The 72,089-nt window shown below is 35.4% G+C and overlaps 1 protein-coding gene and 1 non-coding gene across 2 annotated transcripts; one reads left to right on the forward strand and one right to left on the reverse strand.

Annotated features, from left to right (window-relative positions):
- The first annotated feature begins 24,655 nt into the window (after window positions 1-24,655).
- On the forward strand, window positions 24,656-38,691 carry LOC142532554 (DNA mismatch repair protein MSH3-like). The gene is given in 14 exon segments (XM_075638843.1): window positions 24,656-25,691; window positions 27,128-27,322; window positions 27,499-27,663; window positions 27,749-27,847; window positions 27,946-28,176; window positions 28,685-28,939; window positions 29,041-29,172; window positions 29,547-29,807; window positions 29,891-29,962; window positions 30,208-30,276; window positions 30,278-30,358; window positions 31,856-32,347; window positions 37,630-37,923; window positions 38,024-38,691. Coding segments are annotated over 14 exon segments (3,390 nt in total). The 5' UTR covers window positions 24,656-24,689; the 3' UTR covers window positions 38,066-38,691.
- A 20,636-nt stretch (window positions 38,692-59,327) lies between these two features.
- On the reverse strand, window positions 59,328-59,438 carry LOC142534002 (small nucleolar RNA R71). Its single transcript, XR_012816874.1, has one exon. It is a non-coding gene; the product is annotated as a small nucleolar RNA R71 (small nucleolar RNA).
- Between the last annotated feature and the right edge of the window lie 12,651 nt (window positions 59,439-72,089).

A 72,089-nucleotide genomic window follows, 5' to 3' on the forward strand; every position in this document is an offset into this window, starting at 1 on the left:
ATTGTCTTCTCAGTTAACTTTTTGATCGATATTCCCCCTTAATAAATGCATATGATAAAAATTAAGGGTAAGAAAGACTCAGTCTGAGTCAGTTGAGGTCTGATGACTCTTTGTCTTCCTCATGTCTCTTCAAGTCTTGTCTATAAATAAGATCATTGACAGTTGGTAATGACATCTGAATTCCAATGGATTGTGAAAGCAGCACACATGTCCCTCATCCATCATGGACGCCTCAAAATATTCAGGGATTCAAAAGTGACGCTGAAGAATGCATCTTTAGAAAGGTTATGACCGTTTGGACTACTGCTCACTTCATTCAGTCAGTCAATGATGGAGAGTTCCCTTCTTCTGCTCAGCAGAGATCACTTGCAAGGAAGCTTAAAAGACGTGCTCAAGTGGATCATATATCTGATCTAGTCAAGGATGATGTCCTGATTCACATGATGTTGTTGAAGGAATGGCACTTGCTTCAAAGAATTGAAAATGCCGAAGCCTTCAAGAATATTAGGAGTCCTGACTTGAATAACTGGTTGATGTTGTGGCAAGATGCCGTAGGAAGTATTCTAAGCGATGTTGTATGGTATCGATTTTATTCGTAATAAAATCTTGATTTTGTACCATTTCTGTTGTATCTTTTGCCTTTCTTGAAAACTTAACTTTCATCACTTGATCAATAATCAATAACCTGAATACAAGAACTGATAAATGACTAACTGACATCAGTTGACAAACAATTAATCGAACTGAATTCAATAACTGATAAATAACTAACTGACATCAGTTTGACAAGCATTTAAATGATAAATGACAAACTGAATGAACAACAACTGACAAAGCAGCAATAAAACTGATTAAGATAAATCAATTAAGCGAACTATATTGCAAAAGTGAGAAAACTTAGTCTCTGGCAATGGTTAGGTGAAGATGTCAGCAGCTTTTTGTTCAGTTGACACATATTCCAGTCTGATAGCTTTCTTCAGAGCATGATCTCTGATGAAGTGATGCCTGACATCAATGTACTTGGTCCTTGAGTGAAGAACTGGATTATAAGTTTTTGCAATCGTGCTCGTACTGTCACAAAATATGGGAGATTCTTTAGCATCAACTCCATAATCTTTCAGTTGTTGTTGAATCCAGAGCACTTGGGCACAGCAGCTTCCAGCAGCAAGGTATTCTGCTTCAGTTGTGGTAGTAGCTATTGATGTTTGCTTCTTGCTGAACCAAGAGATCAGTCTGTCTCCTAGAAACTGACATGATCCACTGGTGCTTTTACGATCTAGCTTATATCCTGCATAATCTGTATCTGAATATCCAACTAAACTGAAAGAAGAGTCTTTAGCGTACCATAATCCCACAGTTTGAGTTCCTTTTAAATATTTTAGAATTCTTTTGGCAACTATAAAATGCGATTGCTTAGGATTTGTTTGAAATCTAGAACACATGCAAACAACAAATACAATATCAGGACGAGTAGAAGTTAGGTACAATAATGAACATATTAAACCTCTGTAAAGTGTCGTCTCAACTGATATTCCCCCTTGATCATTGTCCAATTGACTGATGAGCTAATGGGAGTGCTTGCAGCTGAACATGTTTCTATGCCAAATTTCTTGAGCAATTCCTTCGTGTATTTAGTCTGACTGATAAAAATACCAGTTTCCAGTTGCTTCACTTGTAGTCCGAGAAAGAATGTTAGTTCGCCCATCATACTCATCTCAAATTTTTCCTGCATTAACTTAGCAAATTTCTCACATAATTTGGGGTTAGTTGACACAAATATAATATCATCAACATAAATTTGCACGAGTAAAATATGATCATTCTTAGAAAATTTGAACAAAATCTTGTCAACTGATCCAACAGTAAAATCATGATCAGTTAAGAATTTTGAAAGTGTACCAGGCTCTCGGAGCTTGTTTAAGACCATATAAAGTTTTGTTCAAATGATAGACATGATCAGGAAAAGAGTGACTGATAAAACCTGGAGGTTGTTCAACATAAACTTCTTCTTGCAACTGACCATTCAGAAATGCACTTTTTACATCCATTTTGTAGACTTTAAAGTTCTAGAATGATGCATAAGCAAGGAACATTCTGATTGCTTCCAATCTTGCAATTGGTGCATACGTTTCATCATAGTCAATTCCTTCTTCCTGCCTATATCCTTGTACAACAAGTCTTGCTTTATTGCGTGCAACTGAGCCATCTTCGTTCAGTTTATTTCTGAATACCCATTTTGTACCTATAATAGTTTTGCAAATTGGTCTTGGAACTAAGTTCCAGACGTTGTTATGGGTAAATTTATTTAGCCCCTCTTGCATAGTATTTATCCAGTTAGGATCAGCAAGAGCTTCATCAGTTTTCTTTGGTTCTAGTTGTGAGACAAAAGCAGAATGAATGAACAAATTTAGCATTTGATTTCTTGTTTTTACCAGGTCAGATGGATTACCTATCACCAATTATGGTGGATGAGATTTCTTCCATCTGAGTTCAGCATTTGTTGCTTCCATATCAGCAACTGCTTCTGTTGGAAACTGAATGTTTTCAGTTTCAATTGGAGCTGTATCAGTTGGTAACTGAATATAATCTGTTTACTCCAACAACTGATTATCAGGAGTAGGTTCCTGTTCATCTGATTGATCTAGTATTTCTGGTTCAGGTGTTTGAAGGATATTTCTATTGATATGATTTTCTTCGTCACTTCCATCCTCCAAACTGATTTCTGTAAATCTATCAACTAGCTCAACTGGATCAGTTGGCTTATCAGTTAGTACAGTTTCATCAAAAACAACATGAATGGATTCTTCAATATTTAACGAATTTTTATTAAAAACTCCATATGCTTTGCTAACTGAATAATATCCAAGAAATATTTCCTCTGCAGATTTAGCATCAAAGGTTTTTAAATGATTTTTACCATTATCAAGAATAAAACATCTGCAGTCAAATATCTTGAAATAAGAAACCACACTTTTTCTTCCATGCCAGATCTCATATGGTGTTTTCACATGTTTCTTGTTAATCATTGATATGTTCTGAGTATAACATGCAATGTTTATTGCTTCAGCTCAAAACCTTTGAGAAATACCAAAATCATCAAGTATTGTTCTAGAATCTTCTTTAAGGGTTCGATTTCTTCTCTCAGCTACACCATTTTGCTGAGGTGTTCTAGCTGCTGAGAGCTCATGCTTGATTCCAGTGTTTTCTAAAAAAGTTGAAAGATTTTGATTGATGAATTCAGTCCCTTTTTCAGACCTTATTCGATCAATCCCAACTGATTTTTCATTTAAAAGTCTTTTGAAAAGCTTAATCAGTTGTGCAGCAGTTTGGTCTTTTGATTTGAGAAAAATAACCCAAGTAAATCTTGAAAAGTCATCCACAACTACTAGGGTGTATTTCATTCCCCTTAAACTCATGACTGGTATTGGACCAAAAGATCCATCCATATGTAACAGTTCTAAGCATCGGGAAGATGATTTACAACCTCTGTTTTTGAATGAAGATCTTACTTGTTTTCCAAACTGACATGCTGAACAAAATTTATCTTTTGAAAAATCTATCTTGGACAAACCAGTTACAAGATCATGGTCACTCAGATATGCAATATATTTAAAGTTTAAGTGATTCAACCTCTTAAGCTACAACCAGTTTTTAGAAGATCTGGAAGCAATAAAACAAACTGGTGCATAAGGTTGTTCAGTACAACTTACTTTGTAAGTATTTCCACAACGATTTCCAGTTAGAATGACCTCATCAGTTGAGTCTCTAACTGAACACGTGTGTCTGTCAAACTGAACTGAGAAATTATTGTCGCATAACTGACTGATGTTTATCAAGTTATACTTCAAATTCTCAACTAGCAAAACATCTTTAATTGTAAAGTTAGCATGGATAAGCTTACTCTTACCCAAAGTTTTACCTTTGGAGTTGTCTCCAAAACTGATTTTTGGTCCAATATTTTTGATTAATTGAGATAGCAAATTTGCATCTCCTGTCATATGTCGTGAACAACTACTGTCTAGATACCAAGTTGTTTCTTTGATTATACCTGTTACCTGCAATCACACAATATATATAATTTTGGTACCCATTATTCATTTGGGTCCTAAACTGATTAGTCCTTTAGGAACCCAGACTTGAATCAGTCTAATTGACTTCCCACTCACTGTGTTCCAAATGATTTTTCTCGATTTTTTAGCAATATGTGTGTGATTTGAGGATGAAACAGTATGATTAGTATCCTTTTTCAACTGACTATTCTCTTGATATCATTTCTGAACTAGCTTATAGTTGTAGTAATTGTAATAGCCATTCCTTGAGTACTGATTTTTGTGACTGAATCGTTTAGGTGACCAGTTTCTTGGATCAGTTGAACTCTCAGAGCTATATCCAATACCATACTGTTTTCCTTTGTTCTTACTTTCTGCCAATTGAACAGCTGGTTTACTAGGTTCTAAGAGTTCATTTACCATGGTTGATTTTACAAAGGTAATGTAGTTTCTTTGTTTTTATTCAACCTTGGTTGTGTATCACTTGCAGAATTTTCAACATGATTGTTAAAGCCTAAACCAGTTTTATCATCAATTGATTTCTGTGAATTTTGCATTTCAGTTAGTGTAACTGAAGACTTGTTCCAAGCTTGAATCAGTTCGGTATGTTTTGAAATTTCTGTTTTTAACTAACATATCAAAGCTTGATTTTCAATCATTTCAGCTTTTTGTTGAGGAATCTCCCTTTCTAGACTCAACAGTTCAACTGATTTATCAGTTTCTATTTTGTTGTCAATGAGATCAGTTTGCTCAGTTCTAACCTTCTGAAGTGATTGAGCAAGTTTGTGATACTCATCTACCATGTCATGCAATGTGGTAATGAGTTCCTCATAATTGAAATCAGAAGAGCTGAAGTCAAATACATGTTCACTTGCTGACTCTAGTTCACCATCATCTACCATTAAGCGCTTGACTTCCTCTTCATCTTCACTTGAAATGCTTGGGCTTTCTGATTCTGACTCATCACTGTCGGTTTCAGCCCACTTAGACTTGCTTTCTTCAGCCAAAAGCACTTCATGTTTCTTTTTAAAAGATTTATTGTCATCTTTGGTCCTTCTTTTGTGCTCATAGGTCTTCTTTCCCTTCTCAGTTGATACTCGACTGTCCTTCTTTGGCTTAGGACAGTCTGCTATGAAATGACCAGATTTGTCACAGTTGTAGCAAACATAGGATTCTTATTTGGATTGGTTCTTATGATATTGCATTTGGAAGTTTCCTTGATTCCTCCTCATAAACCTTCCAAATTTCTTCACAAACAATGATATAGCATCATTGTTCAGTTGATCAGCAGATTTATCAGCCGAACCAATTGGTTCCAGTCTGAAAGCAGTTAAAGCAGTTGTGGCAGCAGGTGTAGAAGGTTCTCCTTCTCTAGTTTGTAGTTCAAACTCGTAAGCCTTTAGATCTGCAAACAAGTCATAAAGTTCGACCTTGTTCAGGTCCTTAGATTCTCTCATTGCCATGGTCTTGACATCCCACTCTTTGGGAAGACCTCTGACCACCTTCAGTGCCACTTCTTTGTTCGAATACACTTTTCCAAGTGCATTCAGCTCATTGATAATACCACTGATCCTCTCATCATAATCGTGCAAGGATTCTCCAGCTTTCATCTTGATGTTATCAAACTTCTGAACAGCAACTGATAGCTTGTTCTCTTTTGTTTGCTCGTTTCCTTCACACAGCTGGATCAGTTTCTCCCATATTTCTTTGCAAGTTTTGCACATTTTGATTTTGCTGAAAGTGAATTTATCAAGCATTTTGTATAGGATATCCTTAGCCACATTGTCTAGGTTGGCTTTCCTTTTGTCCTCAGTTGTCCATTCATCTCTGGCTTTTCTATACGATGAGGTGCTCCACCAGTGATGACAACTGTTGTATTTTCTTTTAGAATCTTCATGGGACCATCAGTGATGACATACCACATGTGGTCATCTTGTGCAGCTAAATGAGCCTGCATTTTGATTGTCCAGTCATTAAAATCTTCTCTGGAAAACATCGGTATTTTGTTGAATGAAGACATATTGATCAGTTTTGAATAAGAGTATTCTGAGACAAGATTCAACCGCTCTGATACCACTTGTTAGGATCGGTTGATAGGTTGAAAAGTGCTTAGAATGAGGGGTTGAATAAACACTCATGATTTTTGTAATCTTTTCGATTGAAGTGTTAGTTCTGTGACAAACTGAAACGTGGAATCTTGTCGGTCAATGACAATCAGTTTAACTGATGACAGTTGCGGAAATATACTGATTGAAAGATAGAATAAATAACTAAAGTAATAACACGAAGATTTATGGATGTTCGGATAATGAAATAACTCCTACGTCACCCCTTCTATCACAAGGATAGCATATGCACTTAAAGACTTTGATCGATACAAAGATTATACAGACCCACTTCAGTTTGGACTTAAACACTGCCAAAACTGAAACTCTTAGTTTACTAAATAACTCACAGTTCTCGACTGAACTTAGCACAATTGATCTAGATAAGATCAAATAAACAATACAACAATTTGTGTTTGTAAGCTCAAAAGGTAGCCTCAAATGCTACAAATAAATCAGATAAGTGTGAGCTTTTGATTTTTGAATGAGAGATATGAATTTAGCAGTGTAACAGCAAGCTTGAGAATAGATAGTTCGATTGTTATTTGCTCAAGTGCTATTCTCACATATTTATAGGCTTCTCTTCAACGGTAACTTTAAATGTAATTTGAATCATATATCCGTTGATTGCCACATCAACATTCTTCTGACAATTGCACACCGTGGACACTGAAATGCGGCGTTCCACTACGAGTTGCAGTATGCTTTGTACTGTTGTCGGTTGAATGTACTTTTCAACTGATGACGTGAACAGGTGAAGGATCATCTAATAAGCACTCGATGGTAAGCTCATAACTGAATATATCAACTGATCAGTTTCCAACTGATCAGTCAGTTGTCTTCGAAAGTCCGGTTCTGCTCAACTGATCAGTCAGTTGTAAGTTCAGTTCGGCTGGGTTTAATTGCCTTCGATAATCTGCGCATTAATCTTTAGTTAGGCAACTGTCAGTTGATTTGTGTAGTTCAGTTACTTTAAATAATTTGATCAGTTAGTCCAACTAATTAGACACTTAGTTTGTCAAATCACCGAAACTCAGTTTCCAACAATGTCCAACCTGAGAGAAAAGCTTTTTGACACATTGGATCCAGTAGAATATCAGTTTTAGTATTAAAACATCCCTTCTTTTTCAACGTTAAAATATAATAAATGTTAAAAAATTTTTATAAAATTTTCTTGAAATTCGAAACCATCACCACCTAAATACCTTAACATTGAAAATATAAAATGCATCAAAATCCCTAAACCTTTAATCATCGTATATCATTTTTGGTGAAATTTGATTCTTGAAAGTGACTACCATTTATCCTTCAGCCTCTGTTCGATTGATCAGCCTATAAACCAAGTACCTGGGGCGGGGCATCAGCAACTCTCGTCACCGGGTAGTAGCAAAATATGAAAATACGATCGTTGGGTTCTCTCTTTCGTCTTCTCCCGTAAACGGGCTCCCTCTGGCCTTTTCCCTCACGATATTCCCATTTGTAAGTTCATCGTTCCTTCTTAAACGGATCCTCCACATATCTTCTGTGTCATAGTCAATTTACATCTTTCAAAATATTTTTCCTTTCATTTTATTATACAACATCGTTTTCTTCAAAAATCGTAAAAATAGAATTTCAGGAAAATCGTACAGTTTTTTCATATATCATAAAAATATCATATTTTCACCATAAAGATTTTAAAATATCATTTAGCATGTATTATGATTCTTTGGGACACTGCCAGACCTCTCGAATTACCCAGGATGTTAAATGACCATTTTACTCGAACTTCCCAATTTCGACTTTTTTTTACCTTTCTTGACTCGAGCCTATCCCGAACCATCGTATAATCCTATTTTTTATTTCTAATAAATTTCTTAAATGTAAACCCGAACCTCTCGATTTATTCAACTTAATAGCTAAACCGTAATACGTTTTGAACCCGAATAAATCCAAAACTTAATCTTTCCTTCCCAAATTCGAAACAAAACTTCCTCGAACTCTTCTTACCCTCGTGAACCATGAACTAGACCACATAGACCCATGGTTCAAACCCTATTTCCTTCCTAAGCCCTGATCGAACCGTCTTTCTCCCAACAAGCCATCGCACCCAAAACTCTCGAGCCACCATCAAGCCACATTGGACCAGACCACGTCCAGCCCTCCAACCCCCCTCATGGACCCTCAGTCACTAGCTTGGACCGACCCTATCCAGCCACGCAGCTTGTCCCCACCTAGAACTCGAACTTTGGGAGCCTAGCCTCCTCTCCTTGCGGTTTGCGGCAGCCCCTCTCATCTATCCCCAAGTCCAGCCACCTAGAACTCCTTCTATCCTCATGGTGTAGTGATGCGACTATGATTGTTGCACTCCCAATAGCAGATTGTCCACAAGTAGCATAATTCGGTGAGTCCGAATATCTTATGCACATGGAAGCTAAGGTAATTACAAGTCTACTACAATGTCCTTTTGTTTTGTTTTGTTTTTTTCAATATTTAATTGGTTATTTTTTAATTGTTCAAATTTTAATTCAAATAGTTGAGATTAGAGGATCCACTCTTCGGTATTTTAATAAAGTTAATTGGTAATTTTAATTGTTCAAATTTTAATTCAAGTAGTTGAGATTAGAAGATCCACTCTTCAGTATTTTAATAAAGTTAACATTAATGATCTTTATTGAAATCCACTTAATAAAATGGTTTCAATATATTAAATAATCATATTTATATTATGTTATATATTATTATTTTATAAGTATATAATATATAACAAAACTTAAAAATTTTGTCAAGTATTTATTGTGCTATATATATTTTTGTAAACACTAAATCAAGGTTCCCACTTTAAATGATCGGTAAAACCAAACAAACATTTAAATGGTACCAAGAAATTAATATTATGATATATTCATATATAATAAATCAAGACATCTAGTTTAAATGGTTGGTAATACCAAACTAACATTTAAATGGTTCCAAGAATTTAGTGTAACATATAGCAACAATAAATCAAAACTCTCACTTATAAGTAGGGTATAATAATGCTTAAAGAAATAAATATAACATAGAAAATAAATAATGATTAAATAATATAAAACATAGATTATTACATTTAATAACCTTATTATCCTAGCAAGAGTTTCAGCTTTTCATCTCAACTTTGAGAAATTGGCTACTCATTATTCAAAGTGTAAAACTTTGAATATGAAATTAACACTCTAAATATAATTAAATGAAGAAATATAGGAAAAAACAAAGAGAGAAATATTATGAACTCAAAGATTTGCTCACAAAATAAGGGGTATCTCAATAAATTACAATGCGCCCCTATTATAGCCAAATTTTGAGAGACAACCACAAATAAAATATTATTTTTTTACACATAAGTGTTCATTGGTGTTTCAAGAGATTATGTCATCATACACATCACTTTTGAAAATCTTCTCATCCGAATTTTATTTTCCACATAAAACAAAACATGTAGATAATTGAGTTGTTTAAATTGTGGTATTTTTGTTTTACCATTTGACCAAGTAATTGGGAGATATGGTCAAATGCTAGAGCAAGGTAAAACTACAACTTCTTTGGTAACATTATTTGTTGCTTAATTTGATCCCGATTGTGAGAGGATTTTTATCTCATGTTTGCCATCAATATTGTAGATAATAACATCAACTTTGTACAGGTCCAAGAATTATCTTAATCTCATTTTCAACGGAAAGGTTATTCTGTTTTATCGAACCTGTAAAAATAGTAAAAACTTATAATTACACAACAACTTATATTTTATACAATTTATTATAAAACATTTAATATTTAAACATTTAATAAAACAAAAACTATAAATTTATATTATAAAATATTTAATTAATGTACAATTTTTTATGTTTATCACACCCCCCGACCAGCTTATTGCTAGTCCCTAGCAATTTAAGAGTTAATAGCAATACAAAACATTTTGATTAATTTAAATAGAAATTTAATCGGAACTATCCTAATGTTTAAATTAAAGTTGAAAACTGTCAAAGTTATATCAAGATCATCATAATTATAATTTATGAAATAATCCGAGCTGATCAATTCAAAGCTTATTTTCGGATAATTAAATGTACATGACCTTCAGAAATTTCTAATAAGAGTCTCAACTCCATATCCTCACAGGTTAATAAATGTTTCAATTCATGGGAATGATTTCTCTCCTGGAGTCGGAATACAGATAAATGATCTGGAAAATGGTTTACAGAATGAAGAAAGACAAATGAGCCAGATTAATCAAAAGATAAGAAATCCATTGATTCAAAATCTAGTTATTCTTATTATACATATATTTTTTTCCAGGTCTTTATTTTCCATAACATCATAGAATCAGACTAAGTATATGATCCTTAACCACATATTTATTTAATTTGTACAATATATTTCTCACTTTCTATTTTTTCTTTCTTAATTTTTTAAAGAGATAATTGGATCTTGGTATATAACTTTAAAATTACGTAGATCTTCACCATATTTTTTTTTCTCTTTTTTTCAGGAAATATCTATTTTTTTCTTCAAAATAAGAACTCAAGATCTAAACAATAGATAGCTTCTCTAATGATCAATAAAGGCTCGAAAGCTGTTTTCTTAGGTCTCTTCACCCACTCACAAAATATGTGTGATTTTAAAATTTTAGGCACTCCTATGAGGCATATCTTGGGCCATATATTTTAATAACTGATCTTATCAGAATGGTTAATCACTCAAAAAGATTTCATAAGTCATATTTTTATAGTGATCAGAATATTAAAATTGACTTTTTTTTCAAATAAATATTTACACATCCTTAGATAAATTAATACATTTTCTAATTTAAACCTTTCAAACATGTAATACATGATATTTTTGCAAAAATTACTAAGATACAAACAATAAACATGATTTTATTTTAAAATAACATTTTTTTAATATATTTTTTTAAATTTTTTTTTAATTTTTTAATAAATTTGTTCTCCCCCAGTTAGAATATGACATTGTCCATAATGTCAAAATAACTATTAATTAAGAATACATAATGAAAGAGATATCACCTGAAATTTTATTGAAGATAACAAACTGAAACAAACAGGAATCAATCCACGACTTTTGAATCAATGATCCAAATTTCTTTTCTTACTGCTTGATTGCGACCAATTGATCTTTGTTATCATCGGATTGGGTTTATGAACAAAAGCTTCCAAATCATCAATTAATTGGTCAGCAGACGAAGCAGAGATGAGCATCCATCGTGAATTTTCTAAAATATTTTTCTGTTCCACAACTTTATCAAGAAATGTCAACAAACTGTCATAATACTTATTGATATTCAACAAGCCCACATGTTTATTATGGATATTAAGTTGTGCCGAAGAACCAGTGTGAAAAATTTCTTCTAATGTATCAAAACCACCTGGTAGTGCGATAAAAGTATCAGAATTTTCAATCATTATGGTGATTATTTCATACATAGAAGAAACTTTTAATTCATCTCCAATCGTAACACCTGTAATATTTTCTTCAACTAAAACTGTATGAATAATACCTAAAACCTAACTACCTCCAAGATGAGCAGATGTTGAAACAGATCCCATTAACCCAATATTACCTCTCTCATATAGTAAGTGAATTTTTTCTCTCAGCCAATATCTTTCCAAGATGATTCGCTGCTTCTACAAACACTTCATTTTTCCAGGACTCGACCCACAAAATACACAAATATTTTTCATGCAAATGACCATGTTTTCCGTAAACCAACATATAAGGAGACATATTCCATGATATTTTAAAAACTGTTTGATATGCCTAAAGTGCATCATTAAGTTGCAGAGACCAATCTTTTTCTATTTGGATTAACAGTTTTTCCGAAATTTGTTTTATCTTCCTATTAGCCCATTCAACTTGTCCATTTGTTTGAGGATGATAAGAAGTAGTTACTTTGTGAGTAATACCATATTTTTTCATTAATGAAGCAAATTGTTTATTAACAAAGTGAGTTTCCCCATCACTTATCATTACTCGAGGAATTTCAAATCTACTAAAAATATTTTATTTCAAAAATTTGATGACGATTTTATGATCATTTGTTTGATATGGAATTGCCTCTATCCATTTTGAAACATAATCAACTGTAACTAAAATATACAATTATCCAAACGACGGTGGAAAATGTCCTATAAAATCAATTCTCCAACAGTCAAAGATTTCAATTTCAATGATAGGATTCAAAGGCATCGTGTTTCTTTTTGAAATTGCACCCAATTTTTGACAATTTTCACAGATATTGCAGATTTCGTGGGTGTCTTTAAATAAATTGGGCCAATAAAATCCACACTGCAAAATTTTTGTAGCCGTTTTCTTTGAAGAAAAATGTCATCCGCATGCTTCTGAATGACAAATTTAATGATACTACTTACCTCATTGTCGGGTACGCAACGTCAAAAAATTTGATGTAACGCCCCGAAAATTCGAAAGTCCACGCAAACCACGTGCATGCAATTATTAAATTCTTTTGTATTTTAATTAAATGTTTTAATTACATGAATTAATTATGTTGTGAATATTTACATGTTTAAAATATATTTTTCTACATTGTTGCATTAAAATATATTTTTAAAGGTTATTCGAGTTGCGATCGAGGAATGGAGACCGAGGGCTGAAAAACGTAAAATGTTTTTATTAAATTATTGTTTTCAATTGATTAAAAATATGATTAGTGGTTTTTTATATTTTTGAAAATAAGGAGTTTTAAGGTGATTTTATACGCCGGGACGTAAATTTTATCGGTGTTGGATTTTCATCAAAAATTCGAGCTTTTTGGCAACCCGACTAATAAATTCACACATTTATTTTAACAAAAACTTTGTTAATATTTTATTTAAATCCTAATTAGACTAATAGGCTTAATTTAATAGATTGATAGGCCGAAGCCTAGTTAGCAAACTAATTAGCTATTTAAAACTATTTAACACATAGAAAACCCTACACATTGCAATTGAAACTCACGCCTCCCTCTCCCTATATTCTGAAATTCTCTCCCAACCACTCTACACACACGGCACACATACATATCACATGCAAGGTGTTTTTCGAAGGTTCAAGGGAAAACAAACCCTAGGTCTCGTCCCGTTCTTCGTCGACAACGGTTTTTCATGCGTATAAAACGCAAAAGCACGCCATACATCTCCTTTTTTCATCCATTATATCATATTATTGTTTGAATTATTGTATACATGAAGAACATGAAATTATTTTCAGAATTTTCGGTATATTGCATGTTTATATGAGAAAAGATGACTTTTGATCCAAAGGAACTTGTTCTAAGCATGTTAAGGGGCTGCCATGATGTCATATTATGTTTAAGCAAAGCTTTTGTGTAAATTAAAGTCCCGCACACACACCCAAGTTTCGACAGAAACCATAGAAACAAGAACAAACGTAAATTGCTGTCAAGGGGTTTGGGGTGTATGGGTTCCATGAAAAGGGTATGGGCTTGGGCTTGGCCTTGGCTTGGGTCTAGGCTCGGCTAGAGGCTGTCAGGGGTCAGGGGGAGAGTCCTAGCCATGCTAGGACTTGGGTTAGAGGGCTAGGAGGAGTCCTTGTAAACAAGGACTCCTACCCGAGAAGACGCGCAGCACATGCACTGCGCCGGGAAGGCGTCCAGGGGACGGGGGGCCTGGGTCTATGGTTCAGAGCCGGGGCTGAGGGGAGTCTTCAGGCTCCTAGGGAAGTTTGTGAGTGGGTGGTCCATGGCCTAGGTTCGCTGGGAGAGGTCTGGACACGCAACTAGAGTCCTAGCGCCATAAGGATTCTCGGCCAGCATAGGGATCACTTGGGGCTGCTTGTTTTTGGGTTTGTCTTGGGTTTCTTAGTGGTCTAAGGGTCCAGTAGGGTACTTTAGGATGTTGGTCAAGTTTTGGATCAATAGGGTTCGAGGGTGACTCGTGAAAATCGAAAGTTGGCTCGGGGTCGAAGTTTAGGTGTCATATTAGGGTCTTTAACTAGAAAAAATTGAAAAACGGCTCACGGGGGTCGAGTCGTGGTTCATAAGGGCTAAAATAATATAAAAAGACTAAATTTTGAATTTAGGAATTTTATATTAAAGTTTGGGACTTTTCGGAATTAAAACACCGTCAAAACAATTAATTAAAGATTAAGTTAAAAGTCCTCGATTTAAGCTAAATAAAAATATGGAAAAATTCATGTAGGCTTAAATGATTATTTGGGACATATTAGAGTCAATGAATTCAAGAAAATGTTAAAAACGGGAAATTTTACGTCCAGGGGTAAAACGGTCTTTTTACACCTAAAATTAGTAAACGTCATGGCAATGCCCTGAATTCTGTTTTATGTGCTAACATGAGTATTTTCAATGATTATGGATGTTTATGGGATTTTATATGTTAAAATGGTATTTTAAATGTTTACGGAATTTTAAATGCTTATAATTTAATATGTCAAAATGTTATTTTAAATGTTTTGAGGTTAAAATGTCATTTAAAATGTTTATGAAATTTTCATGATTAAAATGATTTTTAAATATTTATGGGATTTTTATGATTTAAGGAAGACATTTAAAAGACATGTTGCATGCTTGGTTTCAAAACTAAAATGTTATGTTATGCACGATTTTATAAAGTGATGAGAATGTTAAACGTTGAAGGAAGTGAAGTAATTGTGACTATTGAGGTAACGGTATGAGGTAACGGTATGTGGTAACGGTAAAATGGAATATCGTGAGGGGAAAAGGCCCCAGAGGGAGCCCATTTATGGGAAAAGGCCCCAGAGGGAGCCCTGACGATCGTATTTTATTCGAAAGAGGATAGGCCAGGGCCCATTTGACCGGTGAGAGTGTTGCTGGTCCTCCGCCGCCCAGTACTGCGGTTTCATGTAGATGGATCCATCGACTTTTGAGGTTTAAGGAAAGTCACAATTAACGATCTGAATTCAACAAAGAAAAGGAAAAGGAAAGGGAAAAGGAAAAATGTTTGTGATCACGAAAAATGTTTTATGTTATGTCATGTTGAGGAAATAGAAAGGAAAATGTTAAGGTTTATGTGATGCATGTCATGAAAATGTGTATGCTTAAAGTTGATGCATTATTATGAAAATGTTTCTATTTAAAGTTCATGCATCATAAAAAGATTTACGAAATGTTCATGATTGAAGTTTATGCATCTTCATGAAAACGATATTTTAAGTACAAGTATTTTTCACTGTTATATGTTGACTGTATTACGTATTATTTGTTATAAAGATTATGGTGTGTTGAGTCTTTAGACTCACTAGGTGTGATGGATGCAGGTGAGGTTGAGGGAGGTCTTGACGGATGATTTGACTGGACTGAAGGCGCACACAACCCGAGGACCAGTGCTTCTATATTTTCCTCATTTACGATTTATGAATCATGATTTATGCTAAAGATTTTAAGACTATTTATTTATGCTTTTGAGAGATTTTTGAGAGGTTTAGTATGGGCTATAATTTTCAAATTTATTGCTTTTTAGGTTTGGTAAAATGCGAAGATTTCATTTTTATGACCTTTTCACTTGATTTTTAAAATGCTAGTTGGTTGATGTTTTATTTTAAAGGGTAAAATATTTTATATTTTCATGAGGTTTATGTATATGGCCGAAAATTGAGTGTTTAAAAAAAATCCTAGTACTTTTTAAGTAATAAAAAGGTGAGACGTTTCAGTTTTTACTTTTTAAGAAATAAAAAGGGGAGACGTTTCATTTGATCTGGACAATACTTGAACAGATACGGATAATCCCAATAAAAGTTTTTTATCTCATTCAAAAATTTTCTTTTATCTTGGAAACTCCATTGTGGTGGCATTTTTCCTGTCACAAGAAAATTTATTATGTTAGCAAATCAAGGTGTAATAGTAACTAAAAATAGATGTTCATCAGGAAAATTATCATCAATTGGTACCATTTCACAAGATGATCCTGTTATTAGTCTCGATAAATGATCCGCTACGATATTCTCGGTTCTTTTTTGTCTTTGATTACAATGTCAAATTCTTGGAGCAAAAAAATCCATCGTATCAGTCGTGACTTTGCATCATGTTTGGTCAATAAATATCTAATAGCAGAATGATCAGTAAACACAATAGTCGGTTTATCCAATCAAATAAGAACGAAATTTATCTAATGCAAATATTACAGTAAGTAATTCTTTTTCAGTTGTGGAATAATTCATTTGAGCATTGTTTAAAGTTCTACTTGCATAATATATCACATAAGGCTTACCGTTTCTTCTTTGACCCAATACTGCATCGACTGCATAATCACTCGCGTCACACATGATTTTAAATGGTAAAGACCAATCAAGAGGTTGCATGATAGGATCTGATGTTAAATGTCGAATGATTTTATCAAAAGCATTTTGACATTCTTGAGTCCACTAAAATACAGTGTCATTTGTTAAGAGGTTACAAATGGGTTTAGTGATTAAACTAAAGTCCTTTATAAACCTCATATAAAATCCAGCATGTCCCAATAATGAGCGAATTTCTTTAATGGTTTTTGGAGGGGATAAATTGGTAATGACGTCAACTTTTGCTTTATCAACTTCAATTATATGAGATGACACAACATGTCCCAAATGTAATGACATTTTTCTCATTAATAAGACTTTTTTCCTCACATCTTTTTAAAACTTTTTCAAAATTTCAAGACAATTATCAAATGTATTCCCAAAAACAGTTAAATCATCCATGGAAAATCTCCAAATAATTTTCCACCATGTCGCTAAAAATACTTAGCATACATCTTTGAAATGTTGCTGGGACATTGCATAAACCAAATGACATTATTCTGAATACAAATGTTCCAAAATGACATGTGAATGTAGTTTTATCTTGATCTTCAAGTGCAATGAGAATTTGATAATAGCCTGAATATCCATCAAGAAAACAGTAGTAGGGATGACCTGCTACTCATTCTAAAATTTGATCCAAAAATAGTAATGAAAAATGATCTTTTCTAGTGGCATCATTTAATTTTCTATAATCAATACACATCCGCCAACTAGATGGGACTCTACTTGTTAAAATTCACCTTTTTCATTTTTTATCACTGTGATGCCATATTTTTTTTGGAACTACTTGTGTTGGACTTACCCATTTACTATCAGAAATAGGGTAAATTATTCCAACATCGAGTAGTTTGAGAACTTCAGTTTTCACAACATATTTCATGTGTGGATTTAATCTCCTTTGTGGTTGTTGAGATATTTTAGCATTTTCTTCTAAGTTAATTTTGTGAGTGCAAATTAGTGGATTAATGCCCTTTAGATCTTTTAGTGTCCAACCAATTGCATTTTTATGTCTTTTAAGCATATCGACTTATTTACCTTCTTGATCACTTGCTAGTTTGGAAGAAATTACCACTGAATATGTTTCATCTTCTCCAAGAAATGTATACATCAATTCTTCTGGCAAGGGTTTTAACTCCAATATGGATGGTTCATCTTTGTTATCATTTTTTTGCCTCAAATTCTTTCTCTGATCCTAGTAACGAGTGAAACCTGATAGAATAATCAAGATTAATTTTATTATTTTCTTTAACAATATCAATTGAACAAATATCTAATTGGTCACGAGTACTCCCTTCTTGAATGTTTTCTTCCACAAGAGTTTCAATAAGGTTTTCACTTTCATCTCCTTTGCCATGTGGTCGCTTACAAAGATTAAAAACATTAAGCTCCAAGGTCATGTTACCAAATGACAAATTCATTATTCCATTCCTGCAATTTGTTAGAGCATTAGAAGTTGCTAAAAATGGACGACCCAAAATTACAGGAATTGCATTACAAGTTTCGATAGATTGTGTATCTAAAACTATGAAATCGACAGGATATACAAAGTTATCAACTTGGACCAACACGTCTTCTACCATACCTCTTGACACTTTAACAGATCTATCGGCAAGTAAAGTGTTACTGAAGTAGGTTTTAACTCGCCTAGATTGAGTTTTTGATAAACTGAATATGGAAGTAAATTCACACTAACTCCAAGATCAAGTAAGGCTTTTTTAATATTTTATTCTCCAATAATACATGAAATAGTAGGACAACCAGGGTCTTTGTATTTCAAAATATTATTATTTTGAATAATTGCACTTACTTGTTCGGCTAAAAATACTTTCTTTTTCACATTCAATTTTCTTTTCCCAGTGCACAATTTCTTTTGGCATATGATGGTACCTGCTTTATTGCATCTAATAAAGGAATATTGACTTTTATTTGTTTAAAAATATCATATATATCATAATTCAAATTTATTTTTTTGTATTTTTCAATGCATGAGGGAATGGTAGGTGACACTGTCTGTTGAATCTCCTCTTCACAAGTTATGGGATTCCACTTCCTTACCCTTTGGAGTTGATTTATCATCATCTTCACAAGGTTAAAGAATGGATTTTTCCACAACCTTACCACTGCAAAGGGTAATAACAGATTTTACCTGATCCATCGGTTTAGTTCCAGAAGTTCCAGTTTGTGAATGATTATCCTTGGGATTAGGCTGTGGTTGTGAAGGAAATTTACCTTTTTCATGAACATTAAGTGCAGATGCAAATTTAGCAAGAGTGTCTTTCAAATATGGCATGGTTTGAGCAGTTTGAGTAATGATAGACTCTTGCTTTACAATGAAAGAATTCAATGTATCTTCCAAATTTCTTTTAGATGGAGGAACATAGGCTGCATAATTTTGAAAATTTTGTTGATTTTGAAAATGTGGTTGTGAAAATTGTGCAACATTATCATTCCTCAAACTAAAATTTGGATGATTTCGCCAACTTGGATCGTAACTTTGAGAAAATAGTTCAAAATTTGGCCTTTTGAAATTGTTCAAAACATTGGTTTGTTCATGGAGACATTCTTTAAAAGAGGGCAAAGTGGGACAATATTTTGTAGAATGATCACTTGTATCACAGATGTGACACGTAATTTCTTGAACAGATTTTAATTGAGCATTCTTTTTCAATTCAAGTGCCTCAACTTTTCTTTCCAAAGAGGTAAATCTGGCTTGAAGATCATGTTCATCCTTGAGGGTGTACATACCTCCACCAGATGTGGGAGATTGAATCTTGTTTGATGGTTCAATTGTACCTATAGTGTCCCAAGAGCATTTTCAGCTAATGAATCGAGATACTCAACTGTCTCGTTTGGATCTTTATCTTCAAATGTTCCATTACACATAAATTCAACCATTTGTTTATCTTTAGGTGTTAAGTCTTCATAAAATTGAGAAACAACTCTCCAAATTTCAAAACCATGATGTGGACAAAAATTAAGCAATTTTTTATATTTATCCCAACACTGATAAAAAGTTTCTCCTTGTTTTTGAGTGAAAGTGATGATTTGTCTTTTGAAAGAATTTGTTCTATGCGATGGAAATTTTTTTTTCAAAAATTGTTGTTGCAATTCATCCTAAGTTCGAATGGATCCCGATGTAAGATTTTGTAGCCAAGTTTTAGCTTTATCTTTTAAAGAAAAAGGAAAAATCTTAAGTCGAATGGTGTTCATGCTACAATTTAGATCATTATATGTGTTGCACACTTCTTCAAACTCTCGTAAATGCATGTATGGATTTTCAGAATCTAAGCCATGAAAGTTGGGTAAAAGTTGGATAAAACCAGGCTTAAAATTTAAATGAGATGCATCTGGCGGGAAAAGCTAGACATGAATGTGCACTAGTGCGTGTAGGATTCATGTGATATCTAAGTGTTCTTCGTCTAGTTTGATCATGTTGAGATTGAATTTCATCTTCATTTTCTTGGATGGGTTCTTCCGTCATGTTTTGTGAAAATAAAGGGTTATTTCTATTGAGTCGACCACTAAGTGTACGTGACCACGTGCTCATGCAAATACAAAAGAAAAATAAGAAAAACACACAAAATCAATAAAAATTCAAAGAAAGAAAAATAAACTATAAACAAAATTAAATACACTTGAAATTAAATTATACTTCCCAGGCAATGATGCCAAAAACTTGATGTGACTTTGATTGTTGCACTGCCAAAAGCAGATTGTCCACAAGTAGTATAATTCTGTGAGATTAGAGGATCTATTCTTTGGTATTTTAATAAAATTAACATTAAAGATCATTATTGAAATCCACTTAATAAAATAGTTCCAATATATTAAATAATCATATTTATATTATGTTATATATTATTATATCTTATAAGTATATAATATATACCAAAACTTATAAATATTGTCGTGTATTTATTGTGCTATATATATTTTTGTAAACATTAAATCAAGGTTCCCACTTTAAATGTTGGTAAAACCAAACAAACATTTAAATAGTACCAAGAAATTAATATTATGATATATTCATATATAATAAATCAAGGTATCCACTTTAAATGGTTGGTAATACCAAAATAACATTTTAATGGTTCCAAGAATTTAGTGTAACATATAACAACAATAAATCAAAACTCCCACTTATAAGTAGGGTATAATAATGTTTAAAGAAATAAATATAACATAAACAATAAATAATGATTAAATAATATAAAACATAGATTATTACATTTCAATAACCTTATTATCCTACCAAGAGTTTCACCTTTTCATCTCAACTTTGAGAAATTGGCTACTCATTATTCAAAGTGTAAAACTTTGAATATGAAATTAACATTCTAAATATAATTAAATGAAGAAATATAGGAAAAACAAAGAGAGAAATATTATGAACTCAAAGGTTTGCTCATAAAACGAGGGGTATCTCAATAAATTACAATGTGCCCCTATTTATAGCCAAATTTGGAGAGACAACCACAAATAAAATATTATTTTTTTACACTATAAATCTTCATTGGTGTTCCAAGAAATTATGTCAATCATACACATCACTTTTAAAAATCTTTTTATCAGAATTTTCGTTTCAACATAAAACAAAACATGTAGATAATTGAGTTGTTTGAATTGTGATATTTTTGTTTTACCATTTGACGAAGTAATTTATGAGATATGGTCAAAATGCTAGAACATGGTAAAACTGCCACTCCTTTGTTAACTTTATTTGTTGCTTAATTTGATCCCGATTGTGAGAGGATTTTTATCTCATGCTTGCCACCAATATTGTATATAATAACATCAACTTTCTACAGGTCCAAAAATCATCTTAATCTCATTTGCAACGGCAAGGTTATTCTTGTTTTATCGATCTGTAAAAATAGAAAAAACTTATAATTACACAACAACTTATATTTTATACAATTTATTATAAAACATATCATATTTAAAAATTTAATAAAACAAAAACTATAAATTTATATTATAAAATATTTAATTAATGTACAATTTTTTATGTTTATCACGTAGCTAGCACCATGCTGGGACCAAGCCTTGGTCGAGCCGCCTCCTCTATCCGATCGCACCATCCCAAAACTGTGCAAAAAAATCTTAAGATCTATCCTCACCCAAGCACGAATCGTTTTGCTTTCTATTTTCTTCCTGAAAGATCTCTTTTTCTTCTTTGGTTCTTCTCTTGTCGAATGACCTATTTTCATCTGTCTTTGGTCTAGTACATTCTACAATGAAGTGGTATGTTCTGCCACAATTAAAACATGCTTGATAAGTTGAATTGCATTAATTAAGTGTGGTAGGCATGTTTACACATTAAAAATATGGTTTTCTATCACCAATTCATAAAACTATGTTTTTAAGGGTAAGTCGAGACGCGATCGAGGAACTGGACCGGGGACCGTAAATGAAAAATATTTTTATTGAATTATTATTTTTAATTATTTAATGTAGGGTATATTTAATATTAAAATTTCAAAAATGATGCTTGTTGAGATGTTTTTACATACCAGACGTATTTTAAACCGGTAATCCATTTTAGACGAAAATAAGATTTTTTCGAGAACTCGGCTAATATTTTCGAAAACGATCCTAAATGAAATATTTTACCTACTATCTAATGGGCCTAATGGGCTTATTATATCTATTATTGGGCCTAAACCTTTACCAAGTTGAGTTGGAAGCCCTAAAACCTACATCACAATTCACGCCTCACTTCACCTAGAGACCTAGGGTTTTTTCTCAAACTCACGCCACACACCACATGTTTTTGGACAAAATTCACGTGAGGTTGCAAAATAAAAATGGAGCAAGGATCCCCCGTCTCTCCGCCAACGTTCTTCGCATCTCAAATTGTTTTTCGTGCGTGTCAAAGACATGCCTATCGTTCATACCATACTATGTGTATTTATACATGATTTCATGAAAAATATGATACACTTCCTTTTATTTTCGTGCGTGAAACACGCAAAGGCACGCCTATCTTTTAAATTCATGGTGTTGTTGCACAAATGTGTTGCCAAGTTAGGGCTATTAGAAGGGACATTTTTCAGGATTTTTAAGATTCTTAAGATGCATGATGTAGGCTGTTATGGTTCAGGATTGTAGGGGCCGCACGATTTTGGTGTTTTGGTGGAAACTAGGGCTTGACTTTCGGGAAAAAATAGGTAGAAGACTGTGCAAGGGCTGGCCAGGTGAGGGGCTAGGCTCGTGAGGGTCCTAGCCATGAGCCATGGTGGCCCAAGTATGGCTGGTGGGGCTGGTTAGGGTAGGCGCACGACTAGGGTACTTCCAAGCCGTGGTCCTGCGTTTTGGGAAGAACCATGCACGTTCGCGTGCATGGGCTATAGGGATGGTCTAGGAACGGTCTAAGGGGTTCGATTAGGGGTCCCAAGAGGGTCAGCTAGGGTTTGGTTGGGTCCATGAATGGTTAGGAACGAAGGGGCATATGGGTTGTTCAGATTAGGGTTTGGTTCAAACATGGGGAGAAAATTTAGAAGCTTCCTAGGCTCTTCGAGGGTTCTAAATGGCTTAATTTGGGTTGCATAGGGTATGGTTAGATGTGATTAAGCTATGATTCAAGTTTGGTTAATTTTCGAGTTGATTCATGTTGAAATCGAGACGTAGGTTCAAATTTTGAAATGAATTACGAAATTAGTTAAGGAGCATAAGTTTACATCTGAGAAATTTTTATGGGTGTATTTTAAGGTATTATGGTAAGTTTGGATTGATTCTGGTCGTCGTTTTAAGGTCCAAGGATAAATTGGGAAAAGTTAGGATTTCAGGGGCAAAACGGTCATTTTACACCTGAAAACTGTTAGACATCCTGCAGTACCCTGAATGCTGTAGCTGAAGGTTAAAATGTTTATTTTGAAATATTATGGGATTTTATGATGGAAAAAGATCATGATAAAAGACGTATTACATGCTTGGTTTAAAAGAAAAATGATATATGCATGAACTTTTATTAGTGATGTATACAATAAAAGGATTTGAAGGTGGTGATTTGATTGGTGGTGATTTGATTGTGACTAATACAAATACGAATACGCATACGAAATGATACAATGTTATGTAAAGCAAAGGCTTCTGACGGGTTAAAGTGTCCCTGATGTCCCGCCGCTTGGTACCATGGATATACGTAAGATAGATCAATCGACCAACAACTGATACGAAAGTCACAATTAATGATCTGAATTCAACAAAAAAAAACATAGACGTATATGATGAAAAAAAAAGGATATGATGAAAGGAAAAATGTTTAAAGTTTACGTATGTTCATGATAAAGCTATTTTATTAAAAGTTATTTTCACTGTTACATGTGAATATGTATATATATATGTACGAGTATATTTCGGCCGAGTAGTTTAAAAGAATGGAAAAAAATTTCTAGTATATTTAAAAAAAAAAAGAACAGTAGACCTTTCATTTACCATATTACGGAAACGAAAATTGTATTCTACCTGAAACAAAAAATGGAGAAATTTAATCAACATCACCCGCTACAAACATTAATTTAATTTGATGCTTAATTTTTTCATAAAATTGAAATATCCTAAAAAAAAAACTCAATGTCAAGGTTAAAAAAACATAATCAATGAACAAGAACACAAAATCTAACCAAATAACAACACATTTAAGAAAAACAAGTTTTTTTAAATCTTAAATCTAAAGTTTTACAGAAATGTCAGAATCCGAAAAGAAGAAAATGTGGTTATTGTGCGAGAGATGAAACCGGAATTATATTACGGAGATTAGTTGCTTGCACCAGCCTTGATTTCATTCTCAAAGTTAATTTCTGAGTGTGTTGGTAGCGAGAAAGAAAACTTTGTCCCGACTCCAATTGGACATAAAATTATGGCATCTGTTTTGGCTTTTGGGGATTTAGTTGGCATGACTCTCATATGTAAGTTCTATCATTAATTTTAACCTTTAAATAGAAGAGAGGACTAACTCAATCAAAATGTATAAAACGTTTAGGACTAAGTTGGGGATATGGAAATTTTTGGGACCAAACAAGGAAATGTGCCAAGCAAATGAGACTGAATTGATGATTTTCTCGTCACATGACATGTCTAACGCCATTATTTTTAACCATGAAATTGATAAAATGACCAAATAGACCAAAAAATTTAGATATTTAAGACTAATTGTATTGAAGATTGAGGCCGAAATATAACCCAATGCTGAGGAGCGGCCCAATTCATATTTTATGTTTACATGATTGGCGCGGAGGCACAACGGAACGCTATATTCCGTGTACAGAACCGCCGCTTCGCCACCGCTGCTGTTATGGGAAAGCAGAAGCAGCAAGTGATTTCCCGTTTCTTCGCACCGAAACCCAAACCCCACACAGCCACTTCTTCCTCCGCCGCCTCACCTCCACCCAAAATCACCGCCTCTGTCTCATTTTCACCCGCCAAACGCCTCAGGACCGCCCAGCTCACCCCCTCCCACTCCAAAATCCCCAAGCTCACTCACCCCAAACCCAATGAAGGCCGCCCCTTCTTACCTCTGCCAGACCCGACCCTCCACCAGAAATTCCTCCGCAAGCTTCTAGAGCCTTCTCGAGACCACCTCGAACCGTCCAGAGCTAACAATGCACAATCTTCAAAACTTAACTACACGCCTTTGGAAACACAAGTGCTTGAACTGAAGAGAAGGTATCCTGATGTTCTCTTGATGATTGAGGTTGGCTATAAGTACAGATTTTTCGGTGAGGATGCCGAAAGTGCTGCAAGAGTGCTGGGTATATATGCACATATGGATCATAATTTTTTAACTGCAAGTGTGCCCACTTTTAGATTAAATTTTCATTTGAGGAGGCTTGTAAGTGCAGGATATAAAGTGGGTGTAGTGAAACAAACTGAGACTGCGTCCATTAAAGCGCACGGGCTCAATAGGTCGGGACCTTTTTGCCGTGGATTATCGTCATTATACACCAAGGCTACCATAGAGGCTGCCGAGGATATGGGTGGCGCCGGGGAAGGATGTGGGCCTTGCACTAGATATTTACTCTGTGTTGTGGAGAAGGAAGTTGGAAACGTGGAGGGTGGCGTGGACTTGAGAATTGGGGCTGTGGGGGTGGAAATTTCTACTGGAGATGTTGTTTATGGAGAGTTTGATGACAACTTTATGAGGGATGGCTTGGAGGCTATGGTTTTAAACTTGTCTCCTGCTGAATTACTTCTGGGGATGCCACTGTCTAAACAGACAGAGAAGGTTGTTTTAAGAGGAAGTTTTGTTTATTATGATTAAAATGATTATCTCATGTAATGTGCAAATTGAGTTTCTTTTCTTGCCTGAGTGGCACAACAAATCATTATCGTGACTCTGATATATTGTTATAGAAAACGCTCTCTGAAATTTGCGGATTGATTAGTGTAATTGCTTGATTTTCAATAATTAAGCATGCCTTATTTTTGTAATTGCTTGAATATTAATTTTAATGCAAAAAATATATTAAATTATAAATAATATAAATATATAGAAAAGTAAAAGTTTTTCTGTTTTCAAATAATGGAGATAAAAGTGGGAACATGTTTAGTTGAAAAAGTTGTTGAGGCAATGGTATGAAGTTTTTTTGAAAGTCTATACTCATAGCATAATTGTGTCTCTATATTTGTCTTTTTCAAGGAAATGGAGAATTTAGTTGTTAATCAAGTTACTTATTGATGCGAATTTGGTGGAACCATCTCTATAGTGTTATCCTAGAAAGTGATAGCAATTTTTAATGTTTTAATCTTCTTGATTCTCTAGGTTGTTTACTCTATGTTGTAAGAATGGATGCATTTTACCGGTATTAAAAATTGCACAATTATTACTGATGAAGTAAATGTAATTGGAATTTGATTGACTGATTATTTGGTTGTGGCCTGCAGTTTCACTCTTCACTTCATTTCATTTCATCCATGAAAGTAGAGTAGGTAAGACATTTCATCATAGTTGTGAAATAAAAAATAAAAAATATTAGAAAAGTAGTTTGATGTGTCCACTGCAGTATCATGGACATTAATGTTCTCAACTTATGCATGCAGAAAAAAAATTGAGACAATTGACGCAGAAGCACGTAATATATGTTTTTTTAATCCCGTCCACTCCTTGCCATTTTGTTGTGAAAGATTTATTTGAGCAATACTTGAGAAAAACACTATCAGCTATTAGCTTCTCTGATAATGCAAATTACGAAATTATCTATGCCTAGAAAGCCTTGATTGACCTCAACCTCTGTAATATGTCTTGGAAAAGATCCATCGTCATCCTTTTGCTGGATTCTTGGGATGCCTTCTTCCCCTGGTAATTATCAAATAATGCGCGTGTATTTTGTTTTGAAAGTAGTTGAGATTTATGTCAAATTCTGAAGCCCTTCCATCCGCAAATAAGCTCGATGTTTCTGTATGTTTTGTCATAAAAAAGAGTATTTGTATATGTACCATGACATGGTTTGTGTTTTCTTGGTTAACCTTCCAGGAGATCTGTTAAAAATGATGAATGTCTTGAATTTTGCATCAACCTTGATGTGATGTAATTGTATCTGGTGGTCTTTAGGTGCTCTATTCACTCGCTTTGTTCATTGGCTTATCTATATATTTTTTGTGTGTTTGATTTTTGTTGGCATCATTCAATTTGTTTGCTGAAAATGGTTTTTGCCCTTGTAGTTACTATTAGCATTTGCTGGACCTGCCTCAAATGTTCGCGTTGACCGTGTGTCAAACAATTACCTTCATGAAGGTGGTGCTTTAGCTGAAGTTATGTCACTACATGATGACTTTATTGAGGATATCTTGCTAAGTAATTTTCAAGAGAGCATTGTGGAGGCAGAACCCCAAGGGAAGAGCGCCTTTGCAATTGAGGTGTGCTAACTTGTATTTCCTTCGAAATAATTACTTTATTTTGAACCTGGAAAATCTTGTAATTATTTTGAACCTGGAAAATCTTGTGATTTGGTTTATTCACTTATCTAAGCAGTCTGTGATAAAATGGCTGATAGATTCTTCTTTTGCCATTCTCTGAAATGATCACTTTGAAGGAAATTATGGCTATGCCTGACTTGGCTGTTCAAGCATTAGCTTTAACCATTCAGCATTTGAAACAATTTGGTTTAGAAAGGATTTTGTGTTTGCAAGATTCGTTCCGACCTTTCTCTTGCAGTAGGGAAATCATACTCTCCGCCAATGCACTGCAACAACTAGAGGTGATTAGTTTCCTGCTTTTTGACCATGTTATCTAAAAACACATTGAATGGAAGAATGCCATCCACAAATGACAATCGTGTGTAGGTTCTGAAGAATAATTCTGATGGTTCGGAGTGTGGCTCCTTATTGCAATGTATGAATCATACTCTAACCATATTTGGTTCAAGGCTATTCAGACACTGGGTATGGAATGTCTCTGACCCTGATATACGGTCTCTGGCTTATATTCTTGTCGTACGTCTAATATAATATTAAACATGATATTTTTCTATTTCCTACAGGTGACTCATCCTCTATGCCATAGAAATATGATTTACGCCCGCTTAGATGCTGTTTCTGAAATTTTGGAATCCATGGGTATTGTGGATTTTAATTCTGAATATTCGGGCACTGCTATGTTGAAACTTGAGCTTCATCATATAATATCATCAGCATTAATTGGTTTGGGAAGGTCTCCTGATATTCAGCGTGGGATCACCAGGATTTTTCATAGAACCGCTACCCCATCCGAGGTACAATTTTTTTTTCTCTTTTGATAACCCAAAATTTAAATTGTTATAATCCATTTACATTTTCTTCATGTTGGAGTTTCCTTTGACAGCTTGATTGATCCGTAAATGTTTAACGGCCTTGGCTATTTTGCCTCCACCCACCCCATTTGTCCATTTATATTGTCTTGGTGGCATCAGCTGGTAGGAATTCATATATTTTACTGCCCTTTGCTAATTGTCACCTCCTTGTTTTTTTTTTCTATGGCTACTTGTTGATTTGTGATAAAATATTTCTGGATCTTTATCGTTCCAAATGTGATGATAAAAAATTATAGTTGACATTCTATATTTGGAAAAATCACTTGCTGAAGTAAACCACTCTTCATTGAGTTGCCTCAGTTTCCAGCCTGAATGTATATCATATGCAATTAACGAGGATATATTTGAAACATTGTATCGTTTTTCTTTTGCTTCCATCATCTCTCTATCTATTGATCCATTACAAATGTCCTTTTTGGTCATTTTACAGTTTATAACAGTTATTCAAGCTATTGTAGCTGCTGGAAAAAAACTTCTGCGACTCCATGTCGAAGAAGAGGATGAAACAAAAAATGTAGAAGTGAGAACTGTGAAGTCTGTTCTGTTGAGAAAGTTGATATCAGCAGCTTCATCTTCAAGTGTAATCAGGACAGCGGAAAGGCTTTTGTCAACTCTCAACAAAGAAGCTGCTGATCAACGGGATCTTCATAATCTCTTTATCATTACTGATGGGAAATTCCCAGAGGTTCAATTGAAGAGTTCATCCATGTCCTAATTCTTTTGAATTTTTAAATTGTCTTCATTAATTACTGCTAAATATGCTAGACCCTTTAATTTCTTTCTAAGGTCAGTGCCGCAACCACCAACATTCAGTTGGCAAATGAGAAGCTAGATGAATTGAAGCACCAGTATCGCAAACAGCTACGGATGAGCAATCTTGAATTCTCAAGTGTTTCTGGAATCACCCATTTGATAGAGGTAAGTTGACCATATTTGATCTTTGCGTTGCATCCTATCATAAATTTATTTATCTCATATGATGTAACTTTATTTGGATCATAGTTTCTTGTTTGATCAGTCATTCAATGTCATGTTTTGACTATCTCAAATAAACACGGGCAAGATGTTTTCGTTGCTTATGTGAAAACTCCTTTTGAAGAAGTCGAGGTGTTTCTTGACTTTTCTTAACCACTTGTATCGAATAGATGATTAAGTGTGAGTGCTGTACCTTAAAATATCGAGTCCATGAGAATTTTATCAAAAGTGATAATTTCTTCTATTTTCCGATAGACCAATTTTTTTAGCTGCCATTCTAGTTAAAAATTTCCTCCAGGCATATTCTTTGCATGCAGGTGACTTCAGATGCCAAGGTGCCTTCTGACTGGATCAAAGTAAACAGTACTAAGAAAACAATACGGTATCATCCACCAGAAGTAGTGAATGCTTTAGACAAATTATCTCTAGCGAATGAGGAGCTCTCTGTTGTATGTCGAGCCACTTGGGATAGTTTTCTAAAAGCATTTCACGGATGCTATTCTGAGTTTCAAGCTACTGTTCAAGCACTAGCTGCCTTGGATTGCCTATATTCGCTCGCTGTGCTTTCGAGGACTAAGGTTTTATAGTTGAATTGCAGTTTAATTACTGTTCACCATCCAACAATAATATCATAATGCTAATGTGTGGTTTTGTTTTGCAGAATTACGTACGCCCTATTTTTGTAGATGATGATGAGCCTGTTCAGATGCAAATCTCTTCTGGTCGACATCCAGTATGTAGTCTAAAATTTACTTGTATGAACATTAATTTTCTTATATAAGATGTATGTATTAACTCTTTAAGATGAATGTTCGTGATTATGCTTCCAAGCACTGTTGCATAAAAAACTTTATTTTCGTTGAAGCTATAACTTTTACACTTATGTTGTCTTCTCCTGTATGCATCGTACTGGCTCCTTTTTCATAATTGTAACCCATATAATCCTAATGTATGTTACTCATGATTTTTATTTTGCAGGTTATGGAGAATATGCTACAGGATTATTTTGTTCCAAATGATACAAATTTGCATGCAGATGGACAGTACTTGTCAGATTGTTACTGGACCTAACATGGGTGGAAAGAGTTGTTACATCCGCCAAGTTGCTCTAATAGCCCTGATGGCTCAGGTAAGTATAACTTGTTGCATATGCATTTTGAAATATTATCACATGAATCCTCTCAAATCGAGGCAGAAAAATCAAATTTGGGGTGGGTGGCAAAATTATTATTTTTTAAATAATTAATTATTGAATGAATATAATGACAAATATAAAAATTGACTTGGAGTCTTGGACGCACAAAATAATAACAATTATTATGTTTGCAAACATTTTCTAACAAAAAGATGATTATAAAAAACAATCATGATTTATTGTTTTTAAAAATAAAAAACTAGTAATTATGATTTTAAAATTAATAGTCTAAAAATAGGAGCGCTAAAGTACAACACTAAAGAGTAAAGTTTCAAAGCTTTGGCCATAACATGTTTTATAAACAATGAAGTTTGCAAAAAATCAGATTAGTAATATAAAAATTAGAGTAAGAAATGATAGATTAACAATCACTATTTGTTAACTTACTTATCATGAGTAACTGTTTTAAGTTTGTCTCGACGTTTCGTCACAACTTTAAAAAACTGACAATATCTTTCCAATTCAGTTCGAGTGAACATACTTCTATGTTTTAAGTTGATGCTAACTCCATCTCTGCACATACTTCGCTATCTTTCCATTTCCATTCAACTGTACCTTGGTCTCATGCATGTCGGTATTCCTTTTTTAGGACTCAATATGTTCCCCGATTACTCTTTGTCTTATGTTGATAGGTTTTTCAATAATCCCATTATCCCATATATTTTGTCATCTCTTTTATATTTTCACTCATGAGGTCCATGCCAAACTCTTCACTCCCGTTGGTGCGGCTTTTCTTTTAAAAAAGAAATTTAAATCTCGGACCACGTGTCTGCTCTGAGACTGTTTTAATGCCTATCATTTGCCCTTCCCTTTCAAATTTTTTTACATCCCAGGGGCCTCAAATGTTGTGGCAGGCTCTAGAATCCTGGTCTACAAATGTTCACGATGGATGCAATGAAATCTTTTAGAATGTAATTTTTGTTATGCAATTACTTTTTGCCAATCTAAAATGTTGTAATGGATTATGGGAATATCTCGAAGCTTTAAATATTCCATGAACTGAGGGTTGGCACTATTTTGTGTTTCACTTCAAAAATCCTGACTCAAACGAGTACCTGCACACGGAAATTTGGTCCTGGATCGTTTTATTCTTTGATTCAGAGCTTAGTGCTCATATTTGATTAATTTATTGCTTTTTTAAATTCAATTGTTTGTAGAGTTGATTACAGGAGTGTTTGCAAACTCCGAGAAAATGTTATTTTTTTTCAAGGAAAATTGGAGAATAACTTTTTTTAGAGTTTACCAACACTCCCCGACTCCTTTGGGGATCTTTCAAAACATAACCTTTAGTTTAATTTGTTTGTCATTTTTTACTTTTACGTTCATTTATCTATTTTAGTGGAGAAATCTCTTTTTGAAACGCTGCTGAGAGAAATAAAAATTCCTTGGTAGAAGAACTTCATTTAAATGTGTGTATCTATCTATTCCTAGGTTGGTTCCTTTGTACCGGCATCATCAGCAAAATTGCACGTGTTGGATGGAATTTACACTCGAATGGGAGCTTCTGATAGCTTGCAACTAGGAAAAAGCACGTTCTTAGAAGAACTGGTTGAAGCATCTCACATTCTTCAGCATTGCACATCCCGCTCATTGGTTATAATTGATGAACTTGGTAGAGGAACAAGTACACATGATGGTGTTGCCATTGCTTATGCTACATTGCATCATCTTTTAGAGCATAAAAGATGCATGCTACTTTTTGTCACCCATTATCCTAAAATAATCGATATAAGAAAAGAATTTCCGGGCTCTGTGGGAGCATATTATGTTTCGTATCTAACACCAATGGAAGAGCCTGACTTGGACGCCAATTTGGAACAAGTAGTTGATGATGCGAATCACGATGATGTAACTTATCTATACAAACTTGTACCAGGGGTTTCTGAAAGAAGTTTTGGGTTTAAGGTTGCTCAGCTTGCACAAGTAAGCTACCCAAATTTATCCTTCGTGTGGAACTCATTGTTTCAAATAGACACGATTCTCCATTATTTGAAAATTTAATTTATTGTTTTCGTGTTCTTATTTCTTTTGTCACCACATTTCTGTCGGTCAGGTTCTTGCATTCTGTGACCCAAGCTTTTGTTTATTTTGCTTTCCTCTTACATTCTTTTTGTGAATAATGAATTTTTTGATAATAAAACTATAGTAGAGAAAATACGATACAACATAAATTCACATGATTTGTCCACGGTGGATAATATCTAAAGCTGAGTGTTGGGGGCTACTAGTGATATCCATTAGAAATATAGGAGTCTGTTCGAGTAGGTGATATACTAGTTCCAATGCAGACCTCGAATTTACTCTAGGCTTGAAATCACAAAAGAGACCCTTAGAAAAGGGCTGAGACGGGTGTCCCGCCGTAGCCTCTCCGACGCTCAAGTCAGTTATTGAGAATAGAATGAGAAAGCAGCTATGAATGCTGCTAAAAAGCAATATAATGAATGAATAATTAAACTCTCAAATTTGGTATTTATAGAAGAGTATCTGAGATCCATCATGGGCCACCTACCTTGGTTAGGAATGGGCCGGGGGTCCAAAGTCCGGTTTGGGCCCATTCATGGGGTATCACCAGGTCTCCCCTTCCCAAGTTCGAAGTTCGATTAATTGCGCTAACCTTGGCTTACCATATGTGAGCCGTGCATTATTCCCCAGTTGTCCATTAGTCTCCAAATACTTCGGAAAGCAAAAATGTTATGAGTTGAATTACCTTCCTATATCCCTAGACACGACGTCCATCAAGTTCCCCATAACGCGCTTGCCCTTGCCAGCCCCTCAGCCTCGCCCTCGCAGCCTCACCCCTCGCCTCGCCTCGCAGCCTCACCCCTCGACATATTGCCTCATCCAACCTCGTAGCTCCTCCCTCGCCCCCTGCGCGCCTCGCCTCTCTCCCGTCTCCCCTCCCTTCTCCCTCTCTCGCTCACCCGCCTCGCCCACAGCCTGACCTCTCACCTCGCCCTTCTGCTTCTCCTCCCTCCAGTCAGCACCTTGCCCTCGCCTTCACTCCACTCTCGTCCGAGACCACGCGTCTCCTGCCTCGCCTCGCCTCTGCTCACAACCTCGCCCTCGACCTAGCACCCTTGTCTTAGCCTCGTGTAGCCCTCGCCCATTGCCGCAGCCTCGCCTCCCCGTCCCTCTCCCTCAGCCTCGCCCTCGCCCTCGCCCTCGCCTAGCCTCTACTAGCCCCTTGTCCTCACCTTGCCTCGCCTAGCCTTCACCCATCTCGCCCTCGTCTTCAAGGTTCTCTACTAGGCTTTAGGTAAGAGAAACGATTACTTCACTTACCCTCTATACTTCAAGCACCTCACTCTCCTCACTTCATGCTCCTCTACTTAGGGTCCAAACTTCACCTTTACCACCTCAAGCTTATCTACTAGGCTCCAATCTTTACCCTCACCACCTCCTCGCCCATCGCTCCAACCTTAGTAAGAAAATCATGAACCCTATGAACCCTCACTCTCCATCCTTCAAGTTTTCACCCTTACCACCTCAAGCTCATCTACTAGGCTCCAACTTTCACCATCACAACCTCAAGCTCATCTACTAGGCTTCAGCCTTAGTAGGAAAATTATGAACCATCATACTCCATACTACGAAAACCTCCTCTACTAGTGTAACGTCCTGGATTCGACAACTGTCCCCACTGTACCAAGACAATTCTTTCCAGCGTGCTTATGTTATCACTAACACGCACCCTATGAAATTTCCCAGGGGGATGCCCATCCTAAAATTGCCCCAAGTCGAGCACGCTTAACATTCGAGTTCTTATGTGATGAGCTACCGAAAAGAAGATGCACCTTCTTGATATGATTTAGTACCTATTAAATCTTTTAAACACTCCTCAACTGCTCAGTCTCATACTTGAATAGTTTTGGAATCCTTCTCCTTCCGGTGTAACATCGGTTCATTCATGTTCCCTTCCCCTAGAAGCCTGAAATGAGTCGCTCATAGTTCGTTCAACCTCATGACACCAGCGATCACCCCTGCCCTCTTCAGCCCCAGGCCTCACAACTAGGCTTCAGCCTTAGTAGTAAAATTATTTACACTCACCCTCCTCATTTCAAGCTCTTCTACCTAGGCTCAGTCTAAGTAGGTAAAAATTTAATTTTCAGTCTTCACACCTCTTCTCCTCTACTGGGCTCAGCCTCAGTATGTAAAATTTAATTTTCAATCTCTCAACCTCTTCTCCTCCACTAGGCTCAGTCCATGTAGGTAAAATTTAATTTTCAGTTTCTCCAACTCTTCTCTTCTACTGGGCATATAGCCCAAGTAGGTAAAAATTAAATTTCAGTCTTCCCACCTGTTCTTCTCTACTAGTCTCAGTAGGTAAAATTTAATTTTCAATCTCCATAACTCTTCTTCTCTACTAGGTATAGTCCAAATAGCTAAAATTTATTTTTCAGTCTCCTCACCTCTTCTCCTCTACTAGACTCAGTTTAAGTATGTAAAATTTAATTTTCAGTCTTCCCACCTCTTATCCTCTACCAAGCTCAGCCTCAGAAGGTAAAATTTAATTTTCAATCTCCCCACCTCTTCTCCTCTACTAGGTTCAACCCAAGTATGTAAAATTTAATTTTCAGTTTCCCCACCTCTTCTCCTCTACTAGGCTCATCCTCAGTAAATAAAATTTAATTTTCGTCTCCTCACTTTTTCTCCTCTGCTAGGCTCAGCCTTAGTAGATAAAATTTAATTTTCATTTTCCCCACCTCTTCTCCTTTACTAGGCTTAGCCCAAGTAGGTAAAACTTAATTTTCAGTCTCTCCACCTCTTTTCCTCTACTAGGCTCAGCCTCAGTAGGTAAAATTTTATTTTTAATCTCTCCAACTCTTCTCCTCTACTGAGTATAGCCCAAGTAGTTAAAATTTAATTTTCAATCTCCCCAACTCTTCTCCTCTACTAGATGCAGCCCAGTCTCCTAACCTCTTCTCCTCTACTAGGCTAAGCCTCAGTAAATAAATTTAATTTTCAATTTCCTTACCTTTGCTCTTCTACTAGGCTCAGCCCAAGTAGGTAAAATTTAATTTTGTAAAATTTAATTCATGTCATCCTTATAATACAACAACATCCATTGGTTTTATTGAATTTCAACTGATTACATATGACAAATTCGAAAACGAAATATATCAACGATAAAATCAAGAGTTATATTTTCTAAGTTTGTAAGCATTCTATGGCCTCTTTAAAGCCTTGCCCTGTGCGTTTTCCAAGTAATAGGCTCCAGAATTAAGCTTCTCGATCACTCTGAAAGGACCCTCCCACTTTGGATTCAACTTTCCACGCTGCTCCTTTTATACCTTCCCCAGGACCAAATCACCCACTTAGAAGCTTCTCTGAATGACTCTACGATTGTAAGACTGAGCTATACGATTTTTGTAAGTTTCGATGCGAATGCTCGCGGCCTCTCTTTTCTCTTCCAATAGCTGAAGGTCAAGGGCTATCTTAGTGTCTTTTTCTCGGACCCCAACTCTACAATTTCAGGTTCTTTGTCCGCTATCTCCTGAACCACCTTCTTCAATATGGTTAACCCGCTTCTTTCCTTCCTAATCTTGTTGACTTCTACACACATTCTTTTTCCCTCTTCCTTTTCTACCCCTTCATAACACTACCCCTTCATAACACTGACGCGCGATTTTTTGGTCCCTGCACAAGACTCAAACTCTTTTTCTCACGGAAAACTTAAGTTTCTGATGATAGGTGGAAGGTATGACTCTAAAATCTTTTAGGGCTGGTCATCCCAAGATTTAATTATACAGTGATGAAGTGTCTTTTACATCTAGCTTTATCCTCTTCTCTCTCACCCGCACTACTCTTCCTACCTCCTCCCTCCGCTCCCTCAACCCTACTTCACCAAGGTCGGTGCTCCATCCTTTTGTGCCATTGTGCATCCTCCAGAATCAGGTACTTTTCTGACCGAGCTAAAAGATCATCGTAGCTCAACAGAGGTTTCTTGACTAGTGATTTGAAAAAATCTCCTCTTCTCAATCCTAATCCTTGGGTAAAGGCACCGATCATGATGTCAGGGGTAGCTGCTGGTATCTCTAGCGCTGCATTGTTGAAACGCTGGATAAACTCTCGCAAAGTTTCCGTCTCTTGTTGCTTCATCACGAACAGGCTTAGGTAATTCTTCTGGTACCTCTTGCTCCTAGCAAATCGATGCAAGAAGGCTCTGGAAAAATCCTCAAAAGACCACATGGAGTTGGGTTGCAGCGTATTAAACCACTGCTGGGCTGATCTCACCAACGTGCTCAGAAACACCATGCACCTAACCCAATCCAAATACTGATGCAACATATCCGCATTCTCAAATCTCCTCAAGTGTTCTTCTGGGTGGTGCTCTGTTTCCCAACTGCTGCCTAAACATTCTTATTTTCTTCCACATCTCCATCTCAGGATTCTCCCCACTTGGGAGGGGTTGCGTATCTTCAACTCTGCTCTGATGGCCCTCAGCATTCTCAATTCGTTCTCGGCGAAGAGCCTGTTCTACGGAAATATGGATTCTTGATTCTTCTTCATGCCTTTGTCTACTGTCCTGGTAATGAATTGGCCTAACTGTTCCAGGGTCAAGTTCCTCACATTCTCATTGGGACGAGGTTGCTCAGGTCCCGTCTCAGGACGAGGTTGTTCGGGTCTCGTCTGAGGACTTGACGATACTGAGTTAGTTCTTCTGCTCCCCCTCCGGCCTACCTTCTCTACGTCTCAGTTCAAGGTTCCCACAGATAGCGCTAAGTGATACTCACTAGAAATATAAGGTTCGGTTCCAGTAGGTGATACTAACTCGAATGCTGACCTCGAATTTTATCTAGGCCTGAAATCACAAAGGAGACCTTTAGTGAATGAATAATTAGATCTCAAACATGTATTTATAGAAGTATTTGAGATCCATCATGGGTCACCTACCTTGGTTAGGAATGTGTCGAGGGTCCAAAGTCTGGTTTTGGCTTGATCTTGATAGACCCATTCATGTGGTATCAATTAGTAATCACTTTTAGTTTCTATTAAATCATAATTTTAGTGTAGATGAAAATAGAATATGAGAAATATAATAGAATATTTTTATTATGGTTAAATCACTATAAAAACATATCCTAGATATCTCATTTTTATTAAGATTAAATATAATTTATAACATAATTTTTTATTTTTAATCTTGAATGTAGAGTTTAATCTTCTCCTGATTTTCTTATTTTGCATTCCTCCGCTGATTGCAGTTACCTTCCTCGTGTATTAGACGAGCCACTTTTATGGCCGCAAGATTGAAACAGGAAATTTGCAGAAGAGAGAATAACAAGTTGTTAACGAGTTGTTCAAGAACGTTGCTGCCCAGTAATAAAATGGAGTGTACGGGTGATGATTTGCAAACAACAAAAATCATGAACTTGCTAGAAATCGAGAATGCTTGCCGAGACATGTTATTTAAACTAAGGATTACCTTCTTCAAAGAAGAAGATACTGCTACGAAATTCGGTCTTCTGAAGCATGCTCAAGACCTTGCAAAGGATTTGGTAAATCTTCAATTGTTTTCTTTTTCCTAATTGCTAGTTAAAACAAATGGGATAAAATAATCAGCCAACACTTGATATCTTTTTTCGAATCTTCCCACAGATGTCTGTACTCTGCCATGTAAATGAGTGCGAGGAAAAGTGAGGGGCAAGCAGGCGTATACCATGCTGTATATATATTTGCTGAGGAAATGCAATGCCATAGTTGAGAAACTTGCATTGTATGGATCTCTCCTCTTCTTGTGTCGTATTTCCGAGAATTCATTAATATTTTGTTTACCCCATATTTTTTCCTTTTCTAATCCTTCGTGTCTAGATTACAGGTTTGAAAGTTAGCATCAGAAAAGCATGCTAAGGCAATGTTACTATGCCTTCGGCAAAAACTTGGGATCTATTGGGTTGTGGTGATCGAACAGGAAGATTCTTCTATCTTCGTTTCCTCCATTTTATCTTTCAGTCCATGTCTCTGTATCGGTTACTTCTGTCTGAGACGGGTTACTGGTCTTGGTGGTAGTCCTGATACTTGGGTTTGCATCAGTTGTGACTAAACATGTGTGACCTTTGAAGTAGAGATCTATATATATATATGTATATTTTAAATCTTCATAATCATGGTATATAACATTGTTTGACCTGTAAAGCATGTTTTTAAAGGCATATAGCCTAAAAACACGCAACTAATATTTTTAGGCTGTATACCATGTTTCAGATTATTGGTTTTTTTTATATGATGCGTCATGATATAATAAATTTAACAGTTTATCTCTTTGACTGGAGTGTCGTTATGTTGTATCCACCAAGTTTTATATATTGTTCCTCACAGTACTACCATAGTCACAACAGTTGGTTTCTGACGTAGATTTCTTCAACATTATCTAGCGCAATTTTGTTTCGTTTCCTATCTCAGGGTGTATATTAAAGTGGTTTAATTTTGAAAATAATACATGAGAGGGGCAACAAGCCTTGATTTTTTTATTCAAACATACAATATGTTATTACATAGTAGCCTACTGTAGAAGATGAGAGATTTGTTTAGCTACTTAACAGTATTTGAGAATGTAAAACACATAAAATAGAAAGAAATATTACAATTTATTTGAAAGAAAATAAAGAGGTCTAATGATGTCTTCATATTTTATATATATATGAGTGGTGGTCATTTGAAATTCGGACTTTAAATCTTGTTAATTATTATGTCAGTTGTGGTCGACAACATCTTGTGAGTGGTGGTCCTTTCAACCACTACTTAGTGGCTTGTCTTTATGGGTGGTTGAATGATTCATCTCTCACTAGTTAGTTGAATCGTCTTTTAGTGGTGGTTCGTGCTCCATTAATAGAGTAGTTGGATCACATGCCTGTTTTATCTTTGTCTGAGTATCTTATGTTATTTATGGTCCTTGAGGAAATCGCTACTTGTGTGATCTTTCATCATTTGGATTTTTCTCTGCATGATATTATCGGTCAGGTCTTGGCCAAAAACATTTTCCAAATTATGACTCCTTCTGGTTCAGGCATTCTGGGTAGATGTCTTCCGACTATGTTCTCACATGAGCCATATTGGATAATTTACAACAGTATCTCTACTTCCCGGTATCTTGATATTTTACAGAAGATTTCGTTTTTTTTTCAAATATTTTTTCTGCAAAATCATTTCACAGAATTCTGATAAAATTTAAATGAAACCTTGACTTTGTCCATATCGTGCACTCCTTTTTGAATCCACTTAATTTATTCTGAAATTTTTGGAAGTTGGGTGATATAGTATATAAAGTGAGGCAAGAGCCTCGAATTCATACCATGTTTTGACCGCATTTGAATTTAATATGGTTTCATCCATACCCTATGATATTTTCATGCTACATCAACCTGAATTGTGGTTGGGTTAATGTATATTCTTGTTTTCAATTCTCCTAATTTTGTTGATATATACTTGAAATGGATAAACTGTTGATTTATTAGTATCAAGTTTAGATTTACCCTTGTGTCTAAGGTTGATCTCTTCCTTTTCAATCTCCGAGGTGAAGAGTTGACTTGAAGACTCGAGATAAGGATCTGAAGTTTCAATTTTGTTTTGGCCGACTCATCTGGAGATAATCTCGACTTAACGCTTGTGCTAGATGTATTGAATCTCCTGCTACAGGTATAGAGTCATATACTCAAAAACTATCGTTTGGGTAATCAGTGGCTTTTCAATGCCTTGGAAGATGGACTTTTGCATTACAATCATAGCTAAGTATAATAAGCATGTAACATCTTGTAATTCGATCAGAGACAATTCTCTTATCTCTGCATCTAGGGCAAGATTATTAAACTAGTTTTGAAGCATTTCAAGGTGTTCTCTCAAATACCTATGCATTTTTGTATGACATCGATATCACTGTTGTTCATCTCTTGTGAAAATGAGATTTAATAATAGTTTCAAAAATATATTTCTTTGAAGTCGTAAGGAACCCGAACGTGTCAAAATTAGGCCAAATATAGGTTAGAATGAGTCTCGAGTTGCATGGCTTGTATGAGATGGTTTGGGATGTTCTAGAGGTGGTCTTAAGGGTCTGGACAGTAGGTTAGGATGTTGGTAAGAGTGTGAGGGCCCATACTTCTGATACTTATTAAATATCAAACAATCATGATTTATTAGCGTAAACAGCAAAAACGAGTAAAAAAATTTCATTTTGGTCTTACAGAAATTTCGGCATGATCTTCCCGTAAATAGGGTATACCAAAAAAATCAAAACAACACAATAAAACATTAAACTTGAGAATATAGTCAATAAAAAACAACAGAAAACCAATTGCATGCAGAGCCGGTCAGTCTCGATCACTCTAAATAAGATCAAACACTCAAGAATACAACCATACAAATACACGAGACATCTCCTCGGCAAATAAATCAATATATAGTATAAATATATGAGGACTCCAAACTCAAACCGACTCACTGGGTTCTACTGGCAGACGCTCTGCTAGCTGCATCATAGCCACCTGTATAACCTGCTATGAAATCACAAAACAAACCACAGCAGTCCCGAGGGATAGGGGTCAAACCCTAGTACAAAGATCAAATAAATTACATCATATATAAATGACATGGAATGAAATCAATGCAATGCATGTAAGGTACCAAATAATCTCGTATATCAAATTGGATCCAAAGAAAACGATAACAACAACTGTGACAACATGTGCCAGGGGTGTGACGTGTCAAATACACCCTCGGCGACCCTTCCGCTAGTCATCAGAGGTGTGACGCTTAAACATCCTCGGCTCTGATGTCTAAAAAAACTCATCCAAGAGTAAACAGAAATCTCGGTAACAACGGAGTCAAGGCTCCATATGAATGAATACTCAAAAATGCATATAAATCCACAGATTATTTCAATATATTTAAAACTCGTATTTATTTTAAGAAATGAGGAATAATCTTAAAAATACACCCAAATAGTACAAAGAGCACATAAACACATAATTCCCATAAAATCACATCAATTAAATTACACGTCGTTATAGACACGGTAAGAAATCGATCAATCCGTACCTTAACCTTCAAATTAAATTACCACAATAACTTGTGAACTCCTTGGCACTTCTTGGCTACTAAAACCCGTGGCAAATAATTTATTAACATCAAATAAATATTCAACTCTTTGCCAAATACAAATTACTAATCCTAGCTTGTACCCAAGCTCAATTTTAGGGTCATAACTCAACCAAAACGTAACCAAAATACACTTATCATACATGGCTGGAATCCTAACTCAATATCACATATTTCATCATAAGACATCATAAATAAATTCGATCATCTCGACACCGAAAAAACCCAAAACCAGAAATCATGAATAAAAGAATTATGTGACAGATTCAGGTTTGACACTTATGAGTATAAAGATCATCTCGACACCGAAAAACACCCAAAACAAGAAACCATGAGAAAATAAATTCTGTGTCAGATTCAGGTTCGACACTTATGAGTATAAAATTCATATCTAACTCATCATTGACTCAAATCAATATCCGCCAATTGGAAATGAAAGATAACTCAAACATCTAAGTTTTCTTAGAAGAAACCATTTTCAGAATCTCAGTATTTTAATCCTAGAATTATCAAGAACACGCTATTACATACGCAATTCGCGTGCAGAAATCTGTAACTGAGCAGTTTCAGCAAAACAAGCCTAACTATTGCAATTTTTAATAAAATTTAACGATTTTTATATCATTACGAAGACAACACATAGCTCTAAAACTTTTATTTGAACAATAAGTCCAGAATCCGATTGCAAAAATGTCATAACCTCGAATTAAAGTATCTATTATACACAGCACAAACACAGAATTCCATTTTGACACATTAGGTAGAAAAATCATATCAAGTCCGTTTCTAATTGGAATTCCATTTTGTCAGCTGCTACAGAAAGTTAACATCTAGATCTATAAGTTCAATTTGTACCACAAGTTGAGAATCTTAGTGCACAACACACACAAACCCAAAAATCAGAAGCCAAAATCTGTAATTCGAAACAGAAACCAACATCTTTTTCCATGAACAAAATTGAAACCCTAGGCTTAGAGATTACCTTCAAAAGCTTCCTATGAACTAAAATGAAGCTAGAATCGACCTTTACACACTACAAGGAACCAAGAAAATAGAAATCAAGAAGCTGTAAAGGAAACCGAGCAACTTGGCAGAAACATGGTAACAATAAACAAGCTCCTCTATGTTGATTATGGCAAGGAGAGCTAAGGGACTTCTTGGGCTAGCTTGGGTGAGCTTTGGAGACCTGCTTTGTGGCAGCAAGGGGAGATGAGAAGCTGCTCACAATGGAGAAGAATATGGAACCAAGAGAAGAGGCGAGAAGCTTGAGGAGAAAATGAATTGGGCTTGGGGCAAAAATGGGCTCCTCAATTACATAACACATATATATACATGCATATTATTATTTAACCCAAATGCTAGAATGTGACCCGATACAAATATTACAACTCCCGTGTGCTTTAAAACTTTGATATATATCTTAATATCGTCTATAATTACGATATTTTTTAATACATTTTTTGACACACAATTAAAATTATTTGACTAATTATTTTAATATAGCACTTTAAAATAATTATTTATAATTCTTACCAAATATTAAATAATTAAATTCGGGTTCTCACATTCTCGCCTACAAAAAAAATAATAGTAATAATTTCATCATCGAAATCTAGCATACACGACACTTATACACAAAGTGGTTAAAGCATTTATCACTGATGATACATAGGAAAATCTGAGTACGTGGAGTTATTCATCATATTTTCAAATAAGTTAAGCCACTCTTGATGCATTTTAGCATCTAACTCTCATGTAGCTTCTTCTCTTCCATGTTTACTTCACTGCACCAAGACCAAAGGAATAGTCTTGTTCCTGAGTTGCTTTCTCTTTGTGATAAAAAATTTGAACTGGATGCTCAGCATAACTTAGGAAACTATCTAACTCGACATCCTCAGTATTCAAAACATGATATGGATATGGCTCGTACTTCTGCAACACCGATACATGAAACATATCGGGTATCGCGGACAAACTCTGCGGCAAGTCCAAACGATAAGCCAAAGTGTCAATCCTTTCAACAATTGCATACAGACCAATTTAACGTGGAGCTAACTTCTCTTTACGTCCAAATCTCATAGCACCACGAAACTGTGATACTTTCAAGAAAACATAATCGCCAACTTGGAACTCTAAAGGCCGACGCCTTTTATTTGCATAACTTGCTTGACGATCCTGTGCTGCTTTCTTTCTTTTTCTTATCAATTCAACTTTATATTTCATTTCTTGTACAAACTCTGGTTTAGACATATGTCATTCCCTACATCTTCCCAACAAATCGTAGATCTGCACTTTCTGCCATATAAAGCTTCAAATGGTGCCATACCGATTGTTGTCTGAAAACTATTGTTGTAAGAGAATTTGACCAGAGAGAATGATTCTTGCCAACCACCCCTGAAATCCCTTAAAACTGCTTGTAACATATCCTCTTGAGTCTGGATGGTTCTTTTTGACTGACCATCTGTTTGGGGATGATAAGCAGTGCTCATGGCCAACTTCGAACCCAAAGCTGATTGCAATCTACTCCAAAACTTCTTTTGAAGTAAACCTTGGATCACGGTCTGATACTATGTACTGGCACACCATGCAGTCTCACCACATGATCAATGTACAATTTTGCCATTTTCTTGAAAGTACAAGTACGGTGAAGGATCGACATCATTTGAGTACCCAATACATATGATGCTTCAAAGACACAAATTTCTCAATGAGCTGCAATATCTCGTGTTCTAAGAATGTATACATCGATGAATTAGATCGAGTTTGGTTTCAAACCAAGCGGAAAATACTCAAATTAATCATTCGTTAAGAAACACTGATATATTTTATATCTTGTGCAACTGAATAACTGAAAATTACATGAGATCAGTTCTGGCTTATATCAGTTCAGTTATGGACATTAATGAACTGATATCAGCTGAACTGATCAAATCAGTTAAGAACAAAAGCAAGCAGTTAAACAGAAATAACACAAGATATGTTTATGGATGTTCGGAGACTACAACTGCTCCTACGTCACTCCTACTACCACCTCGGGTAGGTACCACTAGAAGACTTTGATTAATTACAACAAGTGTAATAACCCACCCAGCTTAGAACTTACCCACTGCCTAACTGAACTACTAGTCTAGACTAAAGGCATCACCTTCCAACCAACATTTGTTTAATGTCTGCGTGTCAAATAATACATACACATGTTTTACGTCATTGTGCAAGACGAAATTTGGTGGTGTGTGTGTGTGTATGTGAGAACTGATCTTTGAAAACTACCTGAAAGTGTTCTCACACACGGAGGGAAATATGCTTCTAAAACTAAGCTGATAACACGTTGAAGTGTTCCCTCTGGGATGATTGCTTCTTCAAAGTTGATAAGCATTGTGCATGTCGTCTCTATATTTTATCTTTTTACTTATCAACTCTCATCCTCGTCTTCACTGAGCTTCAACTTCTATTTAGAGGCATTTAGCTGAACGTACAGTGAGACTCAGTGAATGAACCCGTTGCAGTTTGAATTTGTTCCCCCAAATAGATATCTGGAACAAATGGCTTTAAGCGCTTCTGCAACATCTCTTATTGTACCTTGATCATACAATATGTAGAACCCGTAAATCAGTAGACGTATAAGCCATGCATAATTCTAGATTTTTAAAAATTAATTGACTTCATTGCATGATTATTTTAAATGCATTTCTTTGAAGTTAATTATTTATTATTTCAGTTCAGTAGTTTGATTTTTAGCATTTCAGTTATTTCATTGAGGCCGGACTGGAGTGGGAGTTTTGAGATAGAATTTAAGATTTGAGAAATATTTCTAGAAGTTAATTTAGCTAGCAAGTAAATTCATTTAAGTTAAAAAGAAGGTGTGAGGATTTAATTTAAGTTGCTTGAGGTGATTAAGAAATAAGCCCATTTAAGTTGCTTAATTAAGGTGTTAGCTCACTAAATTAATTAAAGGATTAGTAAGGCTTTTAAGGATTATTAGTTGACTAGATAATCAACATCTCCCCTACCTTTTTTTTAAAAAATTTCGGCCCCCCTTAGATTTTTGATCAACTCATTTGCCAACTCACCCTTGACCAATTCTTTGCCATCTTTTAGCATGCTAATAATTCCAATTATCTATCAACCTCCATTTATTAATTAATTAGCATGATCCTAGTCTAGATTAGGATGGAAATAATCGGCCACTACACCTAGCAAGCACCAACAAATCATTTGATATCAAACTAGAATTCAAAATTCAAATGAGAAGACTTAGTCTTGATATGATCCTATTATAGTTCACCTTTCTCCTCACCTTCATAACCATCATTTCTCCCCTCTCCTTTTTCAAAATTTAGAGTGTATTCAGATTAGAAAATCGTGAGCCATAGCTAGGGAGAAAGGCAAGAAAAATCGAGAGCCAAGAAAGGTAGAGAAGCAAGCAACTCCGTCTCCTCCGCGCCGTCTCGTCTCCTCTTTTCGTTTCTAGTTCAAACGATAACCAAGGAATGTCTAGATCCTTTCAAAACCTCAATCAAGTCCTATTATCATATTTTTAATGTTAGATGATCATCATTTTATAGCATAACCGAAATATATCAAGAATTTTCAGAAAAATATAAAGTGCAGATTTCGGCCCCTTCATGATGCTCTTCACGGTTGTGCTTGTTTGTGTATATTCAGGTGGATGGTTCGACTCCAGGCTCCCAAGGCAACATCTATACACGTAATAGGATGCATTAGGATCAGATTTCTCCGTTCGTTTAGGCCCCTGGTTGCTGGAAATTCAGAAATGGACAGCAACCTCTCATTTGGTCCATTATGAGTTTCGAAATTCAGTTTTGATGGCAAGGAAGAAGGATCTGATCTTGGCTGCCCCAAGGGCCTATAGCCATGGTTAGATCACTCCCCTAGCATGTCTAAGACATGACTAAGTCGTTCTTTTGGTGGCTTGGTCCATGGCTCATCGGTTTTAATAGCCATGGTTAGATCACTCCCCTAGCATGTCTAAGACATGACTAAGTCGTTCTTTTGGTGGCTTGGTCCATGGCTCATCGGTTTTAATAAAAACATCACAACAGCCCCATGTCTCTTCGGCCCCTTCAAATTTCAGCATATGCATTTCGGTTTTGGGTTGCTTGGTATGGATCTTGGTTGGCCTATGGCCCATAGCCACGGTTCATACCATGCTCTTAGATGTCTAGATCGTGCCATGGTCAATAAAATGGCCACTGGAACGACGCAAGACATCGATCAAAGCAAAACACTACACACGCATGCACGTTGGTTCTCGGTTGGAGTTTCGGTTGAGTTATGGTGTGACGCGGATTGTGGCTGGCCTAGGGCCCTTAGCCATGGTTCAAATCACTCCTTGGGATGTTGGTAAGAGTCTCTGGTCGGTGGTTCACGCCTCCAATGGCCGGTAGTCTCGAAAACAACACAAGTTACGCAATGGTACAGTTGCTGGAATTTTACAGCAAGTTGCTGTGTCGGTTCGGTGGCTCGTTCGAGTTCTCGGTTGGCTTTTAGCCTATGGTGTTGGACTGGACAGTGCCCCTTTGAGTTGGAAAGGTCGTGTTTTTGACCGTTCGTGATTCGGATCATTTTTGAGGTCGTACGAGAATTTACGGTGCGATGTGCCAAATTGACTCTCGAAAGAGCGTTTCATGTTTTGGCCTCCATTTCACCTAGATTTCGACCCTCATCATTTTAGGAGCATTAGTTCATAATTTTAAACGTATTTTAATCATGACTATACGTCGGTTCAGGGTTGGTTCGGGTTGGTTCGGAGTCATGATTTAATACGAAGTCGGTAGACGTAATTGTCGCATTTTCAAACGTAAATTGCATAGTTGGTCAAGTTTAAGCTATTGCATATTCTTCATGACAGTTAGGTTGCAGCGAGCCTGGGGACGATCCAACCCAATCCAGTTGGTAAAATTACAGGATTTTTCATTATGCTAATTAATTATATTACGTGCATGAAAATAGAAAATACTTATTTTGAGATTTATGCGATATGGCTTGTGGTCAATTCACTATTATGGGAGCATTATTTTATATGGTCGCCAGTGACCGATCAGTTCAGTTTTGTACCACCCGGCCGCCAGTGACCGGCCAGCTCAGTTCAGTTTGATACTCCCCGGTAGCCAGTTACCGATCAGTTCAATTCAGTGCAGGGGCCACAGGCGTAGACCATAATCTCAATAGAAAATTTTTACCAGTTATTTCAGTACAGGGCTCCAAGGAGCAAACATTTTTACTATGATTTCAGTTCAGTTATGCACGTATTATAATTGCTCAGTACAAGTTATTTTCAATATGCCTCATGACATGATATTTTATCCCATGCACATTTTACTTCAGTATTTACTCGTTACCTACGATATTTGCATGCTGAGTCTTTAGGCTCACTAGACTTGATTGTTGTAGGTACTGATGAGGCCAGGGCCGAGGGCGGAGACCAGTGAGCCAGCTTGGGTCGGCAGTAGTGGCACCCGAGGACCTCAGTTTCAGCACTTGCCACTTTTTATGCTCATACATTTTATCATCTGTTGAATATTTTTAAATTGTTATTTTCGGCAAACTTTATTTTCTTCCGCTGCTATATTTTAAACATTGAACTTGAGTTATCAGTTGATTTTATGAATGAGGCACTCCATTTATTTTTAAAAAGAAAATTTTTAATTTTCCGCAAATTTTTTTCAAGCAAGGAGTTCTAGGGCCTTTGCAGTTGGTATCAGAGCGGTGGTTCTGTATAGGGTTACACTACTACTGACCACGAGAAGCTCACGAAGCCACGCCTTCGGTCTGTAAGTTTCACAGTTCAGCATTTTATTTATAGCATGAATTATTTTGACAGCATGCTTCCATGAAATAATTTCAACCAGATTTTCAGCATTTCAGTGTTCATTTAAAATAAATTATGGAATTATGCATGTTAGTTACGTATGGGTTATGTTTGGAACAGTATGCCCCCTAGACGTCAAGTAGGACGCCCGAGAGGTAGTGGCGAACACCGTCGAGAGGACGATGACGATCAGAGACAAGAGAGGCAGACACCTCCTCCTCCTCCTCCACCTCCACCACCGCCCCCACCTGACATGAGTGCCCAGATGCTAGCTGGGATGACACAATTCTTCGCACAGTTTGCGGGGAACAATGCGGTGGTGACTAGGCCGACAGGGCCAGAGGCTGTTTACGAGCGATTCATGAAGATGCGTCCAAAGGAGTTTTCTGGGACGTTTGACCCCATGATTGCCGAGGGATGGATCAAATCCCTTGAGGTTATCTTCGAGTTTATGGAGCTGGGAGACGCAGACCGAGTCCGATGTGCCACCTATCTGTTCACTGGAGACGCCCGCTTATGGTGGGAAGGAGCGTCAGTAGCCCTGACCTTGGCTACACTGTCATGGACGCGCTTCACGGAGGTTTTCTACTCCAAATATTTTGCCGAGGAAGTGCGCACCAGGTTGACCACTTAGTTCATGAGCCTGAGACAGGGAGATATGACGGTTACGGAGTTCATCCGTAAGTTCGAGAGGGGGTGTCATTTTGTGCCCCTGATCGCGAATGATGCCAAAGTCAAGTTGATGCATTTCCTGGTGGGTCTACGGCCGATCTTGCGCCGGGATGTTAGGGTGTCTGACCCTGCTACTTATGAGATTGCTGTCTCCAAGGCCCTAGCCGCAGAGCAGGATCTGCGGGATATCGAGAGGGATCGTCAGGGCAAGCGCCCAGTTCAAGTACTACACCGCCCTCCTCCTCATCAGCATCAGCAGCAGAACAAGAGGCCTTTTCATGGACCGCCTAGAAACAGAGGCCAGCAGCAGCAGCAGCCCCGAGGACTTATGAGCACCCAGTCTGTCCCAAGTGCTCACGCCGCCATCTTGGAGCATGTATGTCTGGCTCAGGAAAGTGTTTTAAGTGTGGCAGTCTAGACCACATGTTGCTGCAGTGCCCTCAGAGGAATCTGCCTACCCAAGGCAGAGTTTTTGCTCTCCATGCCGCGGAAACCAACCTGGAGACTATGTTGTTGACTGGTACCTTTAAACTTTAAGTTATTATTTGAATTTCGTGTTTTGGAATAAGGATTAAGATTGAACTTAGAACTGTGATAGGATTGCATGCTCTACTCAGTAGTATTTTGGAGATTTAAGTTAGAAGAACTTTGACCATTGCATGTCTATAAGTTTAGTTCTTGTAGCTACTGGATTCAACTTAGAGCTCCGCTCTTTCAGGGAGAATTTTTATATCTGGTTCCGCTACAAAGGCCTTGATAGATTCAGGGGCCACTCACTCGTTTATTTCGGAGGTCTTTGCAAACTTTCTCAAGAGCCTTTTCAGTAGTGTTGCCGTCAGGCGAGGAGATGGCAGCTACCAATGTTATCCGAGATATAGACCTTGAGCTGTACGGTAATCTTGTTTATGCGGATCTGATTGTGCTACCGATGCCGGAATTTGACATCATCCTAGGGATGGACTGGCTATTGAGGAACAGAGTGTTGATAGACTTCTAGCGGAGATCTGTTCTTGTCCGACTGCCTGGAATGGAGCAGTTCTTATTTGAGCCGGACATGTAACTTTCCTTTACCGCGCATTATTCCTTATGTTCAGGCCAGGAAGCTCATGCATAGAGGGTGTCGGGCATTTTTACCGACCTTTTTATCTGTCCCCGAGGAACCCAGCCAGTCAGCCTCAGATGTTCCGATTGCAAGAGATTTCTTAGACGTTTTTCCCGAAGATGTCTCTAGTATGCCACCCGAGAGAGAGGTGGAGTTTTCCATTGAGCTTATGCCAGGTACAACTCCGATATCCAAAGCGCCGTACCGACTAGCACCGACAGAGATGGCAGAGCTTAAGAAGCAGATACAGGAACTTCTGGACAAGGAGTTCATTCGCCCTAGCTTCTCACCTTGGGGCGCGCCAGTCTTGTTTGTTAAGAAGAAGGATGGCTCTATGAGACTTTGCATTGACTATCGGGAGTTGAACAGGGTTACAGTGAAGAATAAATACCCACTTCCGAGGATTGAGGATCTGTTTGACCAGTTGCAGGGAGCTTCGATTTTCTCCAAGATTGATCTGCGCTTTGGTTATCACCAGTTGAGGGTGAGAGATGCTGATGTTTCCAAGACTGCTTTTAGGACTCGTTATGGCCACTACGAGTTCCCTGTGATGCCGTTCGGACTGACGAATGCGCCAACGATCTTCATGGATCTCATGAATCGCGTATTTCAGCCATACCTCGACCAGTTTGTGATAGTGTTCATAGATGACATTCTCGTCTACTCCAAGAGTCGGGAGGAGCACAGCAGACATATGACCACAGTGTTGCAGACATTGCAGAAGCACAAATTATTCGCAAAGTTCAGTAAATGCGAATTCTGGTTAGAGAAGGTGGCGTTCTTAGGCCACATCGTTTCTAGCAGTGGTATTGAGGTAGACCCAGCAAAAGTTGCAGCAGTCAGAGATTGGGTTGTGCCTCAGAATGCATCAGAGATCCGCAGTTTTCTTGGCTTAGCAGGATATTATCGGAAGTTCATTAAGGGGTTCTCTTCGATTGCAGTTCCACTCACAACACTGACCAAGAAGAATGTGAAATTTGTTTGGAGCGAGAAGTGTCAGAAGAGCTTCGATACTTTGAAGCAAGCTCTTATCTCAGCACCAATTTTGGCCGTGCCGTCAGGGTCCGGTGAGTTTGTACTGTATACCGATGCTTCGAAGATCGGTCTTGGCGCCGTATTGATGCAGCATGGGAAGGTAATAGCTTATGCTTCTAGACAGTTGAAGACTCATGAGAAGAACTACCCTACCCATGATCTAGAATTGGCGGCCGTAGTTTTTGCCTTGAAGATTTGGAGGCATTATCTGTATGGAGAGAAATGCCAGATCTTTACCGACCACAAGAGCCTCAAGTATTTCTTTACGCAGAAGGAGCTGAACATGCGTCAGAGGCGTTGGTTGGAGCTTGTGAAAGACTACAATTGTGACATTAGCTACCACCCGGGTAAAGCTAATGTAGTTGCGGATGCATTGAGCAGAAAAGTCGCAGTGATGGCTCATTTGACGATTCAGAAACCTCTTCAGTTTGAGATACAGAGGTTTGATCTCGAGACTAATCCTCGAGGTAGAGTTCCTCGTCTATCTACCTTGAGCATTCAGTCTTCCCTTTTGGACCGTATTCGCAGTGGTCAGTCAGCAGATGAGCAATTGGCACAGTGGAAGAAGAGAGATGAAGCCAAGGGCAGTGTCTTGTATTCAGTCAGTGATGGTATTGTGAGATACCGAGACAGACTATGGGTTCCTAGCAGTGATCTATTCGAGCAGATATCTTATCAGAAGCCCATACGTCACCGTACTTTATTCATCCAGGGAGTACGAAAATGTACAAGGATCTGCAGCTATTGTATTGGTGGCCTGGTATGAAGAAGGACATCAGACGTTTTGTGTCCGAGTGTCTGACCTGCCAGTTAGTGAAGGCCGAGCATCAGAGACCAGCAGGTTTGCTCAAGCCTCTCCCTATTCCCGAGTGGAAGTGGGAGAATGTTACCATGGACTTTGTGACCGGATTGCCGAGGTCAGCCAGAGGATTGAATGCTATCTGGGTGATTGTAGATCGTCTTACCAAGTCAGCGCACTTCTTGCCTATTAAGACGACTTTCACCATGGTTCAGTATGCAGAGCTGTATATCCGAGAGATAGTCCGACTCCATGGTATTCCAGTTTCGATCGTATCTGACAGAGATCCCAGATTTACTTCCTCATTTTGGAAGAGTTTGCATTCGACTTTGGGTACGAAGTTGCTGTTTAGCACAGCTTTCCATCCGCAGACAGATGGGCAGTCAGAGCGAGTTATTCAGATCTTAGAGGATCTTCTCCGTGCTTGCGTCATTGATTTCTCCGGGAGTTGGGAGTCGAACTTACCATTGGTAGAGTTCACCTATAACAACAGTTTCCAGTCGTCTATAGGTATGGCTCCGTATGAAGCGCTGTATGGACGCAAGTGTAGATCTCCTGTTCATTGGGATGAAGTAGGAGAGAGAGCAGAGTTGGGTCCAGAGATTGTTCAGCAGGCAGCAGAGGTAGTAGCCAAGATCCGTGATAGGATGAGGACTGCTCAGAGCCGACAGAAGAGTTATGCCGATCAGCGGAGGAGAGACTTAGAGTTTGCAGTGGGCGATCATGTCTTTGTGAACGTGGCACCTATGAAGGGTGTCATGAGATTTGGCAAGAAAGGGAAGCTCAGTCCGAGATTCATTGGACCGTTTGAGATCCTCGACAGAGTTGGGACGCTAGCGTATCGTGTGGCTCTTCCGCCGAATCTGGCCGGAGTACACAATGTGTTCCACGTCTCCATGCTGAGGAAGTATATGGCAAATCCTTCGCATGTGCTGAATTTCGAGCCGTTGCAGCTTACTCCGAACTTATCTTATGAGGAGAGACCCGTGCAGATCCTAGACAGGCAGGAGAAGAAGCTTCGGAACAAGCTGGTTAAGCGAGTCAAAGTCAAATGGCTTAACCATTCTGAGGAGGAAGCTACGTGGGAGTCTGAGTTAGAGATGAGGGAGCGTTACCCCGAGTTATTCGGTGAGTTCTAATTTCGAGGACGAAATTTATTTTAAGGGGGGAAGGATTGTGGAACCCGTAAATCAGTAGACGTATAAGCCATGCATAATTCTAGATTTTTAAAAATTAATTGATTTCATTGCATGATTATTTTAAATGCATTTCTTTGAAGTTAATTATTTATTATTTCAGTTCAGTAGTTTGATTTTTAGCATTTCAGTTATTTCATTGAGGCCGGACTGGAGTGAGAGTTTTGAGATAGAATTTAAGATTTGAGAAATATTTCCAGAAGTTAATTTAGCTAGCAAGTAAATTCATTTAAGTTAAAAAGAAGGTGTGAGGATTTAATTTAAGTTGCTTGAGGTGATTAAGAAATAAGCCCATTTAAGTTGCTTAATTAAGGGGTTAGCTCACTAAATTAATTAAAGGATTAGTAAGGCTTTTAAGGATTATTAGTTGACTAGATAATCAACATCTCCCCTACCTTTTTTTTTTTTATAAATTTCGGCCCCCCTTAGATTTTTGATCAACTCATTTGCCAACTCACCCTTGACCAATTCTATGCCATCTTTTAGCATGCTAATAATTCCAATTATCTATCAACTTCCATTTATTAATTAATTAGCATGATCCTAGTCTAGATTAGGATGGAAATAATCGGCCACTACACCTAGCAAGCACCAACAAATCATTTGATATCAAACTAGAATTCAAAATTCAAATGAGAAGACTTAGTCTTGATATGATCCTATTATAGTTCACCCTTCTCCTCACCTTCATAACCATCATTTCTCCCCTCTCCTTTTCGAAATTTAGAGTGTATTCAGATTAGAAAATCGTGAGCCATAGCTAGGGAGAAAGGCAAGAAAAATCGAGAGCCAAGAAAGGTAGAGAAGCAAGCAACTCCGTCTCCTCCGCGCCGTCTCGTCTCTTCTTTTCGTTTCTAGTTCAAACGATAACCAAGGCATGTCTAGATCCTTTCAAAACCTCAATCAAGTCCTATTATCATATTTTTAACGTTACATGATCATCATTTTATAGCATAACCGAAATATATCAAGAATTTTCAGAAAAATACAAAGTGCAGATTTCGGCCCCTTCATGATGCTCTTCACGGTTGTGCTTGTTTGTGTATATTCAGGTGGATGGTTCGACTCCAAGCTCCCAAGGCAAATGAGTTTCGAAATTCAGTTTTGATGGCAAGGAAGAAGGATCTGATCTTGGCTGCCCCAAGGGCCTATAGCCATGGTTAGATCACTCCCCTAGCATGTCTAAGACGTGACTAAGTCGCCCTTTTGGTGGCTTGGTCCATGGCTCATCGGTTTTAATAAAAACATCACAACAGCCCCATGTCCCTTCGGCCCCTTCAAATTTCAGCATATGCATTTCGGTTTTGGGTTGCTTGGTATGGATCTTGGTTGGCCTATGGCCCATAGCCACGGTTCATACCATGCTCTTAGATGTCTAGATCATGCCATGATCAATCAAATGGTCACTGGAACGACGCAAGACATCGATCAAAGCAAAACACTACACACGCATGCACGTTGGTTCTCGGTTGGAGTTTCGGTTGAGTTATGGTGTGACGCGGATTGTGGCTGGCCTAGGGCCCTTAGCCATGGTTCAAATCACTCCTTGGGATGTTGGTAAGAGTCTCTAGTCGGTGGTTCACGCCTCCAATGGCCGGTAGTCTCGAAAACAACACAAGTTACGCAATGGTACAGTTGCTGGAATTTTACAGCAAGTTGCTGTGTCGGTTCGGTGGCTCGTTCGAGTTCTCGGTTGGCTTTTAGCCTATGGTGTTGGACTGGACAGTGCCCCTTTGAGTTGGGAAGGTCGTGTTTTTGACCGTTCGTGATTCGGATCATTTTTGAGGTCGTACGAGAATTTACGGTGCGATGTGCCAAATTGACTCTCGAAAGAGCGTTTCATGTTTTGGCCTCCATTTCACCTAGATTTCGACCCTCATCATTTTAGGAGCATTAGTTCATAATTTTAAACGTATTTTAATCATGACTATACGTCGGTTCAGGGTTGGTTCGGGTTGGTTCGGAGTCATGATTAAATACGAAGTCGGTAGACGTAATTGTCGCATTTTCAAACGTAAATTGCATAGTTGGTCAAGTTTAAGCTATTGCATATTCTTCATGACAGTTAGGTTGCAGCGAGCCTGGGGACGATCCAACCCAATCCAGTTGGTAAAATTACAGGATTTTTCATTATGCCAATTAATTATATTACGTGCATGAAAATAGAAAATACTTATTTTTTAGATTTATGCGATATGGCTTGTGGTCAATTCACTATTATGGGAGCATTATTTTATACGGTCGCCAGTGACCGATCAGTTCAGTTTGGTACCACCCGGTCGCCAGTGACCGGCCAGCTCAGTTCAGTTTGATACTCCCCGGTAGCCAGTTACCGATCAGTTCAGTTCAGTGCAGGGGCCACAGGCGTAGACCATAATCTCAACAGAAAATTTTTACCAGTTATTTCAGTACAGGGCTCCAGGGAGCAAACATTTTTACTATGATTTCAGTTCAGTTATGCACGTATTATAATTGCTCAGTACAAGTTATTTTCAGTATGCCTCATGACATGATATTTTATCCCATGCACATTTTACTTCAGTATTTACTCGTTACCTACGATATTTGCATGCGGAGTCTTTAGGCTCACTAGACTTGATTGTTGTAGGTACTGATGAGGCCAGGGCCGAGGGCGGGGACCAGTGAGCCAGCTTGGGTCGGCAGTAGTGGCACCCGAGGACCTCAGTTTCAGCACTTGCCACTTTTTATGCTCAGACATTTTATCAGCTGTTGAATATTTTTAAATTGTTATTTTCGGCAAACTTTATTTTCTTCCGCTGCTATATTTTAAACATTGAACTTGAGTTATCAGTTGATTTTATGAATGAGGCACTCCATTTATTTTTAAAAAAAAAATTTTTAATTTTCCGCAAATTTTTTTCAAGCAAGGAGTTCTAGGGCCTTTGCACAATAGATTTTGTATCTTTGTGCACATCTGGATTAAGATTGTCGTATCTGCAAACTTTTTTGCTCCTAACTGATGTCTGAACTGGTCTTGAACTGGTGAGGTGAAATCAGTTGACTCGTCAGCTGAACTGAATTCACTGATTAAATTGAACTGGTCAGTAGGGCTCTTCATCAGTTGAACATTTCATCAGCTGGCCGGGCTTCTGAAGGTCTTCTGCTGAACCACCTATCAACTGGACGATCAGTTGAACTGCTCTTGATACTTCAGTTGTACTGGTTCAGTTCGATCAATCAGTTGGCACTTTCAGTTTGCGTCTCAATAGCTTCAGTTTAAGTTTGATAACTGATCAGTTTGAAGCCTGATCAATTTCAGTTTCTACGCACTTAGGTAAACTCATTAGAAACAAATAAAAAAGTTTTGTTAACATCAAAATCAAGCAAGATTTCGAACATTAAATGTTCCAACATACGGTTATATGAAATAAAGTGGGTTGATTTAGACAATCTATCAACAATCATCCAAATTGCGTCACAACCACGTTAGAACGAGGTAAGTGTGTCACGAAATCCATAGCAATGTGCTCTCAATTCCATTGTGGCACTTCAAGACAATGTAACATATTGCCAGGTCTCACTCGTTCAGCTTTAACCTGTTGTCAAGTTAAACATTTAGCCACAAAATCGGAAATTTCCTATTTCATACCTTTCCACCAATAATGAGCTTTCAAAGTATGATACATCTTTCGATTTCTGGATGAATGCAATGTCAACTACAATGACATCGTATAGTTTCTTTCATATCTATCAAATTAAGAACCATAAGTCTCCCATTAAAGCGCAAACTACCATATGAGGCAACACTGAACTTATCTGACTGATCTGTTTGAGCCAATTCTTTCAATCTATGAATTTGCGGATCAGTTCTCTGCGCTACTTTGATGCTTGTTATTAACTGTGGCTTGACATTGATAGCTGAAACTATAAAGTAATTTCCACTGGTTTGATAAGTCCATCTTGAAGTTCCCAAGTGCTCATGGACTTTAGAAATATTCAGAGATGTCAGCATAGCATTTTGAACTTTCCTGCTAAGTGCTTTTGCAACTAGATTCATTTGCCCTGGTTGATATTGAAACTCACAATCAAAGTTGTTGAAACTTAAAATTAATAATTTATTATATGTTAAAACCTATATTTTAAAATTTAAGTTTCATTAAAATTATAAAATTATGTTATTTTAGTATTGATTGTTTATATTTAATTGTCTTACTAAATATGTTTTATTTTCAGGTTTTCTACGTGTTGGTAAAATAATGATAACTCAAGCTACAAAATTCAAATGGAGGTGATTCAAACATGTTTGAAATCCTTGAGAAATTATTTACAACTTTGCAGAAGACATGATTGCCTAAAAAATTCATTAATATGATCAAATTGTGCAAATATCAAAAGGATGACAGATTTACTTTTACTATGACCAGCTTATAGTAAAAAAATCATAAATAATTTAATATTTAACCAAATGAGGTGAACCAAGTTGCCAAATTCATCTACAGACAATTTCCTACATGTTTCTTGTTTTGAGCCAAGTCAAATTCGGTGCTTAAAGTCGTGGAACATAGCATTGAAAGAAGGGCCATGGAATTGAAGTTGGAGGAGACAAAAACTACTATTACAACTACATGACATTATTAAAATTTTTGACTCTTTCTCTCATTTGGCCTATAAATAGAGGCCTTGTGCTAGCTTGAGAATCATTCTATTTCATTGTAAAATATAGTGTGAGTGTGTATCAAAGTTCTAAGTTCTAATATTTTTTCTTTCATTTTCTTAACTATGAGTGATGATTTTAGTGTTGATCAAAAGTAAGCTCATGGCAAGCTAATCTATTATGTCAAGGTGAAGAGGATGAATTTTTGGTGAAGTAAGATTGTTTATATTTTTTATATTCTCTATTTATTTCATTTAATTTAGCTAACTTCTTTTTATCGTAGATATAAAAATGAATTATTTGTTGTTATCAATTTACATCAAATGCTTGATACCATTGAAGTGGTTATCTTGATTTGTTGTTTAATTGTGATACAATAAATATTTCATCGATTATTATTATTGTTATATTATATATATGTATATATATTTAAATTTATATAATTATATCATATATTTCATTTAGACGATAGCGTGTCTCTGCCGGTTGTTCTAAATGCAATATTATGATTTAATACTAACATCTAACAATCTAACATTTACTTTATCGTAACTAACTTTTACTTTTCGCATCTAACTTTTACTTTATTGCAACTAACTTATTAAATCTTATATTTCATTTAGGCAATAGCGTGGCTCTTCCGGTTGTTCTAAATGAAATATAATGATTCGATATTTTCTATAGTGGGAACTATATTATATTATATGTGTGTTTAATTATTTAATTTCTCTTGGAACCATTATTTATGGTGGTTTCCTTTGTTTTACTTTTAGTTAAACAATGTTACATAAACCAAGAATAAATCCTTGAGCCTTGACAAAATTTTATAATTTGTAAACTTCATTCTTGAATTTGGTAATTTATAAATTAATAAATTTAAACTAAAAATAACCTCTCTGTGGATCGATCTCGTACTCACGAAATATATTACTTGCAGACAACCTACACTTGGTTGAATTATAATTTAAGTAGTAGCAAGTTTTTGGCGCCGTTGCCGGGGAGGTATAAATTAAGTTTATATTTGTTATTTATGTGTTATTTATAAGTATTGTGTTGTTTTTACTTGTATGAGTATTTGGAGTCTTAAAAAAAGTGGTTGACTTATTCGAATATCTTAAAATAATTTAAACATGGATGATAATTCAAATAATCAAGATAATAATAATAATAATAATAATAATAATAATAATAATCAAGAACATGATCAATTAAGAACACTTAGGCACTATATGAATCCTATTAGAACTAGTGCCCCATCTTGTTTAGTTTTTCCTCCAGATGCATCTAATTTCAACTTTAAACCTCAAATTAGTCAACTTTTACCAAATTTTCATGGCTTAGATTCTGAAAATCCATATTTACATCTTAGAGAATTTGATGAAGTTTGTAATACTTATAATGATCAAAATTGTAGCATGGATATAGTTTGATTAAAGCTTTTCCCTTTTTCTTTAAAAGATACAGCTAAAATATGACTACAAAATTTAAGATCAAGTTCAATAAGATCATGGGAAGAAATGCAACAACAATTTCTCAAAAAGTTTTTCCCTTCCCACAGAACAAACTCTTTTAAAAGACAAATTACAACTTTTTCTCAAAAACAAGGAGAAACATTTTATCAATGTTGGGATAGATATAAAGAATTATTTAATACATGCCCACATCATGGTTTTGAAACATGGAGAATAGTTTCACATTTTTATGAAGGTCTTATACCTAAAGATAGGCAAATGATAGAATTCATGTGTAATGGAACTTTTGAAGATAAAAACCCTAATGAAGCTATGAAGTATTTGGATTCATTAGCAGAAAATGCTCAAAATTGGGATAATATAGGCACAATAGAACCACCAACAACTAAAATCAATAATTCAAAAAATGGGGGTGGTATCTAAAATCTTAAAGATGATATAGATATTCAAGCTAAACTTGCATCTTTAGCGAGAAAAATTGAATCATTAGAAATAAAAAAGAGTGGTCAATTAAAAAGTATTCAAGAAATTGTTTGTCATATATGTGATACACATGATCATTCTACAAAAGATTGTTCAACATTACCTTCATTTAAAGAATGTCTCCATGAACAAGCAAATTATGTTAACAATTATAAAAAACCAATATTAGATCCTTTTTCACAATCATATAATCTTGGATGGAAAAATCATCCTAATTTTAGTTGGAGGAATGATAATAATGCACAACCCTCACAAAAATATTTTCAAAATAACCAAAATCATCAAGGTTATATTCCTTATGTTACATCTCCAAGAAAAAAATTTGAAGATGTAATTCATGCATTTATCCAAAAGCAAGAGTCTGTCAATATTCAAAACAGTCAATATATGAGTGATTTGAAAGAAACTCTTGCAAAATTTGCATCTGCACTTAATATTCATGAAAAAGAAAAATTTTCATCTCAACCTCAACCTAATCCTAAAAATCAAAATCAAGAATTAAAAAATGAAAAAATTGATCAAATAAAATCTGTTCTTACGCTTAGAAGTGGTAAAATAGTTAATGATCCATATAGTAATGAAAACAAGGATCATTTAAAATCAAAGAGTAAGGATGATAATCCTGATACTTTTGAAAATGATGATACCTTAAATTCTAAGAATAATATGGTGAATGATAAATCATCCGAAATAGTAAATGAGTCAAATAAACCTCCACCATTTCCTTATGCATTAACAAATCATAAAAAACAAAAAAGTGATTCTGATATCTATGAAGTTTTTAAACAAGTAAAGATAAATATTCCATTATTAGATGCTATTAAACAAGTACCTTCCTATGCAAAATTTTTAAAAGACTTATGTACCGTGAAGAGAAAATTGCATGTGAAAAAGAAAGCATTCTTGGCTGAACAAGTAAGTTCTATTCTACAAAATAATTCAAGTTTAAATATAAAGATCCTGGTTGTCCAACAATTTCATGTATTATTGGAGAAAATAAAATTAAAAAAGCTTTGTTAGATTTGGGAGCAAGTGTGAATTTACTTCTTTATTCAGTTTATGAAAAACTTAATTTAGGTGAATTAAAACTCACTTCTGTTACTCTCTTACTGGCGGATAGGTCAATCAAAATACCTAGAGGTATTGTAGAAGATGTGTTGGTTCAAGTTGATAAATTCATATATCCTGTAGATTTTATTGTCTTGGATACACAACCGATAGAAGTACATAATGAAATTCCAGTAATATTGGGACGACCATTCTAGCAACTTCAAATGCTTTAATTAATTGTCGAAATGGAATAATGAAATTGTCTTTTGGAAATATGACTCTAGAACTTAATGTGTTCAATTTATGTAAACAACCAAGTATAAATGAAAATGAATATGATAATGAAATAGAAACAATTGTGGAAGAAAATATACAAGAAGGAAACCAAAAATCTGAAGTTTTTTCAATTGAAAGTTTTGAGTTTGAAAATAAAGAAGATGATAATACAAAACTTGAATTAAAAGTTTTACCATTAGAATTGAAATATGTATTTCTTGGTGAAAATAAAACATGCCCTGTTGTAATTTCTTCCACTCTTTTACCAAATCAAGAAGAAGATTTAACTAACTTACTTAAAAAATATAAAAATGCAATTGGATGGACTTTGAAAGATATAAAATGTATAAATCCTTTAATTTGCACACATAGAATTCACTTGGAAGAAAATGCTAAAACATATCAACAACCACAAAGAAGGTTAAATCCACATATGAAGGAAGTTGTTAAGAATGAAGTATTAAAATTATTAGATGCTGGAATTATTTATCCAATCTCAGATAGTAAATGGGTAAGTCCAACACAATTAGTACCTAAAAAGTCAGGCATCACTGTTATAAAAAATGAAAAGGGAGAGTTATTACAAGCTAGGATTCCATCTAGTTGGCGTATGTGTATTGATTATAGAAAATTAAATGATGCAACTAGAAAAGATCACTTCCCACTATCATTTTTAGATCAAATTCTAGAAAAAGTAGCAGGAAATTCTTATTACTGTTTTCTTGATTGGTATTCAGGGTATTATCAAATACCTATATCATTAGAAGATCAAGAAAAAACTACTTTCACTTGTCCTTTTGGAACTTTTGCATTTAAAAGAATGCCATTTGGTTTATGTAATGCTCCGGCAACTTTTCAAAGATGTATGTTAAATATTTTCAGTGATATGATTGAAGAATTTGTAGAAGTTTTTATGGATGATATAACTGTTTTTGGAAACTCATTTGAAAATTGTCTTAAAAACCTAGAAGAAGTATTAAAAAGATGTGAAGAAAAAAATCTTGTTTTAAATCGGGAAAAATGTCATTATATGGTTAAATATGGGATTGTGTTAGGACATGTGATATCTGAAAAAGGAATTGAAGTTGATAAAGCCAAAGTTGATGTTATTGCTAATTTAACATCACCAAAAACGATTAAAGAAGTTCGATCATTCTTGGGTCATGCATGATTTTATAGAAGATTTATAAAAAATTTCAGTGTTATAACTAAACCAATTTCAAATTTTTTAACAAAAGATACACAATTTGAATGGACTCAGAAATGTGAAAATGCTTTTAAAAAATAATTAATCTTTTAATTACATCACCTATTTTACAACCTCCAGATTGGTCTTTACCATTTGAATTAATGTGTGATGCAAGTGATTATGCTATAGGAGCTGTGTTAGGACAAAGAAAATAAGAAAAACCTTATGCAATCTATTATGCTAGTAGAACCTTAAATAGTTCTCAAATAAATTATTCAACTATTGAAAAAGAATTACTTTCAGTAGTATTTGCATTAGATAAATTTCGATCTTATTTAATTGGTTCTACTACTATTGTTTACACTTATCATTCTGCCATAAAATATTTATCAAATAAACAAGATGTTAAGCCAAGATTAATACGGTGGGTTTTATTGTTACAAGAATTTGATATTATAATTAAAGATAAAAAAGGAAAAGAAAATGTCGTAGCCAATCATTTATCTAGAATAATGACTGAATCATCTCATAATGAAATACCAATAAATGAAAATTTTCCAGATGATCAGTTGTTTTATGCCACTATTATGCCATGGTTTGCTAACATTGTAAATTTTCTTGTAACAAATAAAATGCCTTCTCATTGGAATTCACAGGATAAGAATAAATTCTTGATAGAAGTTAAAAAATTTTATTTGGATGATCCTTACTTGTTTAAGTATTGTCCTGACCAAATTTTTCGACGATGCATACCCGACAATGAAGTAAGTAATGTTATTAAATCTTGTCATTCTGAAGCATGTGGAGGTCATTTTTCATCCAATAGAACGGCTACAAAAATCTTACAATGTGGATTTTATTGGCCGTCTTTATTCAAAGATACACATTTATTTTGCAAATTTTGTGAAAACTGTCGGAAAATGGGATCAATTTCAAAACGAACATGATGACTTTAAATCCAATCATAATTATTGAAATATTTGATAGTTGGGGGATAGATTTTATGGGTCCATTTCCATTATCTTTTGGATTTACCTACATTTTAGTCGCTGTTGATTATGTTTCAAAATGGATTGAAGCAATTGCATGTAGAACTAATGATCATAAAGTTGTTATAAAATTTTTAAAAGAAAATATTTTTAGCCGATTTGGAATACCTAGAGCAATAATTAGTGATGGGGGAAGTCATTTTATAAATAAATCATTTTCTTCTTTGTTAAGAAAATATGGCATTACACATAAAGTATCTATCTTATATAATCCTCAAAGTAATGGTCAAGTTGAACTTGCAAATAGAGAAATAAAACAAATTTTAGAAAAAACAGTTAATCCAACTCGAAAAGATTGGTCTTTAAGATTAACTGATGCATTATGGGCATATAGAACTGCATTTAAAACATCATTAGGGATGTCACCATATAGGTTAGTTTTTGGTAAGCATTGTCATTTACCGGTTGAACTTGAACATAAAGCTTATTGGGCAATTAAAGCATTTAATATTAATTTAGATGATGCATCTAAATTAAGAAAATTGCAATTAAATGAAATTGAAGAATTAAGAAATGATGCATATGAAAATTCAAAGATTTATAAAGATAAAACTAAAGCCTTTCATGATAAAAATATTATGAGAAAGTCATTTGAAATTGGACAAAAAGTTTTACTTTATAATTCTCGTTTGCATTTATTTCCAGGAAAATTAAGATCGAGATGGTCAAGACCATTTATAGTTAAATTTGTTTATCCTCATGGTGCTGTTGATATTGAAAATCCTGAAAATAATGATGTGTTTCAAGTTAATGGGCAAAGACTTAAGCCTTTTATAGAAAATGAAATTCTTAATGATGATTTTATGCCTTTATATGATCCATAATAGTTGTTTGATATTTTCATATTCTGTTTTTGCAGATTCTAGTTCATTTCCCGGTTAAGTGGCGGATAACGGTACTATTGACTGTCTAAGTCGGTTTATTCAGTTTTCCCAAAATAATTGAAATATATATATAATAATAATATGGATGCGTGTATTGTGAATCTTCGTAAATATTTTGCTTGTTTACCATATAATGCGCTGAAAAAAATATATAAAGCTAGATGTGAGCGACTAAGGTTGATGATGTCTTATGGCATACCAAATGATGTCCGTTTGATAATTGAAGCAAAAGTCTGATTGGTTGGGGAAGCAAGTGAAATAATAATAAGACATATGCCAGGATTTGGTAAAAGCACATATGCCAAAAAGCGAAGAGCTAAACGTATAGGTGGATGTCATAAATGTGCAAGGTGGACTTGTAAGGGGAAATGCGAAAATGTTGGAATGATATCAATGAATAGAGAAGATAAAATTTTATTCAATAAGAATGGTCTGAGTAAAGAGTCTTTGGATAATTTTCTAGAGGTTCTTGATACGCATTCTAGTGGGTACGTGCAAAATGAACTTCTTAAACTATGGTGGCAATTTCAACAGGAGGAATATCAATATGGACGGTGGAATCAGCCTCACAAAGATCCTACTGTAGTAACACATATCTATTTTGATAAGTAATATATATATATATACACAATTTTGTCTTGGGAATCTGACGTTAAAAGACTCTGTTTGCCAATTTATAAGAAAATTGGATGGGAAGCATATCCTCGACTCATAGAAGGCGTTGAAGCCGTTACTGAACGTAAAATCAGAGGAAGATGTGAGCCACAATCACAACTACGCTGTATATATGTGTTTTAATTTTATGTCATTTTTATTTTCTTTTATTAATAATGAATTCCTGTTCAAATATTGACTTTTGACATGATACGCTTATAAATTCATTTGTTGTGATCTAACAATTACAGAAAACATATTTTTCAACATGTCAACGTCCACGGTAAGTAAAATAAAAAATATTTGTGTATTTTGTGGATCTAGTGCAGGAAAAGATTCAATTTATGAAGAAGTAGCAGAAAAGCTTGGAATAACTCTTGCTGAAAAAAAATTCATTTGGTATATGGTGGTGGTGAAGTTGGTCTCATGGGAAAAATTGGTAAAGCTGCGCATACAGGTGGAAGTGAAGTCTTAGGCATTATTCCGATTACTTTAGCTAATCTTACTGGATCAACAATAGGAGAAGAAATGAAAGTGAACAACATGTATGAACGAATTACTCAAATGATTGAACATTCAGATGCTTTCATTGCTTTGCCAGGAGGTTTCGGTACTTTGGAGGAAATATTTCATACTGTTTGCTGGGCACAATTAAACATCCACAATAAGCCAATTGGTTTGTTAAATGTTAACAATTATTATGATAAACTGTTATTGTCGAGGCCCGAAAATCCTTGCTTGAAAATTTGCGGAAAATTAAAAATTTTTCTTTTATAATAAATGGAGTGCCTCAACCATAAAATCAACTGATGAATCAAGTTCAATGTTTTAAAAAAAATATAACAGCGGAAGAAAATAAAGTTTGCAAAAAATAACAATTCAAAGAATGTCAAATAACTGGTAAAAATGTTTGAGCATAAAATGGCAGGTGCTGAAACTGAGGTCCTCGGGTGCCACTACTGCCGACCCAAGCTGGCTCACTGGTCCCCGCCCTCGGCCCTGGCCTCAACAGTACCTACAACAATCAAGTCTAGTGAGCCTAAAGACTCAGCATGCAAATATCGTAGGTAACGAGTAAATACTGAAGTAAAATGTGCATGGGATAAAATATCATGTCATGAGGCATACTGAAAATAACTTGTACTGAGCAATTATAATACGTGCATAACTGAACTGAAATCATAGTAAAATTTTTTGCTCCTTGGAGCCCTGTACTGAAATAACTGGTAAACATTTTCTGTTGTGATTATGGTCTACGCCTGTGGCCCCTGCACTGAACTGAACTGATCGGTAACTGGCTACCGGGGAGTATAAAACTGAACTGAGCTGGCCGGTCACTGGCGACCGGGTGGTACCAAACTGAACTGATCGGTCACTGGCGACTGTATAAAATAATGCTCCCATAATAGTGAATGGACCACAAGCCATATCGCATAAATCTCAAAAATAAGTATTTTCTATTTTCATGCACGTAATATAATTAAATGGCATAATGAAAATATCCTGTATATTTTACCAACTGGATTGGATCGCTCTCAGGCTCGCTGCAACCTACATATGCCATGAAAAATATGCAATAGCTTATACTTGTCCAACTATGCAATTTAAGTTAAAAAAAATGCGATTATGACGCCTAATGACTTCGTATTTAATCATGACTCCGAACCAACCTGAATCAACACCGAACCGACGTATAGTCATGATTAAAATACGCTTAAAATAATGAAATGATCCTCCTAAAATGATGAGGGTCGAAATCTAGGTGAAATGGAGGCCAAAACATGAAATGCTCTTTCGAGAGTCAATTTGGCACATCGCACCGTAAATTCTCGTACGACCTCCAAAATGATCCGAATCACGAACGGTCAAAAACATGACCTTCCCAACTCAAAGGGGCACTGTCCAGACCAAGGCCATAGGCTAAAGGCTAACCGAGAACTCAAACGAGCCTCCGAACCGGCACAACAACTTGCTGTAAATTTCCAGCAGCTGCAACCTTGCTTGCATCGCGTCGTTTGCAAGACTTTTGGCCATTGGGGCTTGAAACACCGACCAAAGCCTCTCCACAACGTCCCAAGGAATGATTCGAACCATGGCTAAGGGCCCTAGGCCAGCCACAATCCTCACCTTTCCAGCAACCAACCGAAAACTCTTACCGAGGGCCCTCATGCGTGCGTGTGTAGTGTTTTGTTTTGATTGCTGTCTTGTGTCGTTCCAGTGGCCATTTGATTGACCATGGCACGATCTAGACATCTAGGGGCATGGTATGAACCATGGCTAAGGGCCATAGGCCAACCAAGATCCACACCAAACCAACCAACTCGAAGTACATGTGCTGTCAAAACCGAAGGGGCCGAGAGGGGAGGGGGCTGTTCTTGATGTTTTATGTAAAAACCGATGAGCCATGGACCAAGCCACCAAAAGAGCGACTTAGTCACGTCTTAGACATGCTATGGGAGTGATCTAACCATGGCTATATGCCCCTAGGGCAGCCATGATCAGATCCTTTCCCTTGGACAACCAAACTGAATTTTCGAACGGTACAAATGGACACATGTGGAGTTGCTATCCTTTCCTTGTTTTCCAGCTAGTATGGGGTTAAAACAATGGACAAGTGGGGTCCTAATGCATCCTATTACATGCATAGACGTCACCTTGGGATCCTGGAGTCGATCCATAACCTGAAACCACAAAACAAGAAGGAGCCGTGAACTGCACAAGAAAAATCGAAATCTGCATGGATGTTTTTCTGAAAATTCTTTGATGTATTTCGGTTTTGCATGATAAAACCTGATCATGTACTGAAAAATAATTGATAATATGACTTGATTGAGTTTTGAAAGAAATCTAGACATGCCTGGTTTCGTTTCGAAAGAAAACGAACGAAACGACGACGACGCGGCACGGAGGAGTGGAACGTTTCTTTTGTTTTCTTTCTTGCTCTCGGTTTTTTTCTTCCTTTCTCTCTAGCTAAGACTCATGATTTTACCTCTGAATACACTCTGAATTTCTGTGGTATGGAGGGGAAATAAGTGGTTAAAAGAGTGGAGGAGAATGGTGCAAAATATAATGCCAAATCAAGACCAAGTCTCCCTCAAATTTGAATTTGAATTGTGGTTTGCTATCAAATCTTTGTTGGATGCTTCTAGAATAGGGTGGCCGAATTCTTGAGTTTATTAGACTAGGAAAATGCTAAATATTTACTTAATTAAGGTAGACCAAGAATTAAAAAGATCATTATGCTAATTCAACCAAGAATGGGTCAAAGGGTGATGAGTTGGCAAGGGATGGTCTATGGGGGGGAATGAATGGGGAGTGTTGTTTATTTACTAAATTAATAACTCTTAAAAGCCTCACTAATCCCTTAAATAATTTAGTGAATAAAACCCTTAATTAAGTAATTTAAATGAGCTTATTTTCTACTCACCTCAAGCAACTTAAATTAAATGCTCAAACCTTCTTACTAACTTAAATGAACTTACTTGCTAGCTAAATTCACTTCTGGAAATATTTCTCGAATCTTAAATTCTATCTCAAAACTCCAACTCCAGTCCGACCTCACTGAAATAACTGAAAAATCAAACTACTGCAATGAAATAATAAAATAATTAACTTCAAAGAAATGCATTAAAATAATCATGCAATGAAGTCAATTTAATTTTAAAAATCTAGAATTATGTATGGCTTATACGTAGACTGAATTACGGGTTCTACAGTTATCGTTTCTAGATGATGTTGTGGAACATGGATTTCTCTCATTAGCTTCACGAAGGATGTTAGTTTCTGCAACAAGTGAAGGTGAACTTATTGATTTACTGCAAGGATTTAGTCATGAATCAGATCCATTCTTATCTCAACTTTATTGGCCAACATCCAAGAGTAAGAAAAGAAAATTAATGTGATGCTAAACTTGTGATTCAACGGTATGTTTTAATGTTTTTTTTAAGGTATGAATAATGTCTTCTTTTTCTTCTCTTAGTTTTTTTTATATGAAAATAAAAATATATACTTATATATAGTAATAATATTAATAATTTTTAGTTCAATGTCGAGTAAGGTGTCAGTAAAACGCACCTGAGACGCATTAGTTAATAATTATTCGAAAATCACAATACACTAGATTTTAATATTCATTATATTCAAATTACAGACTACAAGAAAAATTAGTTTTTCATATATACCAATTTATATATATAATTTTTTTTGATCAATTAATATAAAATGTATAATAGATGTGTTTATTTATTTATATATATTTATATATATAATTGTATGTGTTTTCAAATAAAATAATTTTTAAAATTTTTATGAGAATATAGTTAAAAGATATGGTTTGTATGGTTGTTAACATGTAAAATTGAAAGAATTTTTTTTTGTAAAAGTATAATATATACTCACACATCTTTTGTGAGTAAGTGGTGAGAAATGAGAAAACAATTAATAAATTTTTATTGATTATTGAAAAATGGTTAATTACAAGAATATATCTCCCCTAAAAAAAATTTATTAAAAAAAATTATTAAAAAAAAAAGTAAATAAATAACGGACTGCAAAGTACTTTATTCATTGTAATTTATTTTTTTAGATTTAATTGATGTACTATCAATGTGTTGTAAAAACAACTATCAATATGTTCTTAAAAAAAAAAAATGAACAAAGAAACAAACAAACAAAAAGATTTGTTTGTGCTAGATAAGTTTCAAAGGTAGTCGGATGTATCCGTTATATAATGTTTTTATATATAGATATTTATGGTAGAATGTTTGGATAAAATTTTTTTTATTTTATTGTAAAATTTTGCAGTCACGTTATTTAAAAAAAAAAGAAAAAAACAAAAGAAGAGAAAAAAAAACAAAAGAAAGGTGATTTTATTTTTTGTAAATTTTCCTATTTTGTTTTCAATATTAGTTTATTTAATTGTCTGCTTTAATACTTAGCCTTTTTCAATGAGAGTTAATATTCATTCCAACTCCATGAGTGAAAACTAGCTATTCATTAAATATTTTGACCTGAAAAAATATATGGAGTTGATGCTTTTACAATTATATTCTTGATATTATATATGTTATTGTGGGTGGTGGAATTATCTTTTTTACTATATTATTATAAAAAATTTAGAAATTTAAAAATTATATATATATTGTTACTTTATATATTATGTGAAATAAGAATAATAATAAAAACACATCTAATTATATATTATTATATTAAACGAAAAAATAAATAAATATATATAAATCGGTATATTATGTTGTTTTTAAAATAAATATGTTTGTATATTTGAATACATAAAAGGAATAAAGAATCTAGGTTGTGATTTTCTGATAAATTTTATTTTATTACTAAAGGACTAGTAATAAGATAGTGTGGGGGTGTGATGAAACTTAAAATTAATAATTTATTATATGTTAAAACCTATATTTTAAAATTTAAGTTTCATTAAAATTATAAAATTATGTTATTTTAGTATTGATTGTTTATATTTAAGTGTCTTACTAAATATGTTTTATTTTCAGGTTTTCTACGTGTTGGTAAATTAATGATAACTCAAGCTACAAAATTCAAATGGAGGTGATTCAAACATGTTTGGAATCCTTGAGAAATTATCTACAACTTTGCAGAAGACATGATTGCCTAAAAAATTCATTAAGATGATCAAATTGTGCAAATATCAAAAGGAGGATAGATTTACTTTTACTATGACCAGCTTATAGTAAAATAATCATAAATAATTCAATATTTAACCAAATGAGGTGAACCAAGTGGCCAAATTCATCTACAAACAATTCCCTACATGTTTCTTGTTTTGAGCCAAGTCAAATTCGGTGCTTAAAGTTGTGGAACATAGCTTTGAAAGAAGGGCCATGGAATTGAAGTTGGAGGAGACAAAAACTACTATTACAACTACATGATATTATTAAAATTTTTGACTCTTTCTCTCATTTGGCCTATAAATAGAGGCCTTGTGCTAGCTTGAGAATCATTTTATCTCATTGTAAAATATAGTGTGAGTGTGTATCAAAGTTCTAAGTTCCAATATTTTTTCTTTCATTTTCTTAACTATGAGTGATGATTTTAGTGTTGATCAAAAGTAAGCTCATGACAAGCTAATCTATTATGTCAAGGTGAAGAGGATGAATTCTTAGTGAAGTAAGATTGTTTATATTTTGTATATTCTCTATTTATTTCATTTCATTTAGCTAACTTCTTTTTATTGTAGGTATAAAAATGAGTTATTTGTTGTTATCAATTTACATCAAATGCTTGATACCATTGAAGTGGTTATCTTGATTTGTTGTTTAATTTTTATACAATAAATATTTCATCGATTATTATTATTGTTATATTATATATATGTATATATATTTATATTTATATAATTATATCATATATTTCATTTAGACGATAGCGTGGCTCTGCCGGTTGTTATAAAGGCAATATTATAATTTAATACTAACATCTAACAATCTAACATTTACTTTATCGCAACTAACTTTTACTTTTCGCATCTTCCTTTTATTTTATCGCAACTTTATCGCAACTAACTTTTACTTTTCGCATCTAACTTTTATTTTATCGCGACTAACTTATTAAATCTTATATTTCATTTAGGCAATAGCGTGGCTCTGCCGGTTGTTCTAAATTAAATATAATAATTTAATTTAACAATTACTTTATGCAATTATATATTTATATAGTTATATATATAATCATAGGTACCATATATAAAATATCGGTTAATTCGGTATTTTCTATAGTGGGAACTATATTATATTATATGTGTGTTTAATTATTTAATTTCTCTTGGAACCATTATTTATGGTGGTTTCCTTTGTTTTACTTTTAGTTAAACAATGTTACATAAACCAAGAATAAATCCTTGAGCCTTGACAAAATTTTATAATTTGTAAACTTCATTTTTGAATTTGGTAATTTATAAATTAATAAATTTAAACTAAAAATAACCTCTCTGTGGATCGATCTCGTACTCACGAAATATATTACTTGCAGACAACCTACACTTGGGTGAATTATAATTTAAGTAGTAGCAAAAGTCTTTAAGCAACTCCATCCATCGACGTTGTCTCGTGTTCAAGTCGGGCTGTGTAAAAAGATATTTAAGACTCTTATGATCATAATAAATTACAAACTGTGAACCTTACAGAGAATGATGCCATATTTAAATGCAAACACAATGACAGCCAATTATAAATCATGAACTGGATATCGAGTCTCATGTGGCTTCAAATGATGAGATGCATATGC

Source organism: Primulina tabacum, chromosome 18 (assembly GCF_025594145.1).
Source record: "Primulina tabacum isolate GXHZ01 chromosome 18, ASM2559414v2, whole genome shotgun sequence".
Taxonomy (NCBI): domain Eukaryota; kingdom Viridiplantae; phylum Streptophyta; class Magnoliopsida; order Lamiales; family Gesneriaceae; genus Primulina; species Primulina tabacum.